The following is a 72,089-nucleotide window of genomic DNA, read 5'->3' on the forward strand; positions in this document are numbered from 1 at the left end:
GGAGTTGGTAATGTTCACTACAGTTCAGTGCTTACTACTAAATAGGGATGACTTTTTGGAAAGTGAATTATCTACTGCTCACTGGAGCCTTTATGTTCTCCATAACAACGATTCTCTATCAACACTTCATAACTAGGCATGGAAATGTTGACATTGGCACCCATTTGCCAGCTTTTATATATTCCCTGAGTATGGCTTGCAGAGCAGGAAGTAATTCTTGTAAAATCAATATTCTAGTCCTTAAAAAAACCTAGTATAATAAGCTTAATAAAATAAACTATAAAACTATAATTTTACTCCCCAAAATAGCCTGCTGTTTAATACCAAAGCCAACAGGGAAAGTTGTAATTTCAGGGCACTCTGCTGTATTCCTTAAGAAAACTGAAAGCACGAAAATAAGAGTTGTGCATGAAGAATGAGCAGGGCAATAGTTGCATTCCAAGGCAATAGTTTCCTAAATGATGAACTGTAAGAGGCTCTTTGTTGCCAAGCATGGAAGTCAATGATCTTCAATGGTGTAAGAGGCAAAGAACTGGATGTGGTGATGAAAAGATTAAATTCACATCCTGAATTGGCAATAGGTTCTCTATTGGCCATTGGCAAGCCTTGTTTCTCTACCTGTAAAATGGGAATTACATTGACAGGCCACACAGTCATTGTGGAGAAAAATGATGGGAAAACGTGCTCTTCTGCTGGAACAAGGTGGACAGTAAATAACAACGACAACTTTAAGAGAGTCAATTCCAAGTCAATGATTTAGCAGCAGTTGTGTTTTTCTTCCTAAAAAACAACACTGTGCAGGCAAGGAAAAATCTTTTTAAACCCCTCAACAGCTCAAAACTGTAAATGTTTTGTGTAGAAATGCAGACTCCAGGACATTGGTTTCTCTTGTGCTCATTTTGCCAAACTGCTCTCCAACTTTGTCTCATGATCCAAAGCCTCCTTGCCTTTAAGTGCCTATTTAAAATTCCCTGTTTTAGGACTGAAAGTCAACAGAGTAGTCCAAGTGTCACAAGCATTTATTCTGTTTTTCTTTTCTTTTCTTTTCTTTTCTTTTCTTTTCTTTTCTTTTCTTTTCTTGAGATCAACCTAAGGAAGGCTTCTGTGGAGCTTGCATTTTAATCACTAGTTTCTATTGCATATGCTTCAAACATGTTTGCCATTCTTGCTTAAAAACAATCCTGATTTATAAATACTGTTTGATGGGGACATGAATAACTGGGAGATATGCTCCCAGTTGAAAGTTGTGTAGTAGAGGGAAAACTGAATTAATATACCTAAAATTGTGGAAGGGAAATTTTAAACTGTGCAGGATCTTAATTTATGCTGATGGTTATGCCTGCATGCAGAAATCACGTGCACCACATTCCTAAACACATCTTGATGCATTTGCATGTACTAAGTGTAAAAAAGGAATGGAACAGTGTTAAACAAGAGCTTGATGTTTAGGGTAATGAGAAAATACAAAATTCTGTATTACTATTTTATGCCCCTCTCCATTATTAATGAGATGATTCCTGAAAAGAGTCAACATCAATGCTGGTTTTGCAGCTGCTTATTACTTCTAAGGATGTGGCCCATGTTTAATTAATTATTGCTGCTCTATCACATCAGCATTGGGTTCACTGCTCAATATAGCTGCAAACCGTGAAATTGTGGCCACATTAAATGGATGGGACTTTCCCCACTGGGTCATTTCCTGCTTATATAAACAGGCAACTGGGGCAATTTTGGCAAGTGTGCCAAAAACCACCAAGAGTTGGGTCACTTACTCTTCCTCTGCATCAAACAAACCCTTAAAGCTACAGCAGCATCTTTAAGCTTCCAGACATGTGAGGAATTAATTCTTTGCACATTCCTATATGCACTTAAGTCTGCAGTTCCCAGACTTTTTTCAGATTACAATTTAGCTGTTCACCAGATTTAGCACTTCTCAACAGTTTAAGCATATCAAAATGGACATTTAAATACTATATTGAGACAAAATACACATTTAAATATGTGTTGAGATGCTTACTTAAATACATACATACATGGCTCTCAGCCAACAGAGGATACTAAGATTATCTCCATATGGAATAGACCCACATGTATATACTTTGTAACTAAATCTGCCTTCAGGGATCCAACTGTGAACTGATGATGTGAGTAAACTTCTTTTCTATGCTTTACACAAGAAGGTGGCGTGTTCATTCTTTTAAGAGGGATATAAGGGAATTTACCAGGAATCTAATATTAAGAGGCTTAAACAAGCCTGCTGTGTGTTTAAAAGGGGTATGTAACTCTGATAAGTTATAGAACTCGCTAGCGCAAGTTAGGAAGGATATTAATAAACAATATATCCTCTCCCTCCCTGAACATTCCAACATTGTCTACACTGACCAGAAGGGGCTCTCCAAGGTTTCAGGCAGGGGTCTCTCCCAGCCTGACCTGGAGATAATGGGGATTGAGCTTGGGACCTTCTGCAGGCAAGGCAGATGTTCTGCCATGAGAAACTACCCTTCCCCATATGAACAAAACCATAGGATCCGCTTTACAAAAAAGAGATGTGAGTTCTATGTACATAATTGAATGGATTGGTGCAATCATGAGCCATATTCCCAGACTCTGCAGCAGGGATAAAATATGCACTGGGATTTACGTTGGCTTCATTCCAAACTATAGATCTGTTTTATACACAGATGTGGTTTTACTGTATAACTCCTATGTCTTCCCACCCTGCAAAAAATCCAGTGTGTTGTAGCTTGGTGAGGGTGCTAAGAATTTTTGGATACTTTTGCATAATACAATTTTCTCATTTCATGGGGAAAGTATGATTAAATGGTGAGGGACTTATTTCTCATTGAATATTTCCCATTGTGAGTAGGGGAGGGTGACATACAGGAGAAAAATGCTTTTCCTAAACCTCCTTTTTATCATCTATCCAACAGTCATGCTTGTCTCCTGATCAGGTGCTGCCAGCTGCCATATTTGCTGGTTGTCTTCTTCCTGGAAATGTGATCCGAGGCAAAGAAAGAATACACGAGATCTATTTTGCTATTTGTAAAGGTAAAGGTACCGCTGACCATTAGATCCAGTCATGGACAACTCTGGGGTTGCGGCGCTCATCTCGCTTTATTGGCCGAGGGAGCCAGCGTACAGCTTCCGGGTCATGTGGCCAGCATGACTAAGCTGCTTCTGGTGAACCAGAGCAGTGCACAGAAATGCCGTTTACCTTCCTGCCGGAGCGGTACCTATTTATCTACTTGCACTTAGATGCGCTTTCAAACTGTTAGGTGGGCAGGAGCTGGGACCGAGCAACGGGAGCTCACCCCGTCGTGGGGATTCAAACCGCCGACCTTCCAATTGGCAAGCCCTAGGCTCTGTGGTTTAACCCACAGCGCCACCTGCTGAAGGTTGTACAAACCTTCAATTAAAATGCCAAGGTTGGTGATGGAATAGTAAAAGGAATGCCGTGCTGGGGACAGAGCTAGAATCCTGGCTCCACTCCCTGCTGTTGCTATGCATGAGGGCACTACATGCATGAAGTGGGCCCAAGTGATGGCACTTCAGCTGTAGACATTTCTGGTTGAAGCCACTTATCCTTTATTCACACAGACATGGAGATGGCCATCCTTGACATCACTGCACCTGTTCATTGTTATTGTTTTAAGGCAATACTGGTTTCATATAAACTTTGTTTCTTGTGTACTATATTATTGTATGCTACAATACTCTGAGAATACAGTACTCTGAGATATTTCTAATAAAAATGACTTAGAAATAAATACATAAAGCTGCAGAACTGATCATATTCGGTCATAGGATAGCATCACAAAGCCCATTGAGATCATAGGGCATTGTTCTTAGGTCAGTATTGCCCTTACTCTGAAAGTTCCTGTTCAACTCTCCTCAAAAACCAAGAAAAACAGAGGGACAGTTTGGTGATTTCTGAAAGTTTTCCTGACAAGTGCTGAAACTTAATCATTGACTTAGCTCTATAACTCAGTAAATTTAAATCTGCTGTAGATACTGTATGCTGTCAAATGACCAGAAACCTTTTAGTCGCCTCTTAGAAGCATCAGCTGCTATCCCAACCCTGTTTGCTCAGAAGTCAGCTCTGATTACTACAATGAAGACCTACAATGGAATTGGGGAGGCAGTGGGGAAGTGGGTGAGAAAAGAGAGGACAATAATACTTTTTTCCCCCTTGACTGTTATAAGCAGCTGCTGCCAGCAACTAAATGCTCAAGATGGCATATAATTATCACTGGGCTTGAAAAACCTTCCATTCCTACAGACATACCTGGGACCAAGACTCACTGAGCAGAGTAGGACTGGCTTTTGAATAAACACTCATATAGGATTGCTCTGTAAACTGGAGAACAAAACCTAACTTTTACAAGATTTCATGAACTCCTGCGAAGAGATTGTGCATGCATTTTCAGAAGTCTGTTTCTCCCTACTTGCATTTTATTTAAGTTGTTCATAAATACCAGAGAGACTTGGGTGTATTAAAAAGAGTTGTAGCTGCAGTTCCAGTGTTGCACACATTGGAGCCTGGCTACACATTGCACTCGACAGCTCTGGCCATGTAGAACACTAAAGATTCCCTCCTGACAGAAAACTGGAAAGGTTTCATTTTTCATTTCATTTTTGTTATTTGTATGCCGCCTTTCCACAGTTAAAAACACTGCTCAAGGCAGCTTACATGACAAGATTTACATAATTACAAAAGTCATAAACAATAAATAAACCACATAAAAAAACACCAAAACTAAATGGAAAACAATTTCCACATAAATCAAAATCTAAAACTAAGAATACAGCATTAATACCACAGCTTAAAACGAGATAGGTAAAAAGTAACAGCAATTTAAACAAAAAACAAAATGGAGACCTCTCTGCCCAGCAGCAGCAGTCCTTTATAGAGCCCATCAGGCCCTGCCCTAGGCCAGATGGTGAGTGGCAGGACTGGGGCCCTTAGGCACTGAGCAGGGGAGTCCTCAATTCAGGCTTGTCTTCAATTCATTTTTTAAAAAATATTTTATTAGTTGAATATAAGAACAACATATAATCAAATATAAGCTATCAAATACATTTTTCCCCAACCCGCCCGCCCCCCCCCCAAACAGCCCCAACTACACCCAGGTAATTACATTAGTAATATAATCAAATAAAAATTATTTCTACAGTTGCTAGTTTAAAAAATCATTCCACATGCTCCCATGTGCCTTAGGTGGTTTAAATGCATGTTCTGTCTTTGATGCATATGTAATAAAGGAGGACCACATTATGTAGAAGTTATGTAGTTTCTCACGTTTTCTTTCACGTACTCTTTCTGTTAACTTTTCCATCAAAATTAATTCCCAGACATAAGCATACCAGACGTCATATAGGTTCAAGTTTAATGTCCACCAGTGTCTAGCAACAGCAAGACGTGCTGCAGTTATAAGATGCACAATTAAGTCTTTGTCTCTAAGATTTTGTGCTCCATCTGCAAATATAGAAAGCAATGCTATTTTGGGATCTAAATTGATCGATTGAGATGTAATTTGTTCCATTTCCTGAAAAAAAAATTAATCATTTTTATTGATTTTCCAATAAAAACAGCCAATCAACATATCCACATCACAATCCAATTAAAAACAAGAAACTAAAATTTAAAAAAGACCAAATTGTAATACAAATTGTAATTATTAATTTTTCAGGGCTCCCCATAGTCTGGACCTCTGAAGCATATCTCCAAATCTTCAGTCCTGCCTCTTCTCATTGTTTTCATATTTTCCACCTTCTGGTCTTAATGCTTTAAAGTTCTCCATCCCTGGCTATGAGATTCTCAATCATGTCAAAAATCATATGTCCTTTCATCCACCGAATACAGCCTTATTTGTAAATATATATTTTTTCAATTGTCTATTTACCAGCGCAGCTTTTCCTGACTTCATTCCAATCTTCCAATCCGGGCTGTTGTCCAAGTTTATCCTTTGAAGTTTAAAGACGCAGCAAACCCCAAGCTGTTAAATCACTCCAATCCGGGCTGTTGTCCAAAGCTTTCTTTTGAGATTTAGTGACACAGTGCCTTCCATGTTGTTGAGTTGTTGCTATAGATTGTTGGGTGAAACTGTTTGCAATATTGCAATGTAAATGAAGTGTATTCCACAGATATAAGTCATTTGGCGATCAATCAGCTTCTCGGAGACCACACAATCTCCCCCCTCCGGGCCCTAGAGGGGGGGCTGTTAGACTTCCATTCAGCCTTTTCTCTTGCTCATAATAAAAAACTTCTGCAAACAGCTGCACTATATGTTATCCCAAATTGTTATCTCAAAACATTACAATGTCAGCCAGCAAATATTTCCTACTTCCCTCGAAAAAGGGGAGGAATTCTCATCTTTCCGTGCTGCATCATATTAACAAATGCCATCTTGTTTCTTCTTTTATATTTATCACGTCCTTCAAATTTGAGTAAAGCTGCGCAGTTGAATACTTAATTATAACTAGAAGTCCATCTGTACTCTTTAAAAAAAATATTAGGTTTCTTAATGAGGCTTGGCATAGAAAACCAACTGTAGATGTTAAGAAGAGAAAAAAGACTTACCAAACACCTCTGTAATCCAAACGCCATGATGAGAATCTCTTTGAAGTCCGAGCTTAAACACCAGGGACTGTGCAATTCTGCAGATTTTTTCTCAATCTTCTTCAGTCCAGACTATGTCTGTTTATTGTCCAAATCTAATTATTTTATCAAACAGATATGTCCGGCATGTGAGAGTGACTTCAGAGAGTGCCAGACGTACCCAGAGTCCTTGCCACTTGCACCTTGATGCCAGCTGACAAATCTTGGATATCTGCAGGTCTACGAGACAGTCCTCCCCCACCCTGGGGAGTCTGCCAGGGCTGATTACCCCCATATCAGCCCTGAATTACCGGCACGGCTGGGATCTGATTGTATGGGAGTCAGCCATTTCCCACCGCCAGAAACAGGAATTTCCTGAAATATTTTTAACCAGAAGTTTTTAATCAATGGGCATTTCCACCACATGTGTATAAATGTTCCTTCATTCCCACCATTTCTCCAACATTGCAGAGAAATATTTTTGTCTATTTTGCTTAGCAATGTGGGGTGCAAGTTAGCTTTGGGTTAGCTTTAAGGTGTTTTCTCTTATTCAGGCAGAAATAGCTCGAAAGGGGGCTTGTTGCCACATTCCTTCCCACAAACCATCATCAATCCCTTCTCCCAAGTCTCTTTCCCATCTAGTTTTCAACAAGGAGGGTTTGAGGCTGAGAAATTTACAATTGCTTTATAGATTAAAGCAATTAGACCTTTACCTCTAGGGTCTGTGGTATATAAAATATTTTCAAATGCAGTTAGTGACTCTCCCTTGTTTGTGAATATCTGTGCTACTTATAAAATGGATGACTTTATGGATTACTATCCAATTATGGGGAAAGTTTTGAACCATTTCTTGTAGTATTAATCCAGACAATGGGGTGTTTTCTTTGTAAAAGTCTTTAAGCCAAAACAGGCCCACATTTCCCCATTTTTCAAAGGGGAATGTTCTGTTTCTATTATAGAAAGTAGGGTGAAATGCCAATGGTATTACAGGAGAAGGCTGAGAGGTCATCCATGGGAACCATTTCTTCCAAAATTTTAGATTAGATAAAAAAGGGGGTTTTCTATTTCAATTAAAAAAAATTATTAATTTGCCAAAATGGGACCCCTCTTATTGAATTCTGTTCTTTTGGGTTTTCCATATTTAGCCAAGCTATTTGTTGAGATCCTTGAATTACCAGGAAAATGCTATGTAGATGGGCTGCTGCATACAGGATATTAGGTACTGCCGCGCCACCTCCTCTGGCTGGTTGATATAACGCTTTGGCCTTTTATTCTGGTGTATAAATTTTAGAAGCATGTTTTGCCAAATTTGTAATTTTTTGTCTTCTATGGTGTCAGGGGTTCAGGAGCAGAGGCAAGGGCAAGGGAGGAAACAGAGAGCGAGGGAGAGGAGGCAGAAGAAAAGATGAGTGATGACGACGACCCGAGATCTCCGAGTCTTTCCAGTGAATCAGAAGATTCACAGAAAGGAGCACCAGTGGCCAGGGCAAGGGGGGAGCCTAGGGGGACACCCCAGGAAGATAGAGCCAGAGGGGACTCAGAGGGGAGCAGTTGGAAATCAGGACCAGCGTCACCGCCAGAGAGCAGGGAAGAGGAAGGGTGCCAGGGATCAAGCGCTGGCAGCTCACAACAGGGGGGAGGGCACGAGTCAGGAGTGGCCACACCTCCATCGGGGAGCGAAGAAACGGTCAGACGGAAGGTGGAAGGTTGGGCGCGCGTGCCAAGTTCAAATGCACAGGAAGGTGGGGCAGTAGGCAGCCCGGAAAGGGAGCCAGGTCCTAAAGCCCGCCGAAAGGAGGGAGAAGAGTCAGGGGGGTCAGCGTCAGCGTCAGAGGAATCCCGGAAGGAAGAGACCCCGGGGGGCAGAGGGACCCAGAGAAGAACAGTCAGGCGGAAAAGGTGGAGCAAGGCTAGGATATTAAGTTGGTGTACAAGGGGCGGAGACTCAGATGGAGCTTCGCCGATCTAACCATGAGACGTAGAGTTGCACGCAGCAGCTTGAGAATGGAAACTGTAACTCAATAAAGACTTTTATTTAATGATCGCTGGCTAGCGTGATCCTCTGTGAGCTAGGATCTGGAAGCAGCTCTGACAGTAAGCTCCATCTCCCTAGATTGTGGGCATCTACGTCCTCGCGGAGAGGAGAGAAAGCGGGTGCCTACTAGCGAGCTCACGAACGGCAGACAACATGACGGCCGAACAGCAGATAGTGGAACTCAGAGAAGCAGTGACACGACTGAATGCCGAGGCTCTTGCATCCAGGAAGAGAGAGGAGGACGCAGCTGCCGCCTACAGGGATCTCCAGGTCAGGTTGGAAGTGCTTACGAAGCAAGGGCAACTGACACCCAAACCGGAGGGGATTGGGTTGGGGAGACGAACAGGCGGTCTGGTCTCTCACTTCGATGGGAATTTGCAACAGTACCCCAACTTTAGAGCAGATGTAATGTGTGCACTGCAACTGCTGAACAAAGACTTTAGAGATGAGCAAGAGAAGGTGGGATTCATCATGTCCCATTTGCATGGAGATGCTAAAGCATGGCTGCGCAATTTGTGGAGAGATAAGGATCCGGCGCTCCAAAATGCGGATGCCTTTATTAAAGCGATGGATGGGTGCTTTTTATCAAGCATTGACGTGGATCTTGCTCGGCAGGAGATACATGGACTGAAGCAAGGGAGGGCCAGCGTAAGGCAGTACCATGCCCGCTTTTTCGCTTTGGTCAGTGCCCTGGAATGGGACAGAGATTCGGCTCCTGTAAGAGACCTGTTTTGGGAGGGATTGCACGGCTCGGTTAAAGATGAAATTGCGAGGGGGGAGAGACCCCGGACCACGCAGGAGATCGTTCAGAGGGCGCTGGCGGTGGGGGTGCGGCTGGAAGGACGTCCGTGGAGCAGGGACGAAGGGCGTGGAGGGCGCGAACCAGCCAGGGGCTCCTCCTTCCTTCCCAGAGAAGCAGCGCGTGCGCAATCCACGCCTCCGCCAGGAGGAGGAGCGGAACCTATGGAGGTTGGAGGTGCAAGGGCTCAGTCAGCAGCCAGAGCCCTAGCACCGGCAGCAGTGAAAGCGAAGCCTCCTAGAGGGAACAGGAAGTGTTACATCTGCGATGCTCCACAGCATATGGCGAAAGAGTGTCCCCAGAGGCTCCACAAGCACACTGCAGCCTCAGCAATGGTAACTGCAGCAACGCAGCAAGGACAACCACAGCAGGGAAACGAAGGAGTCTGGTTGGAGGAAGAGGCACTGGGGCCCAGCCAGACGTGTCAGTGAAGCAGTCCCCAGAGATTTTACAGCCCATGGACCCCCTCCCGCCCAAACCGGTAGTGAAGCTCACCGCGTCGCTCCAGCTGCCCAATGGAATCACCATGGACGTGCCAATCACCATTGACTCCGGAAGCAATGCGGACTTTATAGGGCAGGACTTTGTCGACCGGCACGCTATACAGTTGCTGCCTGCCACGCTGCCCCTGCAGGTTGTCACGGTGGATGGCAGGGAGCTGCTAGGGGGGCAAGTGGTGAAGCAGACGCCACCAATGGTGATGCGACTTGGGAATCACAGGGAAATCATCAGCTTCAATGTCACTCAACTATCGGACACGCCCATTGTATTGGGCATGAGTTGGCTGGACAAGCACAGCCCGACGCTGGCTTGGTACCAGAGGCAGCTGACCTTCGGCTCTTCCTTTTGCGCTGAACACTGCATCGTGCCCAGGCAGGAAGGAGGGGAAGAGGAGTCACAGCTGCAGCTAGGCACGCTGCAAGCGGTTCCCCACAAGTACGCAGAATTTTTGGAGGTTTTCTGCGAGAAAGAGGCAGACAGGCTACCCCCCCACAGACCATATGACTGCAAAATTGACCTGCTGCCGGGGGCGGCGCTACCCAAAGGGAAGCTGTATTCCATGTCTGAGGACGAACTGCAGGAACTCAAAGAGTTCATAGATCATAATTTGGAGCGCGGTTTCATCCGAGAGTCCAAGGCAGCGGGGGGCAGTCCGGTATTCTTTGTTAAGAAGCGGGACACGCCCCAAAAAAGACTTGTAGTGGACTTTCGCATCTTGAACAGTGTGACCAAGCCATCGGACTTCCCCATGCCCCGAATCGACGACCTCCTCGCAAAGGTACGGAAGGGCAGAGTGTTCACCAAGTTGGACCTGCGAGGGGCATACAACCTCATTCGCATGCGGGAGGGAGATGAGTGGAAGACAGCCATGTTCACGCCCCTGGGCACCTACGAATATAGAGTTATGCCTTTTGGATTGCAAAATGGCTCCCACGTTTTTCAAGCTTTCATGCATCACGTGTTGGCGGGGCTCCTCTACAAGACGTGCGTCTGTTTCTTGGATGACATCCTGATCTTTTCGGAATCGCAGCAGGAGCATGACAGACACGTCAAGGAAGTGCTGAGCAGGCTACAGCAACATAGGCTTTACGCCAAGCTGGAGAAGTGCCAATTCGACGTGACCGAGGTGGATTTCCTGGGCTACAAGTTGTCTGATAAAGGGCTCGCCATGGACAGCGCCAAGGTCCGAGCAGTGTTGGATTGGAAAAGCCCACGCAACCGGAAGGAGGTCCAACGGTTTGTCGGCTTCGCGAACTTCTATCGCAAGTTTATCAAAGGCTTTGCGATGCAGACAGCGGCCATCACGGACACGCTCAGCTCCAAGAAAAAGAAGTTCATCTGGACAGAGCAGGCGGAGCAGTCCTTTCAGGCACTCAAGCGTCTCTTCGCGTCGGAAGAGCAGCTGCTTCATGTCAACCCCAGCAGGCCGATGAGGGTGGAGACAGACGCTTCGGACAGAGCCGTGGGAGCAGTCCTGCTGCAGAAAGACCCGCAGGGGGTTTGGAGGCCGGGAGCGTTTTACTCAAGGAAGCTCAGCAAGTCTGAACAGAACTACACCATCTGGGACAGGGAGTTGCTGGCCATTCATGCAGCGTTCAAAGCGTGGAGGCACTTCCTGATCGGCGCCAAGCACACGGTGCAGGTCTGCACGGACCACAAGAATCTAGAGCACTGGCGCACGGCACAGTTCCTGAACCAGAGGCAGATACGTTGGGCTGAGTTCTTTGCGAATTTCGACTTCCGAATAGAGTATGTCCCGGGGGACACCAACATCATGGCGGATGCTCTCTCCCGTAAGCCACAGTATCTGGAGGAGGCAACGCCAGCGGCCGCCATGCACATCTTCGCACCGACAGTGTGGGCGTGCACGGCGGCAACAGTTGACCTGGATGCGGTGCGACGAGCGTTGCAGGATGACTCCTTCGCGCAAGCAAAGATGGCAGAGGTGCACAGGGGCACGGCAGCGACCGACGAGTTCCAGCTGCGAGATGGTTTGCTCATCCGTAAAGGGGCCATCTACGTGCCGGGAGACGAACTTCGCGCCAAGGTACTGCAGCAGCTGCACGACGCGCCCACTGCCGGGCACTTTGGCAAGGAGAAGACGGTGGAATTAGTAGCCAGAGACTTCTGGTGGCCCGGAATGAGAGGGGAAGTCGCGGACTACGTGGCGAGGTGTGACACCTGCCAGAGGTCCAAACCAGTGCACAGACCGCCGGCCGGACTGCTGGAACCGCTGCAAACTCCGTTCGAGCCATGGGAGAGAGTGGCCCTGGACTTTGTCACGGATCTGCCCAGCTCGAGGGGCAAGACGGCTGTGCTGGTGGTGGTGGATTTGTTCTCCAAGATGGCACATTTCATTCCGTGTGCGAAGGTGGCCACGGCGGAACAAACCGCCAAACTGTTCATAGACCACGTGTTCAAGGTTCACGGTCTGCCGCGGTCTATTCTGTCCGACCGAGGGCGACAGTTCATCTCGAACTTCTGGCAGAGGCTGATGGGCTTCCTGAACGTCAAGATCAACCTGGCGTCGGCTAGACACCCGCAGACCAACGGGCAAGCGGAGCGGGTCAATGCCATCATGCAGCAGTACCTGAGATGTTATGCGAATCAACAGCCTGCGACGTGGGTGGATTACCTGCCTCTCGCCGAGTTCGCCTACAACAACACGAAGCACGTGTCCACGGGGGTCACGCCGTTCTTCGCCAACAACGGGAGGCACCCTAGAACCTTCCCGGGACTGGAAAGAATGGGGGAGGGGGAGCCGCAGACAGCAGATGCGTTCGCGTCGGAGTTGCAGGAGGTCCACGATCAGCTGCGGCGGCACCTGGAGCTGGCTAAACACGCATACAAGGTACAAGCGGACAAACACAGAAGGGTTGGCGAAGAGATCCATGTGGGAGACTGGGTCTGGTTAGCAGCCCACGCAGTGCCGGCCAGGTCGTTGGCGAAGAAGAAACTAGGGCATAAACAACTGGGGCCCTACCAAGTCGACGAACAGGTCAACCCGGTGGCTTTCAGGCTGGCTCTTCCGGAGGGTTCCAGAATGCATCCGGTGTTCCACAGATCGGTGCTCACTCCCTACAAGGCACCTCACAGGTTTCAGGAACCAGGAACGGCACCGGGTCCGCTCCGAGAGAGAACCGGGCAAGGGGGAGTGGCACAGGAGGAGCGCATCAACGAAGTCACGGAGATTTTGGACTCCAGATGGGGGGAAGAGGGGGTAGAATACCTTCTCGCCAAGGAGGGCACCCCGGCCAGTGCCAACAGCTGGGTGCCGGGCTACGCTTTAGACGAACCTCTGCTCAAATAAGAGTTTCATGCCCTCTTCCCACATAGGCCAATGCCAGCAGACTTTTTCGACGACTGGCTTTTCACGCCCACGCTTTCAGCCAGCACGTTCCGGGGGTTCGACTCGGACGAGGAACCGACACGAGACGCCCGTTCCCCAGAGGGGTCACCCTCGGGATCTGCTTCAGAACCCTCGTATTGGTGGGATGATCGACCAGAGGAGCAGTTCCGCAGAAGGTGGCTGGAGGGTCCAGGACGAGCAACGTCTCCAGAAGGCAACGAGGGAGAGACGGACATGGACGTTTTCGGGGACGACCCGGGTTTCGAGCACGGCGGCACAGAGATGGAAGCGGAGGTGACCGTCGTCAACGAGAGCAGGGAGGAAGAACCGGAAGACTTCGGATGGCGGCCCGCCACGGGAAGCAAACTGTATCCGACATTCGTCCCCCTGACACGGCAGCACCCAGATCCCGCACCGGAAGGAGGGGAGGGGGGAAGAGGGGGCTTCGAGGGGGGGATGGATGTCAGGGGTTCAGGAGCAGAGGCAAGGGCAAGGGAGGAAACAGAGAGCGAGGGAGAGGAGGCAGAAGAAAAGATGAGTGATGACGACGACCCGAGATCTCCGAGTCTTTCCAGTGAATCAGAAGATTCACAGAAAGGAGCACCAGTGGCCAGGGCAAGGGGGGAGCCTAGGGGGACACCCCAGGAAGATAGAGCCAGAGGGGACTCAGAGGGGAGCAGTTGGAAATCAGGACCAGCGTCACCGCCAGAGAGCAGGGAAGAGGAAGGGTGCCAGGGATCAAGCGCTGGCAGCTCACAACAGGGGGGAGGGCACGAGTCAGGAGTGGCCACACCTCCATCGGGGAGCGAAGAAACGGTCAGACGGAAGGTGGAAGGTTGGGCGCGCGTGCCAAGTTCAAATGCACAGGAAGGTGGGGCAGTAGGCAGCCCGGAAAGGGAGCCAGGTCCTAAAGCCCGCCGAAAGGAGGGAGAAGAGTCAGGGGGGTCAGCGTCAGCGTCAGAGGAATCCCGGAAGGAAGAGACCCCGGGGGGCAGAGGGACCCAGAGAAGAACAGTCAGGCGGAAAAGGTGGAGCAAGGCTAGGATATTAAGTTGGTGTACAAGGGGCGGAGACTCAGATGGAGCTTCGCCGATCTAACCATGAGACGTAGAGTTGCACGCAGCAGCTTGAGAATGGAAACTGTAACTCAATAAAGACTTTTATTTAATGATCGCTGGCTAGCGTGATCCTCTGTGAGCTAGGATCTGGAAGCAGCTCTGACATATGGCTATTGGTAAGACTCTAAAGAGATAGAGGAGGTGCGGCAGCACCATCATTTTTATAGTGGCGATTCGGCCCAACCATGACAGCGAACCCTTGCTCCAAGTTTTCAATTTTTGTCTAATCCCTCGGATCATTGGACGAAAATTAATTTTCCAAATTGTGAAGGTTCCTGGGGATAATAACTCCTAAATATTTAAAATATTTCTGGTAAAGTTTTATTCCAGTGGAGTGCTGAAATTGTAGTTGTACTTCAGGTGGCATATGAATGCATAGCAGGTCTGATTTGCTATAGTTAACATGAAAACCAGAAACCTTTCCGTAAGCATCTAGAATTTTCATTACTGCCGGGAGACTTGTTCCAGGGCGAGACAGCATCAAGGCTACATCATCTGCAAACATGTTCACCAGATGACTCTGCCCATTAATTTGTATTCCAGACACCTCAGGGTCTCCCCTAAGTGCTAGAGCCAAGGGTTCCATGGCCAGGGCAGAAAGCAGGGGCGACAATGGGCAGCCCTGCTTCGCACCCTGGCCCATCAATATAGGCTCAGAGTGTATACCATTTATCAAAATATTTGTGGTACAATCCTGCTATAAGGTAGTCAGCAGTGCAATGAATGGGGCTCCCATGCCAAAACCTCGCAAGGTTTCAAAAAGAAAATTCCATTCAAGACGGTCAAATGCCTTTATTGCATACAATGTAAGGATGGCTGTTGGTGCCGGTTGGTTTGATCCCCAGTATATTGCACTGAGGATCCTCCTAATTGGGGTAGTTATTGACCTTTGCCTAATAAAACCTGTTTGATCCGAATGTATATAATTTGGTACAATCATCGCTAACCTGTGTGTAATAATGTTTGTAAGGAATTTTAAATCAACATTTATTAATGAGATAGGCCTCATTTACTAATGAGATAGGATTCAACCAACTCCAAGTCTTTATTTGGTTTTGGTAGCACTACAATGTGTGTGTTTTTCCAAGTTCCAGGCATCAGGCCATGATCCTTTGTATCTGTAAATAATTTCAGCAAGAATGGGACCTCAAGTTCAGAAAAGGTTTTATAAAAATAGCCAGTAAACTCATCTTGTCCAGGGAGGGGAGACGTACTCATTGTAGCCCCCCACCTCCTCTGGTGAGTCTCCTGGACCAGAATCAAGTCCAATCTCCCTTTTCTTAATTCCTTCCAAACCCGTCTCCTTTTTATGGGTGACCCCAGTCCTTTAACATTCCATGTGATTATTTTTAAATTATCCATACTTGCTCCAGGATGATTAGTACGTCATAGGAGCGCATGGAAAACATTATATCTAAAAGGCAATTGTTGGCAACTTGCAATAGTTTAACAGCTGGATGGAGAACAAACCCCAAACTTCCCCTCCCCCCCCTTTCCCCTCCCACCTACAACAAGAAAATATCCTCCTACTGTTGGAACCATTGTGGTATCCACAGAGTAGTGAATTCTACTCTTTCAGTGGTGTTAACAATAGGGTATGACCAAAATCACCGCTCCCCCCCCCCCCGGAACATTCTATATAGTAAAGTTACAAAGCATGTCATAAAAACTAAGACAAAACTATCTCACAAAGAGCAGAAGCCATCTTGTGGGATTCTCTGTCCATTTTTCTTCTGCATTGGGTTTTTTCCCCTTTAATTTTCTTCACTGTCTTCCCCCCTTGTTGTTGCCATCCAAAGGGGTCTTTTTCTGTCTCTTCATCGGCGCTTTCCTCCACTCCTTCTTTGTCATGTCTTCAATCTGTACATTGAGCTGTTTCAATAATTTTTTAGCTTCTACATGTGAGGCTGCTACCTTGGTTATTCCATTATGAGTGATGATCAGCTTAAAGGGGAATCCCCATTTGTATTTTATCCCTGCATTGCAAAGTAATGTGGTGTATGCTTTGAATTCACAACTTCGCTGCAAGGTCCCAGGAGAAAGGTCTTGGAAGATAGCTATAACAGAGTCCTCATGTTCTATTTTTTCCAGTTTTCTGAAATGTTGCATTAAATCATTTTTCACCAAGAACGTGTTAAAGCGGACAATCACATCTCTGGGGGGTTCCCGTTTTTTAGGTTTTGGTCTCAGGGCTCTGTGTATGCGTTCTATATTTTCTGCACTGATTCTGCAGTCAGGAAATAATTCTTGAATCCACATGAGGAAGGCCACTTTTAGATCTGAGTCTCCAAGTTAAGTCTCCTTTCCCAATCTTGAGAGTCTTCCAGTTGGATTCTAAGGTCTGCTTGCACGCGTTTCAGAGTCCAAATATATGTTTTATTTTTCAAGCTTATTCCATTGCTGTGTTAGCTGTAGTTTTAACATCATTCACAGTCTCAGTTAATTTAGCAATGTCTTCTCTCAGTGGGAGGAGTGCTTTTGCCCAGTCTTGGGCTAATTCCTTCCTGATTAGGGCTACTAGGCCTTGTGCATTTTCAAGGCCTATCAGTTTCCCTGCTTCTGCTTTGACATTTTTGGAAGCCTTGGCAACCATTTTTGGCCTGCTAGTGCTTGTGCTAGTGCTTGGCCTGTGCCTGAGGGAGATTCTTTCGAAGGTAGTGAAATTCACGAATCTAAGGTCCCTTTTAGCAATCCAGGCTTCCTAAAGCTCATCACCTAACAGGGGGAATTATTTTTTAAATGCTTACTCATCATTGTCTCAGTTTGTGCTGGTTATTGTTCTCAGGAAGAAGCTCAGCGGCAATTTAAGTAACCATCTTGGTTGATGATGTCACCACCACCCCACCACCCCGTCTTCAGTTCATATTGAGAGGGGAAGAACTGGTGGTTATATAGGTCATTTTGGGAACACCACCAACAAAGCAAAGCAACACAAAACTTCAATCAGTCATCTATTTCAATAAGTTTACTCCAGTACACAGGTTTATTGGTTATGTGTTCCTGGTGTGGAATAGAGGGGGAAAGTTATATTGCCTTTTTGTTTAACGTGAAATTCATGATGTCATTAAGTTTTTTGTCTCCTCTACTGTGGAGTGCAGCATTTCAAAAAAAAACAAAAACCCTGAACAATGTTTTCATTTTAAGGACAGGTAATAAATAGAATTATTACAATTCCTGAAAACCTCAAGAAAGAATAATTGGCTAGATGCATCCAGCTGACTGTCTTGAGGCTCTTTAAAAATCGAAGAAAAGAATCTGTAGGATTTGCATTCCTGGCACTGCCTATGTCTTAGTGATTGGTTATGTAGCTAATAAATTCAGAGACTGGAAATAGGAAGAGGGAATATAATGGAAGTTACTGAAGACAGTGTTGAGGTAAAAGAAAATAGATGCACAGTCCTTTGGATACCAGAATAAATAGACTATTTTAAAATGCTTCACAAAGCAACTTATTCCTGAAATGCATTCTATAGAGAGAGATATAAACCAGCATTTAGGAAATACCCGTGTGAAGGGATTTTCCAGGCTTCCTGCAGGATTTTTTCCAGGAGTCGGGTGACAAAGTAAATAGGCTAAATAAATATACTAGTAGCACAGAAAAGGTCATAATTTATTGTAGATCTGATTACTAAGCAGCAGCAAGGTCTGGGGAGATCTGGACACTGAGAAACTGGTATTTCCCAGTAGATCTGCAGTCCAGCATCTATAGACAGACCTGGCATCTAAACAATGCTTTCCACTGCCATTGAAATCCCCAATTCTTTCCTGGGCTCTCTTCACCCTCTGCAGCTCTTAATTGTACAACTGCTACAGTCAATTTTACAGCCCCCACTGTATGTTTACATCTCACCCCCTGCCAAAAATACCCCAAACACATCAGAACAACAGCACTTCAAGGTTGTCTCCAGCAACTCCCTCCACTCAGCAAACTAGGTACAACAACAGTGGGTTACTTTGCATAACTCACACTTTCTCAGCTACGGTCCAATGGACTTTATATGCCTTCGCCCAGTAGTTTTTAAAATATTTTTTTAAAAACTCAAATGGAAGAGAACTTTTTTTTTTTTTTTTTTTTTGGTATGAAGTTAGATCTAAGAAAGGTCTCTGCTGCTACATTTTGCTTCTGGGTAGATGGACAACTGCCCAATCATAGCTGCACTAAAATCCTGCATACGTATGTGTCAGGGGTTCAGGGACAGAGGCACAGGGTAGGCAGGAGATGGAGAGCGATGGGGATGAATCCCAGGACAGCGAGGAAGAGGAGGACAATGACTCAAGAGATTCCATGAGTCTTTCCAGCGAATCAGAGGATTCCCAGAAGGGGGCGCCGGTGGTCAAGGCCAGGGGAGCCCCAGGGGGGACGTGTCAGGAGCAGGGGGCCAGCGGGGGATCCCAAAGTGGCAGCTGGGCGTCAGGACCAACCTCCCCACCAGAGTGCAGCGAAGGGGGTGGAGGTTCCAGTGTATCAGGGGAAGCAGCTCCGGCAGCAGAGAAGGGAGGGAGGTCGGAGCAAGCCACCCTCCCGGAAGGGGAGGGGAGTAGTGAAGGGAGTAGAGTAACTGTCAAAAGGAAGGTTAGAGGTTGGGCGCGCAATTTGTGGCGCGAAGATGGTCCTGCCCACAGGAACTCTGACGAATTTATCAAAGCCATGGACGCGTGCTTCCAATCTACCGTTGACGTGGATGTGGCGCGACGGGAGATGCATGGATTGCGGCAGGGCAAGGCTACAGTGCGTCAGTACCATTCTCGCTTTTTTGCATTGCTGAATGTGCTGGGCTGGGAAAAAGACTCCCTGGCAGTGAGAGACTTGTTCTGGGAGGGGCTCCATGGCTCCGTAAAAGATGAGTTGGCCAGGGGGGACAGACCTCAAACCCTAGCAGACGTCGTGCAGAGGGCACTCACGATAGGAGTGCGCCACGAAGAACGCCCTTGGCACAGTGAGGAGGGGCGCCAAGTCCGCGCACCAGCTAGAGCGCCTCCTTTTCTTCCCAGGGACCTGGGACGTACGCATCCCTCGCCTCTGCTGAGGGAGGGGGAGGAACCAATGGAACTTGGTGGTGCAAAGGCTCAGACAGCTGCCGGAGCCTCAGCGTCCGGAGCAGTCAAGGCGAAGCCTCCTAGAGGGACCAGGAAGTGTTACATCTGTGACAGTGCGCAGCACATGGCCAAAGAGTGTCCCCAGAGGCTCCAGAAGTACACTGCAGCCTTAGCAACAGTAACAGGAGCAGAGCTCCAAGGAGAGCAGTTTCAGGGAAACGACAATGCCTGGCTGGAAGCAGAGATGCTGGGGCTCAGCCAGGCGAGTCAGTAAAGCAGTCCCCAGCGCTTTTGCAGCCTACAAATCCCTTACCACCCAAGCCAGTGGTGCAGCTCACTGCTACTCTCCAGCTACCTAATGGACTCACCCTGGAAGTCCCCATTACAATTGACTCAGGGAGCAACGCAGACTTCGTGGGGGTGCAGTTCATCAAGCAGCATCGCATAGCGCTACTACCAGCCACGCTGCCTCTGAACGTCGTCACGGTAGATGGCAGGAAGTTGCTGGGCGGGCAAGTGGTACAGCAGACGCCACCCATGGTGATGCAGATTGGGAATCATCGCGAGGTCATCAGTTTCAACGTCACCCGACTGTCAGACACGCCTATAGTGTTAGGCATGAGTTGGCTGGATAGACACAGCCCATCAATAGCGTGGTACCAGCGGCAGCTCACCTTTGGCTCGTCCTACTGCGCACAACATTGCATCCAGACCGGCCAGGAGGAGGAGGGCCAGGAGGAAGGGCAACAGTTGCATCTAGGCATGGTGCAGGCGGTGCCCCACAACTACAAGGGGTTTTTGGAGGTCTTCTGCGAAAAGGAAGCTGACCAATTACCACCCCACCGGCCCTACGACTGTGCAATTGACCTCTTACCAGGGGCGACGCTGCCGACTGCGAAGCTGTATTCCATGTCTGAAGATGAGATGCAGGAACTCAGGGAGTTCATAGATCACAATTTGAAGCGGGGATTCATCCGAGAATCCAAGGCAGTGGGGGGCAGTCCTGTGTTTTTCGTGAAGAAGAAGGACACGCCCCAAAAAAGGCTCATTGTGGACTATAGGGCCATAAACTCGATGACAAAGCCCAAGGCCTTCCCCATGCCCAAAATTGACGACCTGCTCGCGACGGTGAGGAAGGGGAGGGTCTTCACCAAGTTGGATCTACGCGGAGCATACAATCTAATACGCATGAGGGAAGGTGACGAGTGGAAGACGGCCATGTTCACGCCGCTGGGCACCTATGAATACAGAGTTATGCCGTTTGGTCTCCAAAATGGCTCCCACTGTTTCCAAGCATTCATGCACCACGTGCTAGCGGGACTCCTCTACAAGAAGTGCGTATGCTTCCTCGACGACATTCTGATCTTCTCAGAATCGAAGGAGACTCACGAGAGAGACGTAAAGGAGGTCCTGCAGAGGCTACGGGAGCACAGACTCTACGCCAAACTGGAGAAGTGCCAGTTCGACGTGACGGAGGTGGATTTCCTGGGCTACCGGCTGTCCGACAAGGGACTAGCCATGGACAGCGCCAAGGTCCGCGCGGTGTTGGACTGGAACAGCCTGCGCAATCGGAAGGAGGTCCAGAGGTTCCTCGGCTTCGCCAACTTTTACCGCAAGTTCATCGGGGTTTCGCGAAAGAGACGGCAGCTATCACGGACACCCTCAGTTCCAAGAAGAAAAAATTCACCTGGACGGACCAGGCGGAGCAGTCCTTCAGGAGACTTAAGAGCCTCCGCGTCCGAAGAACAGCTGCTACACGTGAATCCCGGCAGGCCCATGCGGGTTGAGACTGACGCATCTGACAGAGCAGTGGGGGCCGTCCTCTTGCAGGAAGATCCGCAAGGGAACTGGAGGCCCTGCGCTTTCTATTCCCGGAAGCTCAGCAAGTCGGAACAGAACTACACCATCTGGGACAGGGAGTTGTTGGCCATCCACGCGGCTTTCAAGGCGTGGAGGCACTTCCTCATCGGAGCCAAGCACACCGTGCAAGTCCGCACGGACCACAAGAACCTAGAGTATTGGCGCACGGCGAAGCTCCAGAGCCAGAGGCACATACGATGGGCGGAGTTCTTTGCGGATTTCGACTTCAGGATAGAGTATATCCCGGGAGACAACAACGTCATAGCGGATGCGCTCTCCAGGAAACCGCAGTATCTCGAGGAAGCGGCACCAGTGGCAGCCAAGCACATTTTCGCACCGCAGGCGTGGGCGTGCGCTTCCGCCGCCGTGGACCTGGACGCGGTGCGACGCGCGCTACAGACGGATCCGTTCGCACAATCCAAGATGGAGGAGGTGCGAAGAGGGACAGCAAAGGACGACGAATTCCAGATACGCGACGGCCTGCTAACCCGCAAAGGTGCTCTCTACGTGCCGGGAGACGATCTCCGCGCGAAGGTTCTACAGCAGTTACACGACGCACCCAGCGCGGGTCACTTCGGCAAGGAAAAGACGGCGGACTTAGTAGCCAGGGACTTTTGGTAGCCCCAGATGCGAGGAGAGGTCGCGGATTACGTCGCCAGGTGTGACACTTGTCAGAGGTCCAAGCCAGTGCACAAGAAGCCAGCGGGACTGCTGGAACCGCTGGAGACGCCACTACAGCCGTGGGAAAGGGTGGCGCTGGACTTTGTTACTGATCTGCCTAGTTCGCGAGGCAAGACGGCAGTGCTTGTGGTTGTAGACCTCTTCACCAAGATGGCGCACTTCATTCCTTGCGCGAAGGTGGCAACGGCGGAACAGACTGCCAAGCTGTTCATAGACCACGTGTTCCGGGTGCACGGCTTACCACGGTCCATCCTGTCCAACCGGGGTCGCCAATTCATTTCCAGTTTCTGGCAGAAGCTCCTGGGCATCCTGAATGTCAAGATCAACTTAGCGTCGGCGAGACACCCGCAAACCAACGGCCAAGCGGAGAGGGTCAACGCCATCATGCAGCAGTACCTGCGATGTTACGCCAATCAACAGCCTGCAACTTGGGTGGACTACTTACCGATGGCCGAGTTTGCCTACAACAACACGAAGCACGCGTCAACGGGGGTGACACCGTTCTTCGCCAACAATGGGCGACATCCCAGAACCTTCCCGGGGTTGGAGACAACGACGCAGGGGGAGCCGCAGGGAGCTGAGCATTTAGCAGCAGAATTGCAGGAGGTCCACGAGGAGCTACGACGGCACTTGGAGCTAGCTAAACACGCCTACAAAGTGCAGGCAGACAGGCACAGGAGGGCAGGAGAAGACATCCAGGTGGGGGACTGGGTATGGTTAGCAGCCCAGGCGGTGCCGGCCAAGTCGTTAGCTAAGAAGAAGCTAGGACACAAACAGCTAGGGCCATACCAAGTTGAGGGCAGGATCAATCCCGTAGCTTTTCGGTTGACCCTCCCAGAAGGTTCCAGAATGCACCCGGTCTTTCATAGGTCGGTGCTTACACCCTACAAGGCCCCACACAGATTTCAGCAGCCAGGGACAGCACCAGACCCACGTAGAAAGTCACCGGGGGGGAAGTCACCGAGGGCCCCGACACTCAACGAGGTCATGGAAATTCTGGACTCGAGATGGGGGGAGGAGGGAGTAGAATACCTCCTCGCCAGGGAAGGTACCCCGGGTGCCAGATTATGCTCTGGAGGAACCTCTTCTTAAAGACGAGTTCCATGCACTCTTCCCACACAGGCCCATGCCAGCGGAGTATTTTGGCGACTGGCTTTTTACGCCCACACTTTCAGACAGCACCTTCCGGGGGTTCTCCTCCGCAGAGGAGACCACGCCAGAATCGAGCCCTCCAAGGGGATCGTGCTCGGGGGTGGACACGGACCGCTCTTACTGGTGGGACGATCAACCAGAAGAGGAGTGGCGCAGGAGGTGGCTAAGGGGGCCTTGGCAAGCAGCAACGCCTGAAGTAACAGGGGGAGGGGAGGACTTGGATGTGTTGGGGGAGGACCCCGGTTTCGAGCTCGCATACACTGAACTGGAAGCAGAGGAGATTGACGTCGATGGACTGTATCCAGCATCTACCCCCGCTACAACGGAGCTCCCGGAACCTGCGCCCGAGCAGCGGGAGGGGGGAAAGGGGGGGCTTCGAGGGGGGGATGGGTGTCAGGGGTTCAGGGACAGAGGCACAGGGTAGGCAGGAGATGGAGAGCGATGGGGATGAATCCCAGGACAGCGAGGAAGAGGAGGACAATGACTCAAGAGATTCCATGAGTCTTTCCAGCGAATCAGAGGATTCCCAGAAGGGGGCGCCGGTGGTCAAGGCCAGGGGAGGCCCAGGGGGGACGTGTCAGGAGCAGGGGGCCAGCGGGGGATCCCAAAGTGGCAGCTGGGCGTCAGGACCAGCCTCCCCGCCAGAGTGCAGCGAAGGGGGTGGAGGTTCCAGTGTATCAGGGGAAGCAGCTCCGGCAGCAGAGAAGGGAGGGAGGTTGGAGCAAGCCACCCTCCCGGAAGGGGAGGGGAGTAGTGAAGGGAGTAGTGTAACTGTCAAAAGGAAGGTTAGATGTTGGGCGCGCACGCCAAGTTCAAATGTGGAGGCGCGCGGAAGTACAGGGAGCCCGGAGGAGGAGCCGGGTCCCAAAGCCCGCAGGAGGGGGGAAGAGCAATCTGGGGATTCCGCGTCAGGGGAATCCAGGAGGGGCGAAACCCCAGCGGGCAGGAAGACCCTGCGGAAAAGGAAAGAGAGGAAGAGGTGGAGCAGCGCAAGCCTCTTAAACTGGTGCAGGGGAGGGACTGACTCAGAGGGGACTTCAACGGTCTAGCGTAGCACACGTGGGGCTGCGTGCCTCGGATGTGAAGCAAACAATGAACTCCAATAAACACTTTTGTATATAAGAAGAACTTGGCGTTGGTCTTTTGTGAGCTGAGACCTGAGGCAGCCCTGACAGTATGTGACAGTGATTATTTTCCTAGCGGGCAGGAATTGCCTTCTCCCTAAGGAAAGACCAAACTAATATTGCAGATATTAATATTGCACATCTTGAAGTGACTAGATACATGAAAACTTACTCCTTTTGGAAATGAAGCATTGGCCAGACCCATAAGACATTCAAAAACTTTACTTACAGAACTTTCTTCATAACAGAACAGGAACACCAAATGATACATCCAAACAGTTCCATAACATATGACATAGGCTCAGCATCTTGCAAAATATGAAACAATTCCAATAGTCCTAGAAGCAGAGGTCTGTCTCTCCCAACTGCCTGCATTCCAACCTTCACTGGCCTTAGGGAATGCAGATCCTGGAGAGTCGTTTACATCCTTCCTCTCACAGTCTGAGAACAAAGATGTCCAGCAACCACCCTTCCGAAACCTTAACATCTACACCGGAGCGACTTGAGAACAATAAGTTTTCAACTCAGATCAGCTCAGAGAGCACTTCTTTAGCTTTAAGCTTTAAGCCTTTTCTACATTTAGGCATTTCCCATTTCAGTGTGAATTGAATAATTATACTTAACAACTAAAAGGCTAAGCAATGGGTTGTCACTTGAACCTTTTATTTCTTTAAATTGGCTAGATCTCTTTTCCTAGATGTCAGTCTTTGCTATGCCTTCGTACAATAGTGAAATCACTGAAAGGTAGGAGTGGTCTAGGATAACAGGGCCCGTAATTCTGTTTTTTATATAGCGTTCTGCAATAGCTAGAGAATTTTTAAAAAATGAAAGCTGAGGTTCCATTTGCCTCTTGGCTCAGCAGTAGTTTCCAGTAACTCTTTCAAAGGCCACCCTATTTTACAGTAATCTGATCTGGATGTCAATGCCTGAATCACTGCAGCTAGGTAAGTCAAGGTGGTAAAAGGACACCTGGCATGTACCCGGTAGGTCCCGACTTGTGGTTGAAAGTGTAGAGAGACTCACAAATCTGTTTTTCATGGTGCAAAATTTGAGCTACTTTTTTTTGGGGGGGGGGTATTTTTTTAGTAAAACTACCAGTACAGTTATTATCTAGAATGCATAACACTTGTACAGAGTATACATAATTCTGATCTCAGTCCAACTATCTGAATCCTGCAAAGTAGTTACTGGTTTTATTTTTACACTTTCTGGCTATTTCCTTTACAAGATCAGTCATGCCCCCCTCACTTAAAAAAAAAAAATCCACCAGCACCCTTCCTTGACATGGCAAGTATACTACAGAGACATAATGTTTAAGATTCAATGCACATGTTTCGCTCTCTCCCCTCTCGTCAGAATGTGCTGTTCATTATTTCACACTGGGAGAAACAAAAAAGCATAGCAACATAACCTGCTATGAACTTCAATCTTTCACTTGCTGTGTTTGTTACCTTTTTGGTGGCAGGTTACCTGACTCCATTGCCCAGCCTTGCTCTGTATTTTGTGTGCAGCCATTCAGTTTTATGATATGGCAACAGTGCTAAATCCTGTGTTTTTAAATGAGTCCTTGCGGGAAAATTGTATAATCTTATCAAAATGGCCTAAGAGCTGCTTAATGCTATTCTGGTCAGTGTGCTGTCATTCTACTGGCACTTTCTGTTGCTTGCTCTACTTTGTGGAGCCCTGTGTCACACACATTGTCTCCAGGCTGTCAGACTTTTAGTATAAATCCCTGTCTGGGTTGTATAATAAACCTACAAAATGCTGTTGTTGAAGCTTCCTGCTCTTCATTTGGATAGTTTCATTGATTTTGCTTGAGTTACTCACTTTTGCTTAGAAGTGTTGTCCTTCTTGTCTGAATATAGATGTGGAAAAGGTTATTCTGAGATCATCAGTATTCTGAGAATTCAGCAGAAATTATCTTGTCTAAAACATCTACAGCCTTGGGTCCTCAAAGCAGAGGAATCCCACTGACATAAGAACATGCATTTTCAGATGGCTACTGATAGTCTCTAGGACAGTTTTATCTGGCTGGCCCCAAGGACTTGCAATATTTTAATCAAGATGTGATAGACAGGATGTGATAGACAGACAGAGAAGAGGTAGGCAAGGAGGATGAATAGAATAGTGCAATAAACCCAACAAACCCAACCCTGAAGCCATATGTCTGTTGTGGGCAGAGGTGCCAAGAGGATTTGGTCAAGCAGGCGAGACACTTGCACAAGCCTCTCCTTGCTTGGATCTTCATCAAGGAAGAATTGAGTCCTGTCAGGGGAAAAGGCAGAGTTGATATAGTTGATATAGCCATCTATCTATTGATATTTCTCTATATCTACTTAGTACTAAAGAAATTCAAGGTATCTAAAAATTCAAGGTATCTAAAGAAATTCAAGATATCTAATGGTAAAGAACATGAGAAAAGAACAAGAATGGTGACCTTGCAGACTGCCAGGTGCCCAAGAGGCATGATCATTTTGCCAAGAATAAATAAATATCTGAGTGGAAGACAAGAAAGAGGAAACAGCAAAATGCCACCTGGTTCCTACACTCTAAAATATTTAAATTTTAATTAAGGAAAAAACCCTTCTCCAATAAGCCAAATAATTGCGGCAGGCATAAATAAGTTGGCATCAGAGGAAATGTATTTCTAAGGCCCTGCATTTTCTGGTAGTAATAAAAAAGAAAGAAAGAGAAAAATGAAGCTGGCTGAAAGCAAAGAATCATTATGAGACTATTGCCTCCCCGGGGTTGTCAAAATCCCAACCTGTAAAAAGAAACATTTTTAGCATTTCCTAAAACGTCCAATGCCAAATTAAATTTGGGGGAGGATGTGGGGGGAGGGTGTGGTTAATGGTGTCAACACATAAACTCATAAACTGCTGCTAAGAAGAACCACTGATAGCATTCCTTTTTTAAGAGTATTAAGTAAGTGTTTGCAATAAATGAGATCTATTATTTATTTCTGTTTTCAGTGTGTAGCCTGTTTAGCCCAATAACTTCAGGGGAACGTCAACATGCCGAACTGGGAAGGAGGCAGAGTGGCAGAGAGCAGACTTTGTAAATCAACAGGCTCAGGTTAAGGAAGCAATCCTTTAGGGCTGGGACTGGGGAGGGGAGGTGGGCTAGATCCTAAACCCATTCCTAAGCCCAGCCAGCAGCAGCCCTGCTGCTGAATGGAGTTTGGATTTGGTGCAACTTTATTCTGATTTACTTTACACTAACTTCAAATATTTGAGAAGTTAGCAGCAAACCCTCCAACATTCCTCAGATGAAAATGGGGACATTTCTCACTCCCTGCCTCCAACTAACCCTCCTTTACCCCCCATTTTTTGTTGTCCGTCCCCCACCACAAAACATTTCCTCCACCACTACATCATTGGGACACCCCTTAATCCAGATTTTACTTAATTTTATTCTAGATTTACAAAAAGAAAAGCACACACCACTAAATAAATTTTAGAAAGGGGCAAGATTAGACACAGTCTGGCAAAGCACTTTTTAAATAATAAAAAAACCAATTTTCCTTGCCCTCTGCTCCACTTCCCATTTCTTTTCACCCAGAGCAGCCGTGCCCTCTGCCTGCCCCTCAAGGCCAGCCTGGCACATGGGGCTGAGCCTCGGCCACAGCAGCCCCTTGTCCAACTCCAGCAGCCACAGAGAGGCCACGGGATGCTCCCCTCGCAGCTGCTGTCACTCAGGACAAGTCACAGCTCATCCCGCTCCCTGAGCTCAGCAGCAGCACTGGCGGGGGAAAGAGGAACTTTCTGGCTTTCATAATTCTGGGACTGTCCCTGGAAAATTGGGGTACTTGGAGGAAATTTGTTGAAATACTACTAAACTTGTGCTTCCGGTTTTCATACTTCTACAACATTTCCCCACTTCTGATCTCAGACACCTTTCCATTCTGTTACCATTTCAGGTGTGAACAGAAGATCAAGCATGGAACCATGAGCTAACTTTCATCTTGTGTTTGCCCAGCTTATCGAACCACCAAAGCTCATCGGACAGAGTTACCATGTTTTAGCAAGAGGCATTATTTTGAACCTCACTGAACTTCTTTTCAGAAATTCAATAATTCTCCAGGAGTGATAATAACTCCTGGAAATCAAACTAATTTGTAAATGCAATTTGTAAATAAAAGCCAAACTAATATTGTAAATGCAAAATATGGACTTTTGCACATGTAGGAGATTGATTATTAGTTCATGAAGGCTCTAAGGGACCGTACACATTTTTGTTTGTCCTGTTATTTCAAGTATTGGGCCTAAGAGGGTTTTGGGGTTTTTTTGTCCCACTGCTTTCTCTCAGGGAAATCCATTGTTTACTGCTTAATAAGAATAAACATAAATCCGCAGAAAACCTGATTGACATTTGTTCTGATTCAGCGGTTAACAAGTTTTTACGGGGAAAGTGTTGGAACAAAAAAAGCCCTTCTCAGGCATGTGACTTGAAATAGTGGGGCAACCAGACATATGTGTGGGCCCCAAGTCTCCTTGCATGCCTGTCTCACAGTTATTGAATTCAGCCAATTTTAGACAGAAATTTTAAACAGCTAATGCAGAAAAATAATAATTGCTGGAACATTGCTGAGATAAGACTTGAGAATGTGGCCAGGGTCTCCACCAGTGTGACATGTGACGCTGCACTGCCCCCACACTGTGGTGGGAGTCTAGGCGGCCTGTCCGCAACCCGGCCCCACCCGGAAGTGAAGCCGATTTTCTGGGTGTAAGTTTTGGGAGCACTTGCAGTTGACTGTTAACATGACTTTAACCTTGTATTATAATTCCAGAAGATCTGTGTTTCCTTCCCATGATATCCTGTATCATGGGTAACGAACTGAATGTAGTCAGATCCTTACTCTTCAAGTGCCGAAACTTAGAGCTACAGTATATTCAGAAGTACAAATGAACATTTCTTGCCTTCTAGTCTCCAATGTAATTAGCACCACTGATTATTTTCATGAGGGACTCTCTGTTCTTGTCAAAATCTTTACCATAACAACTTCTGAATTATAATACAGCTGTAACTGCCTGTACTACCGTGTTCAGTGGAGGAAGAAATGCAGAAGGAACATCTCAAAAATGAAATTAATTAAACTGGCTAATGTTCTCAAAGTTCTCTGAAGATGAAAAGCTCTACAGTAGTTTCAAATTATGATAATTAAATCACCAAAACGCTGTACTTGAGATTTTACTCAGTGAACCTCACAATAACTGTATAAGATGGGTCAGTAACTGATGAGGAAGCTAAACATGAGAAAAAGGCTTATTTAGGACTCCTTAGAATAATAGCCATTATGCATGCAGGCACTGTAAGCGGAAGCCAGGCTGCATGCATGACTTTGCAGGTCCCGGCCTTCATGCCTCCTGAAGCTCAGGAACTTCATCTGCATAACAAAAGGCAGAGAGGATTCTAAAACCCTTCAATGGATTTGCTGGTAGCTGGCAGACAGCCAATCCCTGCTGCAATAGGGCCAGTGTTGTGATTCGCCAGTCACAGCATAAGGTGACCTATCACAGGCAGGGAGGTGTGTTGCCTGGGCTCCCTTAAAATGTTTATATCCTGGGCTGTTTGCCATTATTGTTCTTTGTGTTCCTGATGTTACAATAAATCCACTGATGTTACAATAAATCCATTTTGAGCTGAAATCTGGTCTTGGGTCATGCCTGAACCCACCTACACTTCAAAAACCTTCGACCTTTTTCAAAAATAAGACCCACCTTTAGTCCCAATCAACAACATGGCATCCACTTTTCACTGTTTGCTGTGTGTTCTCCCTTTCTTTGTTCTGCCTTTCTAGACTGAGCAAAGGAAGCAACATGGCTGCTGTGCCTTTAGAAGGAGATCTTAGTCTGTCAGGTGCAGCTCAAATGGCAGAGGTAGGAAAAATGTGAAATTCCCTACTGAAATTCCCGGTTCAATATAGTCTCTCTCCATCTCTTAAAACAGGGAGGGAAGGAGGAACTTGCAGGACCACAGGATCATGTTTATTGTCAGAATAATTTGGTTCTGGTGCAGCTATTGAAATGCACCTTAGTTCATGGTGAAAGATCAATGCTGACTGAGATACCCGTTAAGAACTGATTGCTCAGGTGAGATCAAGGCTCATGGCTCACATTCTTAGCCACAACTAAACCATCCCTGAAATACTGGCAGCCTTAGGGAAAGCTCAGCTTGCCATGTGATGCCCCTTACTGCTCTCTTTCTTCAGATGTATTACACTGTTTCTTTCATGTAGTTCTTTATGGGTTAGTGCTGTTATTCTACATCCTGTGTTTGGTTTCCTATCAGATTTGTTCATGGATGCTAGTAGGCCTAAAATGAATACACTGACCCAGACTGCATTGTTCCATTCCAAAGCCATTTCCGAGCTTGGGAGGAGAGGGGGTTGCGGGTTACCCCCTCCCACACACGCGGGGGCTGGCCTTTTGCCCCCGCGAGATCCAGGGAATCCCCGGGTGTGCCTGCGACCCGGCCCGCCAATCGGCGGGCTGGGGAGGCGTGGCCTAGCCTACTTAAGGCCAGGCACGCCCGGGGACCGCCCTCTTTCCCCTTGCCAGCTGAGCGGTTTTTTGTCTTGCTCCCCGCACCGCCGTATACCTACCTTGCCTTGTGGCCAACTTTTCTTCCTGGGGCGAAATCACGGAGAGACTTCAGTCCCTTTGCCTGGATTATCACAGTTTTGCTGGACTAGTGGAGTTCTCGCTGATTTGATTTGGAAGGGGGCTGCAGCTTCTTCGCACCATCGGCAGAATCGGGAAGGGTAACGTAGGCGCTGCGGGACGCTCCTGACCTGTGCTAGTTTCCTCCTTTCCGCCGTCGGCGGCCAGGGCTTCTTGCCGCTTGGGGGGTTCTGCTTCTACCGCTTTTCCACTGCGCCCCATCCTCCTTCCTTGCGAGCGGCAACGCGCCACATTGTAACTGAGTGAAAGCCCCGTGGCTGTTCTTAAGAGCCGGGAGGCGTGCTCGGGGCTCACTGATTGCTCCACTTTTGGATATCTGGGGGTTTTCTATTCTCTTCATAGTCTTTGTTTCCGTTCGGAGGCTTCCCCCTCCCTGCTGCTTCTTCCGTGTTTCCGTCTCCTTTTTCACTCCCAAGGCAGGCGTGCTGTGAGCGTTCTGTTTTGATCTACCTTGCTGCCCCTGAGTGCCCCGCTGTCCTCCTTCCCTTCCCAGTAGCCCTCATCTCCTCGCTCTTCTGAATTGTTGTGTCGGGTTGCCAAGGATTCCGCAACACCCCGCCTCTTTGGGCGTGCATTCTTGAAGTTTTAGCGGCCATTTCTTGTAAGGGCTGCTGTAAGGGCAGGTCGTCGGCGCCATCTTAGTGGCACACGTGGGTGAAGCGGGGGTGGCCATTTTGGTAAAGGCGCGGGGTGTGGGCAGTTTGACGGCACCATTTTGTTTGTGGTCACGTGCTGAAGCCGGGGAGGCCATTTTGTTTTGTTTTTTTATAAATTTTTTATTGGTTTTTCACATTTTATAAAGACATAACACACACGTAAAAGACAAAGACAAAGAACATGTATAATTTCAAAAATCTTACTTTCTTAACTTTGGTCCTTGACTTCCCCCCACCCCCCCTTCATACATCCCAATTCCCATAATTATGTCAGCAGGTTATTATTTTCCCTCCTTACCATGTTAATATTACATCTTTTGTAGAAGATTAAATTCTATCCTAAGTTGGACTCAGATTCCCTTCCATCGATTTCCCATTTTTTATTAAACATCAATCATATTGACTAGACCCAAAAATCGTAAGTGTTTTTAAAATTCTATTTTCCCCCCCTCCCATCCCCGGTCCGTCCCTTCCCAAGTACATGTCCACAATAACAGTTCTTAGCCTGGATTCCTCACATCCGAGGCCTTCAAGTCTCTTTCAGTCCCTCTCCGCCGGTTTTGTTGGTAGTCCTTTATGTTGGTCTTCGGATCTCGAAGGAGTTCTGTCCCAATCAAGCCAGGTTTTCTTCCCACAAGAAAACTTAGAGACAACTGCTGCAAAAGTTCCACCAGTCCTTCATATTCAGAATGGAGGCCCCCATCATATTTCTTCTTTCTTTTAAGTTCTTGAATTCCAAGTACTCCAGGGGCCTCCTCCTTCATCTTTCGCATCTTTTGCAGATTTGTAATCCATGTAATCCAAGGGTCTTCTTGTTTATAATCCACATGTGTAGGCTTCTGGTTGGTACTTTCCATCTGTGCTTTCTCCTTTCCTTGTTTAGTCTCCTTCAGTTCTTGAGATATCTGTTCCGGTTCAGCTGCAGATTTTTTCTCATTCAAATCCTCAATACATTCAGCAGAGCTGCTTATTCCAGAAGTCAAGGTCGTGAGTTGTTTATTCATAGCCAGACTCTGCTCTTGTAAAATTCCCACAAAGTAAAACATTCTTTCTATTTCAGCTAGTAAATTTCCATCCGCAGCCATTGTAATGTCTCAGAATTCCCCCTAGAGGGAATCTGGTTACTTAGTAATCTTTTCCCAACAGTCCTTTGCCTCGTTCTTTGTTTCTTTGTTTCCATGCATAATTTTTTATTGATTTACATAATAAAAAATACAAAAATTCAACATCTTATTTTCACAGAATTTTTGGTTTGACTTCCTTCAGCCGTTCCACAAATCTTTCGTACCGATCTTTTGTATAGTTTCGCATTTCCTTTTTTGTATTGCCATTAATCACCACAGTTCTTTCAGTTTTCCTAGACAATACCCTTTCCCTTTTACAGAGCCCCTTTAAATCCCACTAGTGTTGTCTGTCCTTCACTTAAATTTTCCAGATATTTCGTAAAGCTTTCCCAGTCCTTAATGAACCTCTGGTCTTTTAAATATCTAATTCTCCCTGTCATCTTATCCAACTCCGCGTAGTCTAACAATTTGAGTCTCCATTCCTCAATTGTCGGCAGGCCTTCTTGTTTCCAATTTTGGGCTAGTAGAACTCTTGCTGCCGTTGTTGCATACTGGAACAGTTTGTGGTCTTTCTTCTTTACCTCCCTTCCTACTAGTCCTAACAGGAAAGCCTCAGGTTTTTTAACAAAGGTATAACTTAAGATTTTTTTAATTTCATTATATACATTCTCCCAGAAACTTTTTACTTTTTGGCATTCCCACCACATGTGGTAGAAAGACCCCTCCCTTTCCTTGCATTTCCAGCATTTATTACAAGTTCCATACATTTTAGCCAACTTTGCAGGAGTCATATACCATCGGTAGAACATCTTCATTAGGTTCTCCTTTAGCGTTATACAGGCTGTGAATTTAAGATGCTCTTTCCAAAGTTTTTCCCACTCTTCTAGATATATATTGTGGCCGATGTCTCTGGCCCAGTGTATCATCACTGACTTTACTTCCTCATCTATTAGGTTCCACTCTAATAACTGATTATATATTTTAGATAGGGTTTTCTTATCATTATTCAATATCTCTGTCTGAAATCTTGAGTCTTTATCAGCATATCCTATATCTTTTATGTCTTTCCTAAACATTTCGTTTATTTGGAAATAGTGGAACCAGTCATAAACTTTCTCTTTAACCTGATCGTACGGTCTCATTTTCCATTTCCCCTCTTCTTTAATTAAGAGTTGTTCATAAGTAGCCCAATTATCTCTCATATTTGTCCTCTTAACACTCATCGCTTCTAGTGGGGATAACCAGTGGGGGACTTTGGGTTCTAGCATATATTTATTTCTTTCCCATACCTCAATCAGCGGGCCTCTGAAGATGTGACTTTCAAAACCCTTGTGTACTTTCCTCTTCTCACGCCACAGATAAGCGTGCCACCCAAATCTGTTGTCAAATCCCTCCAGGTCTAACACTTCCTTATTTTCCAATTTTATCCATGTTTTAACCCAGCATAGGCACGATGCCTCATAATATAATTTCAGATCTGGCAGGGCAAAGCCCCCCCTTTCCTTCGCGTCTGTCAAGAGTTTAAACTTTATTCTTGGTTTTCTGCCCTGGCAGATATATTTTGAGATCACTTTCTGCCAATCTTTAAATGTCTTCGTACCTTTAATTACTGGAATATTCTGGAATAAAAACAACATTTTTGGGAGCAAAAATGTTTCTTTGTTTCCAACCACTTTAATTCAATTGTATCACATTTAGTCCAGGGAGATCTTAAGTAACACGCTTTTTTACTTTAAATTGCCCGTTTGACAGCTTTGACAGCTGTCAAACTCCTTTCCTCTTCAACAGGCTCAAAGGCAGGACGCTCCCGGGCCCGGAAGGGGGGGTTACACGCAACAAGAGAAAAACTTCTAAAATTCCACTCTTACACTCCAGCTCAAAACTTCTTTTATCAAATCGTGAAAGTTAATGTCTTTTTAACTCACCCCAAAGGGGTAGGCTCTCCAACTTAGTTCTCCTGCTATTGCTTTAAATCGTCTGCAGAAGGGGGGGTGCGGACTTCCCTTTAACACATCCCCTGGTCGTATCAAATTCACAGATAGATATTTTAAAGTCCGAATTCCAATCTACTCACGGGTTGCTTCTTTTCGGGTTCCGAATTTAAGGAAAAAAGTCAGCGCTCTTCAGCCATGGCACACGGCTTCGCTCCGCTGGGGTAGCGGTCTACTCCCAGCACCACGCCGCTCTCCGTACCCTCTCTGTAGCCTTTAAAAAGGCTCTTCATGGGTCGGGGGGCGCTTAAGGTGCCCACCGAGTCACCAGGTCCGCAGGCATCCGCGCCTGCGGTTTTTGAGGGTCTCCGCGTCGCCGTCGCGGCAAGACCCGTCCCCAGCGGAGCCGATTCCCTCCGGAGCTCGGAGGGAATCCGCCATTAGCTGTTCGCACCAACCCGGAAGTCCGGGGAGGCCATTTTGAGTGAGGCGCGGGTCACTGGCAGGATACTTTTACACATATTTAGCCTCACAAGCACAAGCTGCACGGCAGCATTTTACACAGCTATAGCGGTTTTCATGTAGCGGTTTATCGTAGCTTATTAACACTGGGAATTAATTACTGAGTGCTACAGTGCGGGACGCCATATTGGTAAAGGGCAGAGTGTGGGCAGTTTGCCAGCGCCATCTTGGCCACGTGCTGAAGCCAGGGCGGCCATTTTTGAGTGAGGCGCGGGTCTCTGGCAGGATACTTCAAAACATATTTAGCCCCACAAGCATAATCTACGCTGCCGCTTTTTACCCAATAAAACTGAATAGTACAGCTGGGTAGCTCCCGCCCTTGGTGATTAGGCAAGCAGTGTTTCGCGTTGTACCTGGCAGAATTTAGAGGGTCGCTGAGTTAATTGCATTTAGCCCAGGTAGCTTATTGACGCTGGGAATAAATTGCTAACTGCTAGAGCATTCATCCCTATTCGTTGTATAGTTTAGCTAGCTTGGTGGGCGTTATTTAGCAGTATAACAGACGGCTGTTTGATTTAATTCCTTTTATTTTACATGGTTATTATTCTGTTGGGGCCAAAGGGCTGAGGGCTTAAAAATCTTTCCGCGTTGCTTTTCTAAAGTGCTGAGTGCTTACAATCTTCTGCTGGGCTCAGTGCTTAGGGCAGAGGAAACTCTTTGTTAATGTCTTTGACTGTTATAAAATAAAATAAAAAGAATAAATAAATATAAATAAATATATATAATAATAAATAAATAATAAATAAATATAATAATAATAGTAATAATAAAATAAAATAAACTATATCTATATATAGATATAGATATAGATATAGATATAGATATAGATATATATAGTTATATAGAAAATTAAGTAAATTAAGTGCCTAATTTCTGCTGTGTAGCCAGAGCCTTTAACGGCTGGCAGCTAGTAGGAAATACCAACCCAGGATTGTGGCGCTGCGCTGAAAGTATTAGATTATACTGAACTAGCTGTTCTAGATTTAAGTTAGAGCTAAGCCAGCGTTGATAATACTGAACTGGTGCAACTTTTAAGCTGCATGGCTGATCCTGAGCAGGTGCTAGCGCTTGCGCATTTTCACCATCGTGGGCAATACTGAGCTAGTACTTTGCAAATAATTTGGAGATTTCCTTGGTGCATTTCCAGTGCGGGCAGTACCGAGCTAGTACTTTGCAAATAATTTGGAGATTTCCTTGGTGTAGTTCTTGGTACGGAATGGCTTCTGGTGGTGACCAGCAGGCATCCTCCTCGGGTAATCAGATGGCATCTTCCACAGGTAATGGGGGCGCCCAATTACCATCCATGCCCTGTGACCCCCAGGCCTTTGCTCAATTTTTTATGGCCTTTGAAACATTTTATAGACAGTGTAGGCCAGGGGCTCTGGCACTCCCAGCCCCGGAACCATCACAGGTGGTAATTCCCGATACTCCTCCTAGTAATCAGGGGCAGCAGGGTACCGCAGCAGCAGCAGCGGTCAGTGCCCAGTCCGAAACCACAACAGTGGGCCGCCCTAATACCCGTGCCCAGTCAGCTATTTCTAAGCAAGCAATCCAAGGCGCTGGTAAAGGTAAGGCACCGGCAAGGGTCCCGGCAAAGGGAAGGCGCCCGCTAAAGGGGCCAGCAACAATTCCTTTTTTTTTTTTTTTATAATATTTATTGGAGTTTACAATAAGAATAAATGTAACAGGCAATATAACAAATATCTTAACATACTTTCACATTTTTTTTGGACTTCCTCACATCTCCCGCTCCCACTTTCATCGTTATAACTTTTTACCAGCAATTTGTTATCTTATTTGCATTCTTATATCCCTTCTATATATTCATAATCTTATAGTTCTCAAAAAGAGTTATATTTTCTCAATCTCACTTATTTTCTTAAATCGTCTAAGTTAGTGGTGCTCAATTATTTATGATCTAGCATCCTGCTTAGCATTCACTCAAATTGCAATATTTTTGTAAATAGTTCTTAAATTTCTTCCAATCCTCCTCCATCTTCTCTTCTCCCAGGTCACGAATTCTGCCGGTCATCTCAGCTAGTTCCATGTAGTCTATCAGTTGCATCTGCCATTCTTCCAGTGTGGGTAGATCTTGAGCTTTCCAGTGCTTTGCAAGTAGTATCCTTGCTGCTGTTGTTGCATACATAAAAAATGTCCGGTCCTTCTTTACCACCCCTTGGCCGACAATACCCAGAAGAAAGGCCTCTGGTTTCTTTGTAAAGGTATACTTAAATACCTTTTTCAGTTCATTATAAATCATTTCCCAGAACGCCTTCACTTTAGGGCAGGTCCACCAGAGGTGGAAGAATGTTCCTTCACTCTCTTTACATTTCCAACACTTATTATCAGACAGGTGGTAAATTTTTGCAAGTTTGACTGGGGTCATATACCATCTATATATCATTTTCATTACATTTTCTTTCAAAGCATTGCATGCAGTAAAGTTCAATCCAGTACTCCACAACCTTTCCCAGTCCTCAAACATAATATTATACCCAATGTCCTGTGCCCACCTTATCATAGCCGATTTAACCATTTCATCTTGTGTATTCCATTTTAACAGCAAGTTATACATCCTTGAAAGTACCTTAGTCTTTGGTTCTAACAATTCTGTTTCTAGTTTCGATTTCTCCACCTGGAACCCTAGTTTCTTGTCATTTTTAAAAACTTCTTTAATCTGAGCGTAATGTAACCAGTCTCGCACTTTATCCTTCATTTTCTCCAAACTCTGCAATTTCCAATTGTCTCCATCTTTTTCTAATATTTCCCAATATTTAGGCCATTTAGCCTCCATATTGGGTCTTTTTCGGGCCTTAGCTTCCAAAGGTGAAAGCCACCTTGGAGTTTTATTTTCCAGCAAGTCTTTATATTTTGTCCAGACATTAAACAGTGATTTTCTGACAATATGGTTCTTAAAGGCCTTATTTGCTTTAACCTTGTCATACCATAAGTATGCATGCCATCCAAAAGCATTGTTAAACCCTTCCAAATCCAACACGTCAGTGTCTTCAAGAAGTAGCCAATCTTTTAGCCAGCAGAACACTGCGGCCTCATAATACAACTTTAGATCTGGCAGGGCAAAGCCCCCTCTTTCTTTCGCATCGGTTAATATCTTAAACTTAGTTCTGGGCTTTTTGCCCTGCCAGACAAACTTAGAAATATCTCTTTGCCACTTCTGAAAGCACTCCGTCTTGTCCAAAACCTGAAGTGTTTGAAACAAAAACAACATCTTTGGCAATACATTCATCTTAATAGCAGCAATTCGGCCTAACAAAGAAAGTTTCAATTTTGACCAACTATCTAAGTCTCTCTTAATTTCTGCCCAGCATTTTTCATAGTTATCCTTAAATAGACTTAGGTTTTTTGATGTTATGTTTACCCCTAGGTATTTTACTTTTTTAACCACATTAAGTTCTGTCTCTTTCTGAAACCGTTCTGACTCTGTATCTGTTAAGTTTTTCCCCAAAACTTTAGTTTTCTGTTTATTCAATTTAAATCCAGCCACCCGACCAAAATCATTAATCAGTTGTAATACTCTTTTCGTACTAGACTCTGGCTCCTGCAAGGTCAAAACCAGGTCATCTGCAAAAGCTTTTAATTTGTATTGTTTCTGTCCGACCTGGATTCCCTCCACCAACCGGTCCCCTCTGATCATATTCAATAGCACTTCCAGAACCGAAATAAATAACAAAGGGGAAATAGGGCAACCTTGTCGTGTTCCTTTTTCAATTTTAAACTCCTCTGTAACCACATTGTTAACTATCAGTTTAGCTTTCTGCTCTGAATATATCACCTCAATCCCATTCTCAAAACCCCGTCCCACTCCCATTTCTTTTAAGTTTCCCATCATAAATTTCCAGGAGATGTTGTCAAAGGCCTTCTCCGCATCTATAAAAATTAAAACTGCTTTTGTGTTTATATCTGTTTGCAAAAGTTCCAAAATGTCAATAATGTTCCTTGTATTAGCAAACAAATGTCTACCTGGGAGAAAGCCTGCCTGGTCCTTATGGATTACTTCATTTAAAACTTTTTTAAGTCTACTTGCCAAAATGTCTGCAAATATTTTGTAATCCACGTTTAAAAGAGAGATGGGACGATAGTTCTTAAGTTGTGTCTTTTCAGCTTCCGTCTTTGGTATTAATGTGATAAACGCTTCCTTCCACGACTCCGGTGCCCTCTTCCCCTCCAAAATTTCATTGCTGACCTCCATCAAAGGTTGTATCAAGTAGTCTTTTAATGTCTTATAGTACTTGGAGGTCAGCCCATCTGGCCCTGGGGATTTGCCCAGTTGCATGTTCTGAATGGCTTGTTCAATCTCTTGTCGTGTTATTTTGGAATTCAGGATTGTCCTATTTTCTTGTGACAGTTTGGATAGTCCATTTTTTGCCAAAAATTGTTTAATCTCAGCCTCGTCTTGCGGCCCTTGGGTGTATAGTTTTTTGAAGTATCTCTGGAAACACTTTCTAATGTCCACAGGATTCTGAATGTTTTTTCCTTCAATCTCTAAATTTGTAACCGTATTTAATCTTTGTCTTCTCTTCAACTGCCAAGCTAGCAGTTTTCCACATTTATTCGCCAACTCAAACGTTTTTTGTTTCATTAATTTGACCTTCCATTCTATTTCCTGATTTATCAATTTAGAATACTGTGTTTGATAAAGTTTAATTTCTCTCAGAGTTGGCTGTGACTTCGGATTTAATCTTAACTTCTTCTCTAATTCTTTTATTTTATCCAGGATCTTGTCTTTTTTCTCATTTTGTGTCCTTTTCTTTACAGCATTCTGTTGTATCAAGAATCCCCTCATTACAGCTTTACTTGCGTCCCAGACGATTCTTTTTTCCACCGTAGTATTCATATTTATCTCAAAATAGTCCTTCAAAACTTTTTGGGCCTTCTTGGTAATTTCCTGATCTCTAAACAAATTGTCATTCATCTTCCATCTAAAAGAGCCGGTTGGTAGTAGTGTCATATCCATCTTTACTGCATTATGGTCGGAACAGGTCTTTGGGCAGATTTCCACTTTTCTGGCCTTAGGTGCGAGGCCTCTAGATATCCATATTTGGTCGATTCTTGTCCAGGTCAGTTGGGCTTCAGAAAAGAATGTTCCCTCTCTTCCTAGTGGGTTCTTTGTCCTCCAGATGTCAATCAAGTCCATATTGTCTGTCATTTCAAAAAAAGTTTTAGGTAGTCTGCCGTCTTTTGTGACATTTTGACTTTGTGACTTGTCCATGTTAGTTGATACGACCCCATTCATATCTCCCATCATTATGATGTTGTTGTAGTCCAGATAATCCAGCATAGTCTCATGCAGCTTCTTGTAAAATTCCGATTTCCCTTCGTTAGGTGCATAGATTCCTAATATCAACAGTTTCTCTCCTTGGTGTTGTATCTCAATTGCCAAAATTCTTCCATGTTCATCTTTAAATAAGAATTTGGGTGACAGGCTCTCTTTCGCATATATCACCACACCTCTCTTCTTCACTTTGTCCGAAGATATAAATTCCTGGCCCAATCTTTTATTTATTAACACTTTTCTGTGGAGCCTTGTCACATGTGTTTCCTGTAGGCAAATAATGTCCAATTGTTCTTTTTTTAATATATGAAATATTTTCTTCCTTTTTTCCGGAATGTTACAGCCATTTATATTCCAGCTCAACAGTTGCAGAGACATCCTGAATTAATCTGATTATTTTTCAAGGGGTGGTATCTTGTTCACAGGATCTTCAGGTTCCACAGGTGCTGGTACTGCCGTTGCCCCAGGCCCAGAAGGTAGTTCAATTCCTTTTTGAAGGTCCTCTCCGTATGTAGACAGAAATTTGTCTCTCTCTTCCGATGTTCTAATTTTGACCTTTTTCCCTCTAAAGGTAAAGGATATTCCTTGGGGTAATTCCCACCTAAAAGCAATTGCGTTGCTCCTTAATAATTTGGCAAGTTCAGAATAGGCGGCTCTAAGGTCCAACAGTTGTCTAGGAATATCTTTGTAAATTTCAATTCTTCTGTCCAAAATGTCCAGTGACTTTCCGTAGTGTAGGCCCAAAATCTTGTCCCTTTCCTCCTTTGATCTCAATGTTATCAGGCAGTCTCTGGGCCTCTCCTTTTTTATAAATCTTCCAAGCCTGAAGGCTGACACAATTTTAAAATCCTTTTCCTCTAAATTCCAGAACTTGGAGAGTTCTTTGGTTAAAAACTCAGCTAGGTTTCCTTCTTCTGCTTCTTGTAGCGACCTAATCCTCAAATTATTCTCACGATTTCGCAGTTCTATCATAGAGAGATAAATCTGATGTTCCCCTACTTGTTTGGTGAGTGGTCTTACCTCTTGTTCTAAATTTTCTAATTTTTGTCTGGTATCCTCAGCCAATTTCCGATTTTCTGCTGTGGCCTCCGTCAACTGTCCAATTGCCTGTGTGTTCTGTGCCACTTGTCCAGTTAATTTATTTAGGCATTCTGTATTTTGGTCAATCTTTGCTGTTTGCTCATCTGCTTTCTTGTCCAAAGCTTCCAATTTTTCAAAAATTTTCTCTAAAATAGAAGCAGATGCTCCTGAGATCTTCCAATTGTAACTGCTCTATTTCTCCCTCTTTTGCCTGTGACAAGGCAACTTCTTCTACTTCTGAAGGCAGAGTAGGTACAGATGATCTACGTGTCTGTGAGGCTGAGGTTAGAGTTGTCAAAGTTGTTTGTCTAACTCTTCCTCTTCTTCTTGTGCCACTCATTCCAACGTTATCTATCAGTCAAGGTCACACTGAGTTATTCCCATGGGAATAGAGAGGCCCAGAGAAAGCAAGCAGCCGGGGAATCGAAAGTAAATATAAAGTCACTGTTTTAAATCTCCAATCCTCTAGAGGGAGCTTAAAATGTCTTTCAGAGTCTAATTTAATGTCCAAGAACCTTCAAGTACAAGTATTTAGCAGAGTTGATATTAATAGTCACTTTGTTTCAAACAGTGCTTACTGGTCTCCAAAAAATGTTTCAAATTAGGAGGTCTAAGTACCCTCAGATTGTTGCAAGTTCCAATATACAGTATCCAAATCTGCAATACTGACAGCTCAGTCTCTCAGAGCTCAGGCAGTTCCGGACCCTGGGTTTCACCTTTTAATTGTAATCCAATAAAAGAAGGAAAGTCAAATGCAAATAATAATTCCAAATCATAAACTTAAAGTCTTTACTTTAGATTGCAGGTTCAGTGGGTGCTTAGATCAGTAAAGTTAAAAGTTCTTTTTTCAGCCTCCACTCCTCCAGCTCTTTGCTTTTTAAAGTTCAATGGCAGCGGAAGACGGACTTCCTGTTTCCACGTCTCTCCGCTCTCAGCCAAGTTCAAATCTTTTAATTCAACTTTTAGTCTCTAATTTAAAGTGATTCAGTCTTTACTCACGAATAGGTTGGTTTTGATTCCGGATCCAGATTTTACAGGAAAAGGGATCAGCGCTCACCGGCAGCAGCAGCGCGGCTTCGCTCCGCAGATTGCGAAACGGCTCACAGCGCCGCCACCCCCCTCCACGCTCCGGAGCCCCTTACGGGGTTCCTTTGACGTTTGGGAGGTCGCTTCTGGTGCCCACCGAGCCTCGAGACCACAGGCTGTTGCCGCCTGTGGTTTTCCAGAGTGGGTCTCCGCTTCGCCGTAGCGGACGACCCAGTTTCTGCGGAGCCTCCTCTTCCCGATTAGAAGAGGACCGCCATTGCCGTTCGCGCCGCCCCCGGAAGTCCGGGGGCCAGCAACAATTCCATCTCACAGGTTGTAGGTATTCCTAGTGCTTTTCAGGAACAGCGGCCTCAGCACAGCTCTACTGAAGACAGTGTGGGTTCCGGGTCGGAGGAAGAGCAGACGGAACCCCAAATGGCCCAGCCACCGGCCAGCGTGATCCCGTCCAGCAGTGAGGTGCAAGGGGGTAAGAGGAAATCCAAGAAGAAGCACACGTCGGCAAAGAAGAAAAGGAGCAAGCAGTCAGAGACCGAGGATGAATCAGGTACGTCCTCATCCGAATCGGATAGTGAGGGCTCCATGGATGGTTACTGGGGTTTTGGTGAAGGGAATCACGGGATCCCACTTTGGGCGCATGAAAGGAGAGCCAATTCCCATCGTAAGACTTTCAATGGAGTACTGGACTGGAAGGATGGGGCGTTGGTCGAGGATGTAAAGGTTGCCACCAATCAGTCCACTGATTTTATATTGGGGAACCATTTGTCCCAGAAGAAGAGGAATAAGATCCTCAACGGGGACTATGTGGACATGTTTACCCTTCTCCCTCCTACTAAACTAATGGGAAAAGGTGAAAAGAGGCGCTCCTTTGGTAAGCGGAGGTACAGGACGCCTAGGGCGGAGCGCACCTTTGAGAATTGGTTGGATGGGTACCAGGTTTTCATGGGTGTTGTTTGCGCTGCTTATCCTCGGCGCTCCATGGATTTGGTTGCTTATTTGGCTCATGTGAGGCGGGCTCACTCGCTCGCAGGGGAAAATGCCGCTTTAACATATGATGAGAATTTCCGTAGAAATGCTTCTCTCCTGCCTTCCACCCGATGGGACCTAACAGATCCTAACTACTGGGGCGAGGACGTTCATTGAAAAGAAAAACCAGGAATCAGCCAAGGCGGGTAAGACAGAGGCGAAACGGCACCGCCTCTGCTGGGAGTTCAACAGGGGTGTATGCTCGAGACCCTCCTGTAAGTATCTGCATGAATGTGAGCGGTGCTGGGGAAATCACCCCGCCTCTGCGTTCTTTAAGAATAAACAGCAGCCCTTTCGAGGGGGCAGGGGGTACTTCCACAACAACACCAGAGGTGCCCCCGGATCCTCCCACCAGGGACCCGGTAACCGCCAGTAACTTGCATCTTGGTCTGGCCTTCTCCCCTATCCGTCTGCAGCCCCTCAAAACCCTGCTAGATCAATATCCCGATCGAAAAGCCGCACAATACCTGTGGGAGGGGTTTTCTAAGGGCTTCAGAATCGCCGTGGCTTTCCCCCCTAACACCGGGGATCCACAAAATCAAAAATCAGTTAGGGAAAGACCCGAGATAGTCAGAAAAAAGATAGAGAAAGAAATCAGGGCAGGTAGGGTGGCAGGCCCCTTCGCCAAACCTCCCTTGGAAGGACTTCACCTATCCCCTCTGGGCATTGTACCGAAAAAGACCCGAGGGGAATTTCGCATGATCCACAACCTCTTTTACCCAAGGGGAGGCTCGGTCAATGACGCGATCCCCCAGGAACTTTGTACAGTGAAATACGCCTCCTTTGACCAAGCAGTTAAAATGATTCTCAGATTTGGGCAAGGGGCGCTTCTAGCCAAATGTGACATTGAGCCGGCGTTCCGCCTTCTTCCCGTCCATCCAGCTGACTTCCGTTGGTTGGGCTTTAGATTTGAGGGGGCATATTTCATTGACAAGGCAATGCCTATGGGCTGCTCCGTGGCTTGCTCAGCCTTCGAGTCGTTCAGTACGTTTCTTGATTGGGCACTACGCTTCAGGACAGGGTCGTTGGGCGTGTCGCATTACCTGGACGATTTTATTTTGGTGGCAGATAACAGGCAACGATGCTCCGCCCTCTTGGAGGCTTTCACAGCCCTGGCCGGGGAGCTGGGGGTGCCGCTAGCCGCCGAAAAAACGGAGGGTCCAGCCACCTCTATGGTCTATCTGGGCATTGAGTTAGACACCGTGGCCCAGACGTCTAGGTTGCCCGAGAATAAACTGATCGCCCTTAAAGCACTGATACAACAGCTACTGCCCCTAAGGAAGCTTACCCTAAGGCAAATTCAATCCCTGCTAGGCCACCTAAATTTCGCCTGTAGGGTAGTGGCGCTGGGGCGCCCCTTTTGCGGCCGCCTGGCCAGATTGGCTGCAGGTCTCAGGGCACCACAGCATAGGGTGCGCCTCTCCAAAGAAGTCAAGGCGGATCTGGGAGTTTGGTTACAATTCCTCGACAAGTACAACGGTATATCCTTGTGGCAAGATTCCATGGCACTCGATGCTGATTTCCAAGTTCAGTCAGATGCGGCAGGTTCCTTGGGTTTTGGAGTTTATTTCAGGGGCCAGTGGTGTGCCCAAAAGTGGCCTGCAGACTGGCAGGGCCAGCCCATTACTCAGGACCTTACATTCTTGGAATTTTTTCCCTATCGTGGTGGCAGTGCATCTTTGGGCAGAGCAGTTCCGCAATCATAGGGTTTGTTTCAACACAGATAACCAGGCAGTAGTAGCGGTTCTTTCTAGACAGTCCGCGCGCTCCACCAGGGTAGGAAACTTTTTACGGTCCTTCGTCCTCCTGTGTTTGGAACAGAATATATATTTTTCAGCCAAATTTGTACCTGGCATTAATAATGACATCGCGGATGCTCTGTCTCGTTTTCAGATGGAGCGCTTCCGCTCATTAGCGCCGGATGCGGAACAATCATCGATGCCTTTCCCGGAGCATCTCTGGAGCCTTGGGAGCAGGAAGTGATGAAGGGAGTATTCAGTGCAGTTGCCCCTTCCACAATGAGATCATACAAGAAGGCTTGGGCTGACTTTTTAAAGTTCCGCAGCAGAATGCCCAGCACAAGGCAGAATTCCATTCCCTCAACGAGGGAGGTCCTCCACTACTTAACCCATCTGAAGGAGCTGGGCAGGGCACCAAAGACTCTCAATATTCAGTCCGCTGGGATTTCCTATTTTTGTAAAGCCTTTTTCGCCACCGACCCGTGCGTGGAATTTATCGTGCGTAAGACTTTAGAGGGTTGGCGCCGGCTGCAGCCCCCCAGCTCTGACAAGAGGAGGCCCATAACTTATGATATTCTGACCCAGATACACAAAAAATTATGAGAAATATGCTGGTCAAAATATGAAGCTTGCCTATTCTCTGCCGCTTATTCCATAGCCTTCTTTGGTGCCCTGCGCATAGGCAAGGTAGTCTGCGAGGGAGGGGTTGCCCACTGCCAGAGGGGCATCCTCTTAAGTGATCTGACCCTATCAGGGACTGACCTAATAGTTCAAGTATGGAGCTCTAAGACGGACCAACAGGGTAGGGGGGCCCTCCTTCGGTTACCAGCCGCACAAGCTAGTGGTCCCTGTCCGGTTAGGGATACGAGGCGTTTCCTCTACTTAAGACCCAATAGCCCCGGCCCCTTTTTTATTCACGTGAATGGATCGCTCTTGGCCAGACATCAGTTTACGCGTGTGATGCGCATGGCGTTGGCAGCATGCAGACTGCCCGCGGCTGAATTTGCGGCTCACTCCTTTCGGATCGGGGCAGCTACCACTGCAGTGCACCTTGGGCTCTCCGCAGAGAGGATAAAGGACTTAGGGTGGTGGAAATCTAATGCATACAAAGCTTATGTGAGAAAGAATCTATGACTAGCGATTGTTCTCCTGACCTTGGTTTTTCTGTCTATTTGCTTTTCAGAATACAAGAGGGTGCGCATTTGGTTGGTGGGCCACAGCATCATGCATTGGGCCAAGAATCGTGCCATGAGTACCGGGTTGGGTCTAAACTTGAACTTGCCTGCAAATGTGGAGCTGGCGTGGATAGCACGAAGAGGGATGCGCTGGAGCGAATTCAAGCCAGCTGTAATGGCGAGAGCTGCCTCTGAGGGCCCACCTGATGCCCTGGTTATCCAGTTGGGGGAAAACGACCTAGCGTACCGCAAAGCTATTGACTTGAGATGGAACATTTTTGACGATTTTGCTGATCTGATGGCGGTTTACCCAAACATTACTATCTTGTGGTCCTCGTTGCTTGAGAGGAGGACATGGAGGGATTGTGTGAGCCCGGTTGGAATCAATAAAGCAAGAAAGGTCTTGGAGCGGGCTGTGGAACGTAGAGTGGCGGCTCTGGGCAGGTGCGTCATAGGACACCCAGGCATCCAGTACAGCAACGAGGCCCTCTACAGTTGGGATGGCGTGCATCTGTCAGATGCTGGAAACGATATTTGGCTGGGGGACATCATAGCAGGGATTAGGAGTTGGTTACAGGTTTGAAGGTATTGGCGGCGAGCTTTGCTCGAGTGGCGGTTAGGCATTGGCAGGGGTTTATTGTTATGCAAATGAATGGGGGGGAAGGAAGCGCCATCACCTTCCCCCAAGGAAAGGGTAGTCCAGTAGAGGACTCCGGGGGGCATTGCCTTGTCCGAAACCTAGGGAGGTAAGGGCCTCCGGCACGCCCCCGAGCGGTGACACCCGTGGGATCCTAGTTGGCGTACTTCAACAGGACACCCACGGCTTGTGGATAACCCTCCATGCCGGGTAGTCGATAGGAGCCAATGCCTAAGGCCAATACCTTTCAATTCTGTAATCAATAAAGTTGTGGCCTTTTTTATGCCCATTAACCTTAAATAATGTGTCCAGTGTCTTCATTTCACATGGGGGAGGGGACTTGCCACGCAACAGACACCTCAGATTCCTAATCCCAAACTCTCACACACACACGTTTTCTTCCACTTCAAACAATGAGGAAGAAAGTACCGTCATTCTAAACCTTATGGATTTTGTGCTGCTCAGTCGAGACAAAAGCAATTCTTGTTATAACAGTAATACGCACCCTTCTCTTTCATATCTATATTGAGATATTCCCCAGCAGGGAAAACACATCGAATTGTAATGTCCAACCTTATTCCATCTTTTCGATAGCCTAGCAATTCATCCATTCCCCCCAGGAAATTGTACAGTTGTAAACAGGATACAACTATCCTGAATGCTGTAAGAAGAAATCATAAATTTAAAATAAAGCTGCCTTCAGTTTTCTTAGAGACATGTACTCACAGAAGAACAGTGTGAAGTTGAAATCTCTGTTTGAAGGGGGGAAATGCAGGCTTCACATAGAGAATTTAAAATATTTGCTAGCAGCATTCAAATGTTCCTGTTGGATTTGAATAATAATGCTGTAGCCCAAAGAGTTGGTGGCACTTACAGAAAAGAAAGTTTACAGTTCATATTCAGTACTCCACAGATTTGTAGTGCAATAAATTCCCTTTAAAGTAGAAAACATTGTGTTTTCTATATGCCTGAGTAAATGTGATTAGACAAATTCACTCTCATTAACAGATGACTAAACTGAAGTTCTAGATAATGACTTTGCTTCCTCTCTGAACATTCAGTCATAACCCTTCCAACAGAGCTGGAGACAAGCTTAGCAATTGTCATTCATTTCCTTGGGCATAATGCTAAACACAGAACACAGAAATGGGTCTTGGAGAAGGGTGAAAAATTAGGTTTAATAGTGTAACTGTAATAGATGCTGATTAAGGATAGAAATGGGGTGGTCAGGTATTTTTAAATGCAGTTCCCAAGGGAGAGGAAATTTGGGAGGGCTTCAGGTGAATATTTGTAGGTTCTCAAATACTGTTTAATGTAATACTTCTCCTTCCCTCCCTATCTGAAGCAAAGGGCAAAAGCAGGGACACAGGCCTCGTTCACTCTCGCATGGACACTGAACTTCTGCAGGGGGGAACCTGAGGTGTTCAGGGAGGCTCCGTGCACAATTTATAACCTTTATCTTCCTGGGTGCAGACTCAGGAGACTACTCAGGTAGAAGTCTCCTTGGTGCAGATGTGCAAGGCTGAAGCTCCACCATGTGGATGACTTTGCCCTCACTCTCCCCCTAATGCCATGGTCATCAGAGGTGGTGGCAGAATGACTGCGATTTATAGCAAAATGGGACATTTTTTCTAGAAGAGAGCTATAGTCTCTTGACACCTAAAACAGAATAGCAGCAGCATGTTTCCAAAGCAACTGGAACACTTTAAAAACAAGGTGGTGTGCTTTATTGAACAAACAAATGTATGAAAATGTATAACAAACAAATGTATGAAAAGTAAAAATGATAGTACAAAAAGATAACAATATTCACTAATTCATATCACCGTACATTCTTCTAACAGATCCTATGACTTCCTGCCACCCCACCATGTATTTATAGCTTAACTTATCTGATACACTATTAATCTCTATTTTCTTTTAAATAATATTTGTTAATATTATATTCTCTTCTATTTGTTCATCATTACACAGAAGTTATTCAAATGCTGCCACTGATGTCATATTACTACAATAATCTTCTAAATATTTTTTATACACGTCTCATTTTCGAATAAAGGTCTGTATTACCTCTCAGCTTTCCTGTCATTTTTGCCAATTCGGTGTACTCCCAACAGCTTACTTTCCCACTCTAGCTTTGTTGGGATTTTCTCTCCCTTCCAATTCATTGCAATATAATATATATACTGTATATATTTAAAAACAAGGTGGTGTGTTATCACTTGCTTTGGATTAATCTCAGTGCTTTCAATTGTGTTTCTCTAGAGTAAGCAGCCTCCTAATGGGCAAAATCAAAACAGGAATGCATACAAAGTTTCTTGAAACAATGCAAAGCTACTTATTTCCTTTGCTGAAAAGTTTATCTTTACCAGTTCCGTAAAGGCACAGAAAAAAGACACATATATTCATCTTAAATAATGCAATAGAAACAAAAGAATAAATGTAATGAACTGTCAGGCATAAAAAATCTTTTAACATTTTCTTTTCAAATTTCAAATCTTTATTGTTTCGGAGTGCCTGTAATAAAGTCTTAGGGGCTGATGCAATTCTGTCAGTTTATGTTTCTGATGAAAGAAGCACCTTTCCCCCCTCCAAATATAAGTTTGGACTAAAAAAAAAACTCATTCCCAATCTAGTGAGAAGTAAAGTTGGCTAAACACCATAATACAAATGTCAAATGAATAATGCAATGAAAAGGTGGCTCCTTTCCAGGAATAGTGTGTTGAAACAAATAGTGTCTGATTAGAAGAGGAAAGCAGGGCAATATGTTCTTTTTCTCACCTAAAAATGTTATGTTAACGTATAATGTCGTTATCACTAACTTTAGCTTAATGTTATAGAATTAGCTTTCCCATTCAACATGAGACTCATAGAATCATATAGCTGGAAGGGACCCAAGGCTCATCTAGTGCAACCCCCTGCAATGCAGGAATCCTGCCCACAGTCGTCTCCAGGGGGGCTTGAACCCCCAGCTTTCTGGTTAATAGCCAGACATACTGATCCATTGTGCCACAATAACAACAACCCCTAAGGCAGATATGGAGTAGAGAAGGGTGAACTCATCCAACCTCACCTCACTCCATTTATTCCAATTAAACTTTTTATTGCACTAGCCATAGGCCATGGCATCATTCAGAAGGTGAACAAAAAGAAAAAACAAGAAAACAACAATAACCATAAAAATAATCAGGCACAGACATACAATAAAACCACGGTCACGGCTACTAAAATTATTTGTTGCATTAAATAGAATAGAATAGCAGAAGATTCTCAGGTAAGATGTGCCAAATTAAATATCTGAATCCCCTTTGCGGTTGACCACTATTTTGTCTAGTTCCTTCCTCCTGATCTTCTTAGCTGCCAGCACATAGAGTGCTACTTTATAAGTAATAAAGTCATCGGTGTCGTTCAGCAGCCATTTCACCCTTTCCACCCTATTCAAATGTGTTCCACTCGTAAACAGGGGTTTTATAAATCAGTCTCTTGTGTCTATGTATAACGGGCACTGCAATAAATGCACAGGTCCTCAACGCAAGGTTGTCCACACAGATAGAGTCTCTCTTCGTAATGTACTTTGCTGTACCACCCATCCAACACTGCTGAGGGCATCAATTGGAATCGTAGTTATGTAAAAGCGATTCTTAGTACGGCAAGTGGAAGCTTTGTCAGGTATCTGGCTCGGGCATGCTCCATTTTGCTAAGTGGGAACCATGGTGAGCTCTTAGTAGAAGCAATCATGGTTAGATCCCTTTCTGCATCGAACCTAAAGAGACAGTCTCTTAAGTCCAGCAACTGGAGGAACGTGTAGCTACGCTCCAAAGAATTAGAGAGCTGGAGCTCTTCTTGGAAGCAACAGAGCACACCGTCTCCACCAAGGAGGAGACAGGGGACTCCCCTGAGAAGGAGGCTAGTTCACCAACACAGGAGCCAGATATATGGAGAAACGTGACTCAAAGAAGTAGGAGGCCCAGGGTTCGCTCTGATTGTTTAGAAATGCACAATCGCTTTGAGGTCCTCTCCCCTAGCATGGAAGACGAAGAGCAGACTCCATTTGAGGATCTCTCCCTCATTACAGTTGATCAGGTATATGAAGACGAGCAACAAAGTCAGTCCTCAGGGAATGTGCAGGCGACCTTGGAATGGACAGCTCACGGAAGAACCCCGACCAAACCTAAGAGGAGGCGTATAGTGGTGAAAGGGGATTCCCTACTGAGGGGAACAGAAGCAGTGATCTGTGGGCCTGACAAGATGTCTCGGGAAGTGTGCTGTCTCCCCGGGGCTAAGATCCAAGATGTAACTGAACGACTGCAAGGAATCATAAAACCCACTGACAAATACCCCTTCCTCTTGGTTCATGTGGGAACCAATGACACTGCAAGCAATAGCCTCCAGAAGATCAAAAGAGACTACAAGGCTCTGGGCAGGAAATTGAAGCAATTGAATGCACAAATTGTCATCTCATCTGTCCTCCCAGTTGAACGACGTGGCCCAGGGAGAGAGGGAAAAATAGTGGAAGTGAACAGCTGGCTTCGCAAATGGTGTAAACAGGAAGGGTTTGGATTCTTAGATCACGGACTGCAGTTTCTTGAAGATGGACTTCTGGCAAGCGATGGGCTGCACCTCACAACGGTCGGGAGAAATGTTTTTGCCAAAAATCTCAGAAACCTCATCAGGAGGGCTTTAAACTGACTAATGTGGGGGAGGGAGACAGTGCTCCTGAAGGTAGGAGTCTATCAATTGATGAAGATGATCATCCAAATGTCATAGACCAAATGGAGCAAACAGCACGCAGACCTAGTGGTGGGAGGAAAAAATCCTTAAATAAGAGTCACGGGGGAATGATTAATGGACTTCAATGTCTGTACACTAATGTGCAAAGCATGGGAAATAAACAAGATGAGCTTGAGCTCTTGGTACAGCAAACTAAATATGACATAATAGGCATCACTGAAACCTGGTGGGATAAGTCCCACGACTGGAATGTAATAATGGAGGGATACAATCTATTTCAGAGAAACAGACCAGACAAGAAAGGAGGAGGAGTGGCGTTATATGTCAGGGATGTGTATACCTGTGAAGCGATCCAAGATTTAGAACCTCAAAGCCAAAGTGAGAGCATTTGGGTCAAAATTAAGGGAGAGAAGAATAACAGTGACCTCATTGTGGGAGTTTACTATAGATCCCCAAGCCAAACGGAGGACATAGATGATGCCTTCCTGGAACAGATGGCCAAGCATGCAAAAGGAAGGGAGATAGTAGTAATGGGGGACTTCAATTACCCGGATATTTGTTGGATGTCAAACTCAGCCAAGAGCAGGGGTTGGCAACCTGTGGCTCCGGAGCCGCATGCGGCTCTTTAACACCTTTGCCGCGGCTCCGGGGCGGAGGGGAGGGGAGGAGGCGCATTTTCTGGGCGGAAACACCCAAAAAGCCGCTTATGAGTGGATCACTCCCTTATCTACCGGGGGCGCCTTGATCGCGCCGAAAACCTCTCCGTTTGGATTGCTTGCTGCCTATCCAAGTCGATTCGCTGCTGGGAGCCCAGCGCGCTACGCAAGCTCATCGCCGCATTTTACCTTTCCTGGGGAGGACTCGGCACGCCTGGCGGATCAGGTTGTGGGCGGATCAAGTTGCGGTCGCGTGGAATTTGTGCTTTGTGACCGTTTGAAGTGGGGTTTTTTTCTTGGGAGGCTGGGCGGCGCGAAGAGAGGGAGGCTTGTGGTAGCATCGGGGCTTGCCTCTAGCAACGTAAGTCCTCGATATTTGGTCACACGCGCAGCATTCTCCTTGTGGGGGTGAGGTGGCTTCGGCGCTCCAACGCTTGCTTTGCGGGCTGCTTTCTTTAACACGGAAGGTTGAGGCTCTAAAAGCGTCGGAAGCAGCTGTGCTGTTGCTGGGTAACCGGATCGTCCCGGCAGCCATCTTATCTGCCCACGTGGTCTTCTGAGGCGGCCGCCATCTTACTATAGGCAATTCCACGTGGGAGTTAGTTGCCTGAAGCCCCTTTTTAGTTGCTTGAAGCCCCTTTGTAAACTTAAGCAGGGGAAAGTTTGGTGAATAGCTAACGCTTTCCTTGGGGAACGTTATGCAACAGCTTCTTGCTGGTCTTTGTCGTCCCGCCTTTGTAAGCAGGCTGCATTGAAAGGGGGCATATACGCTGGTCACTGTTTTGAAGGGGAGTGAAGAATACACACTCAAAAAAAGGTAACTTGTTAATTTAACGTTTATTTCTATGAGGAGGAGTAATTCTGAGGGGTCAAACAAAGAAATAATAAAAAAGTGTCAAAAAAGGTATTTTTATAATGACGAGGATGACATTGGGCCCTCATTATTAATTATTATTTACATCAGGCACTGATTATGATTTATGGTACACTGGGGCCCTGATTAATTTTCTATGGCATTTTGGGGCATTGATTATTGGGCATAGCAAATTTTGCTATGGGGCCCTCTGATTTCTAATTACGTCCCTGTTTTGGACCCCCGGTAGGCCAGCCATGGATAAAGGCAAGAAAAGAAAAAATTCTGAAGAAAACAGAATGTTTAATGATACATGGACAGAATCATTTGCATTCTCTACTAACAAGACTGGTTTACCAGTATGCTTAATATGTGGTGAGAAATTTGCAAACAACAAAAAATCAAATATTGCAAGACATTTCCAGAATAAACACACAGCCTTTGCTGAAAAATATCCAGATGGAGATGAGAGACGAAAAGCCATTGCAGAACTTATGAGGAAGGTTGATAGGAGCAAAAATAATTTCAAGAATTGGGTGAAGTCTGCAAATTCCACAACATATGCTAGTTTTGTAGCAACTCAGGAAATAGTCAAGCATGGGAAGCCGTTCACAGATGGAGAGTATATAAAAGAAGCATTCATTAAGATTTCGGAACATCTATACATGGACTTCAAAAACAAGAATGAAATTGTGCAGAAAATCAAAGACATGCCTCTGTCTGCGAAGACTGTTAAAGACAGAACCCTAAAAATGGCAGAAAACATTAGCAAACAGCAAATTCAAGACATTAATTCAGCTGTGGCGTACTCCATCGCCTGTGATGAGTCCAAAGATAAAGGTGATATTGAACAAATAGCGCTGTTCTGCCGATATGTGAACTCTTTTGGGCCACAGGAAGAACTGATTGAGCTGATACCACTAAAAGACCAAACAAGGGGTGAGGATATCTGTAAGGCTGTCCTGGACTTTTTAAGTGCTAAAAAAATAAACACCAACCACCTGGTCTCAGTGGCTACTGGTGGGGCACCGAGCATGAGAGGAGCACAGAAGGGCTTTGTGGCTCTACTGCAGAAGGCCCTGGGTAGAACGCTGCTGTCATTTCATTGTGTTGCGTTGATAAATAACGGCAGACAAAGAGATGTTTGTTTCAGAGCTTGCGTGTAATGAGCCAGATGAGATGAGAGAGAATGCGTCTCTGTGTCTCTCTGGCCCCACAGCTTCTCTCTTTTATTCAAAGTTAAAAAGCATGGCCACGGTATGCTTGCGGCTGATTGGTTAAAAGTAAACAAAGAAACTGAATTCTTATTGGATTACATATATGTAAGGCGGGCTTACATAGGTTCATCAATCTTTGGTACATGAAAGAAAATATGCAAGAGCTGCACTTAGACAGGTATATAAGCTCTTAATCCACTTATGACTAAAATTGATTATAATATGACTAACGCAATTACTGATGTTATGATCATATATAAACTCACATAATTAATTATACATTGAGGATTAACATATCATTGTGAACTTAACGTGAACTAAAATAAAAAAGTGGTATGCAAGGAATGGAATGTAGGGATTTGTGTGCCAGGGACAGGCTTGCGCCTTGTGCGTGAAGGAGAGAAGCGTGTCTGATTATAAGAAGCTAGAAATAGTTCCCAGAATGCAAGAGGAAAGAGAACCAGTGTTTTTCTATACTGGCACATAAGAATGACATGTCTACATCTCCTCCTTTCTTTTCTTCTTTGCGAGATAAGGCAACTGGGTGAATAAAGCAACAATACTTCCGGATTAGTGGTTTGCCAACAAATGCCGGAAATAATACTGCTAGGGTTGATGGGGCAAAAGTACTTCAAGATTAGTGGTTTGCCAACGAATCTCAAAATAATCCTACCCACATCTCCCCTTTTTGTTTTTAATTTTCTTACCGCTGGCGTTGCCATTTCGCATAATAGGCTGCAAGAAGTGCACTAGGTGGTTGAGGAGGAGAAAAAAGGCGTGAAAAAAGACTTGTAAGGCTAGGAATGCATTGGAAAAAACAACAAAACATTATTAATATACATACAATAACAATGGCATAATAAAAAAGACTACGAAGCCAATTGAGATTAGGGAGCCATGCAGTGGACCATAAGGAAAAGGAGTCCCAGAGACCAGAAAATCCGACATCCTTTTTTATGTGGTGAGTAAGATTTTGCAAATGAGAAATTTGTCTCTGAACGGCCTTAGAATTGTCAGTGATGTTGAAACAGCACATGTCTTCGACCTGTTCGCAACCATAATGATGGAGCATCAGTAGGTAGTCAATAGCAGCCCTGTTCTTAAAAAACCCATTGTGAAGTTCGGCTTGCTCTGTGTTGAGAAGATGAAGCGCTTGAGAGGTAAAGTTCAGGGATTTTGCTGCAGAGCAAGCTAAAGAATTAATATTTGCGCTATTACGTACAGCCAAGCCAGGAACACCTAAGAGAGAAACAGCTAAAGAGACATATTCAGACCTACTAGAAGAAAGACAAAAGCATCACAATCATTAGTCAATTCAGTAAAGCAGCGATATCTAGAGCGGGATAAATGATGCTTCTTGGGTAAAATGATGGTCAAACGGCTTAAACAACAAGGTGTGCCATGGCTGATGTTTGCTGGAATGTAATTAAACGTATAGCCAGGGCACGACCTGAAGATTTCCAGTTGAGGGGAAGTGCAAGCTTACTCATTAAATTGAATGGTAGCTTCTAACTGTTGTAGTAAGTCTCTTCCCCACAAGTTGAGATGGATTTTGAGCACACAGGGCTGAATATATGCAATGGTTTCAGAGCTATCAGGCAGAGAAACAGGCAGCCACTGTGCGCTTTTGCAAGAAGTCTGGTTGCCTCCCACGCCCCACACTTCAGGAGAAGATTCAAGGGGCCATGTGGGATCCCAAAATTTACTTGAAATGACAGAAACATCCGCGCCAGTGTCTATCAGACCCTCTAATAGTTTTCCATTAATTTTATACTTACGAAGGAGTTTTTCTCTTCCAATACGTTGGGTTACAGCTAGAAGCTGTGGGGAAAAAGATGAAGAGAGCTTGTGCAGATTAGTATCAATAGCAGAAACAGTATCAGGTGGAGAAGGCAGCATCACCAATTGTGCCCAAGATTCACCTTTTGTTAACTGCATGGGCATATGGCTCCAAAATTGGACCATGATTGTGCCCACATAGTCAGGAGGTAGGACACCTGGGATGATCTGTATGCCTTGTTTTGCCGCAGAAAATTTAGGTAAAATTAAACCTGTGAGGTTAGAAGGAAGTGGACCTGCCATTTGGCTGGCCATGATTATGATTTCACCAGGTAATGCAGTGCTTTTGGTCTCTTGATTAATCAAATCAATAGGAAATTCAAAAGGCATATTTTTAGAAACTTTTGCAGCAGCAGAAACTAAAGGCTGACAACTCTCTATTCTTTGGGGCCCGAGAGTCGGGGCCCAATGAAGTTTCCCTGAGACCTACATTGATTTGCCCAATGATAGCCTTTCCCACATTTTGGGCATTTTTTGGAAGGTCTGGCCGTGGTATTTGCAGTATTATTGTTCTGTGCAGTCCCATCTCGGGCCTTGCACTGCTTTGCAAAATGGCCAGGACGCTTGCAATTGAAGCAATTACCTGTTGGTTTTACGGAAGCCTGGATTGCAGTAGCAAGCAATGACATAGCATGTGACTGACTTCCTATTTCCGAACACGATTGTATCATATCTGCAAGACTAAATTTTGAACGGCATGTGACAGATTGTAACACTTTCTGACAGTCCGTGTTCGCATTTTGAAATGCCAATTTTTTCAACAACTCATCCTGAGCTACTTCATTGTCTATTTGTCTAGAGATAGATTCTTTCAATCTATCTACAAATTGATGATATGGTTCTGAATGCTGTTGTTTAACATTTACAAAAGAACTCAGAGGCTGTCCTGTAACAGGAATTTTGCGGAATGCACGCTGCACGCAAGTTGCAGTGCGCTGAAAGTGTGAAGGTGACAACAGGGCTTGGGTAGCCAAAGTATCAAATGGTTCAGAACCAAAAAGTTGACTGGCTGTATGCATTGGATCTGCTAAAGCTATGGCAGCATGTTTGAATTCATTTTCAAATACAACAAATTGTGCTGGAGATAGCATCATGCGCATCAAATCTCTCCAGTCAAAAGCTGTCATCGTATAAGATGAAGCAATTCCCTCTAACATTCCCATAACATAAGAAGATTTCAGACCTGAATCAGAAATGGCTTTTCTAAAATCTTTCATTACAGCATAAGGCAACTTTTCGTGGTAAACCTGCAACTGATTTCCTCCAGGGACATTTTGATAAGTGAGGGGAAAAATTAATGGCATTTCACCAGCCCACGCACATTTTTCGTCCAAGGAAAGAAGCCCATTCTGCTTAGCTTGTAACAGCCCTGCACGGACAGCTCCGTACTGAGGTATCATACAAGCATGCTCAGAAGGGAGGGGGGAGGGAAGAGAAGCATGCTGATTCACAGCTTGTACAGAGACAGACTGAGAAGCAGGCACAGTGGGGGAATGAAGGGGGGTAGGTGAAATCTGAGACGGAGCAACTGCAAGAGAAGGGAGATTTTGGCTGGGTGATGAAAGAGACAAAGGAGGCAGAATCTGTGGGTATGGTGGGGGGGGTTTTCTGCAGTTACCAATAATGGAGAAACTGAGGGAGAAAACAGTTCTAATTTTGCTATTGCATTTGCACATTTTTGCCATGTGAGTAGGCAGTTAATTGGAGCCCTTGGCTCAGAGAAAAGGATTTTCCCTATCTTCTCCCATGTGCTAATTTGTAATGATCCTTCGTCTGAATAAAAGGGGCATTGATATTTAATTTCCAGTAATAGCTGTTCAATCTCTTTTAAAGAAATTTGAACTTTGTCTACAGTCTGTTTTACGAGCGAGTAAAGTTCTTTTGCATGAGCCATTTGCACCTTGCTTAAATCCCCTCCCATACTAACGAAATAAGCGCTTGAGACTTTTATCCTAGTCGGGTTAAGTATGAGGGATGCAGGCTCTAAAGGGATCTGGCAACTTACCCTTCTTCAGTATCACATCGTTTCTTCAGGATCACGTCAGGGGTCACCAGATGTTGCGTTGATAAATAACGGCAGACAAAGAGATGTTTGTTTCAGAGCTTGCGTGTAATGAGCCAGATGAGATGAGAGAGAATGCGTCTCTGTGTCTCTCTGGCCCCACAGCTTCTCTCTTTTATTCAAAGTTAAAAAGCATGGCCACGGTATGCTTGCGGCTGATTGGTTAAAAGTAAACAAAGAAACTGAATTCTTATTGGATTACATATATGTAAGGCGGGCTTACATAGGTTCATCAATCTTTGGTACATGAAAGAAAATATGCAAGAGCTGCACTTAGACAGGTATATAAGCTCTTAATCCACTTATGACTAAAATTGATTATAATATGACTAACGCAATTACTGATGTTATGATCATATATAAACTCACATAATTAATTATACATTGAGGATTAACATATCATTGTGAACTTAACGTGAACTAAAATAAAAAAGTGGTATGCAAGGAATGGAATGTAGGGATTTGTGTGCCAGGGACAGGCTTGCGCCTTGTGCGTGAAGGAGAGAAGCGTGTCTGATTATAAGAAGCTAGAAATAGTTCCCAGAATGCAAGAGGAAAGAGAACCAGTGTTTTTCTATACTGGCACATAAGAATGACATGTCTACACATTGCATCCTGCACCAAGAGGCATTGTGTGCTCAAACATTCCCCCCCGAATGCACCAAAGTGATGGATGTGGTCATTCAGATTGTTAATAAGATAATGGCAAAGGGTTTAAACCACCACCAGTTTCATTTGCTATTGGATGAGGTGGAAAGCACATATTCTGACCTCCTGCTCCACAACAAGGTCCGGTGGTTGTCCAGAGGCGAGGTGCTAAAACGCTTTGTCACATGTTTGGAAGAAGTAAAAACCTTCCTGGCCAGCAAAGAGCTTACCTTTGCTGAGCTGGAACAGCCAGAGTGGCTGGAAAAATTACATTTTATGGTAGACATGACAGCCCATCTAAACACGCTAAATACAACCCTTCAGGGGAAAGGAGGCACAGCCCTGCACATGCTGGAGGAGGTTTTGGCATTCGAGCGCAAGTTGACAGTGTTTGTCAAAGATTTCCAGAGAGGTACACTGTCTCACTTTCCCTCTTTGAGAGAGTTCAAACAAAATCATGATACGATAAATTTGGAATATTTCAAGTCTGCAATCACCGCAATGCAAAGCTCGTTTGGGAAACGATTCTGTGGGTTCAGAGAGGAAAAAAACACATTATCCTTCCCTGTCACTCCCCTGGCGATCGATCCATCCCTATTGAATATGACTGCATTTCCAGGTGTAAGTCAACCTGATCTTGAGCTGGAACTGGCCGATATAGCTGACAAAGATATATGGGTGTCCAAGTTCAAATGCTTGACCGCTACTCTTGAGGATGTTGCCCGTCAGAAGGCCATTCTGGCTCAGAATCATAAATGGAGTGATATTGAAAACCTTCCCAAACAGGACAAACTTGTATTCGAAACATGGAATGCCATCCCCAACACTTATATAAACACGAAAAAGTATGCATTTGGAGTCCTATCGATCTTCGGTTCCACATATGTATGTGAGCAGGTCTTCTCCAACATGAACTATATTAAAAACAAACATCGATCATGCCTCACAGATGACAGCTTGCAAGCCTGTGTGAAAATGAAGGTGACATCTTACAGCCCTGATGTGCAGACACTGAGCACTGAGGTTCAGGAGCAAAAGTCCCATTAACCTGGTTACCTGGTTGTAAATTAAATATTTTAATCAGCTATTAATTCGTCCTTTTTTTCTTGAGATTGACAGCTGACTGCACGATCCTGTATATATAGCATTAAGGCAAGAAACAATATATGCAGTGTTATATTTGTTTTAAATGTTGCAATGGTTTTGCGGCTCCCAGTTGTTGTTTTTCTTCGGAAACGGGTCCAAGTGGCTCTTTTTGTCTTAAAGGTTGCAGACCCCTGGCCAAGAGCATAAGGTCAAACAGATTCCTCACTGGCCTTGCAGACAACTTCATTGTCCAGAAAGTGGGAGAAGCAACAAGAGGAACAGCCATTTTAGATCTGGTCCTAACCAATGTTGATGACCTGGTTAGTGGGGTAGAAGTGGAAGGATCATTATGCGCAAGTGATCATGCTCTTCTGAAGTTTACTATACAGCGGAAAGGAGCAGCCAAGCATACTATGACTCAATTTCTTGACTTTAAGAAAGCCGACTTCATAAAACTTAGGGAAGTGCTGGGTGAGATCCCATGGACAGTAATACTAAAAGGAAAGGGAGTTCATGATGGCTGGGAGTTTGTTAAGAGGGAGATAGTAAAAGCACTACTTCAGGCAATACCAATGAGATGCAAACATGGAAGGTGCCTAAAGAAGCCAGGGTGGCTATCTAAAGAACTTTTAACTGAGTTAAGATTAAAAAAGGATGTGTACAAAAAATGGAAAAGGGGGGAAACCACCAAAGAGGAATTCAAACAAATAGCCAGCACGTGTAGACACAAAGTCAGAAAAGCTAAAGCACAGAATGAACTCAGGCTTGCTAGAGAGGTTAAAAGCAACAAAAAAGGCTTTTATGGGTATGTCCGTAGCAAAAGGAAGAACAAAGAAACAGTGGGGTCACTCAGAGGAGAAGATGGTGAAATGCAAACAGGGGACACAGAAAGGGCTGAACTCCTCAATGCCTTCTTTTTCTCAGTCTTCTCCGATAAAGAAAACAATGCCCGACCTGAAGAATTTGGAGCAAATGATTCAGCAAAGGAAACACAGCCCAGAATAACTAAGGAGATAGTACAAGAATACTTGGCTAGTTTAGATGTATTCAAGTCTCCAGGGCCAGATGAACTGCATCCAAGAGTATTAAAAGAACTGGCAGATGTGATCTCAGAACCACTGGCAGTCATCTTTGAGAATTCCTGGAGAACAGGCGAAGTCCCGGCAGACTGGAGGAGGGCAAATGTTATCCCTATTTTCAAAAAGGGGAAAAGAGAGGACCCAAATAATTACCGCCCAGTCAGTCTGACATCAATACCAGGGAAGATTCTGGAGCAGATCATTAAGCAAACAGTCTGTGAGCACCTAGAAAGGAATGCTGTGATCACCAATAGTCAGCATGGATTTCTGAAAAATAAGTCATGTCAGACTAACCTGATCTCGTTTTTTGACAGAATTACAAGCCTGGTAGATGAAGGGAACGCAGTGGATGCAGCCTACCTTGATTTCAGCAAGGCATTTGACAAGGTGCCCCATGATATTCTTGTAAAGAAGCTGGTAAAATGCGGTCTTGACTATGCTACCACTCAGTGGATTTGTAACTGGCTAACTGACCGAACCCAAAGGGTGCTCATCAATGGTTCCTCTTCATCCTGGAGAAGAGTGACTAGTGGGGTGCCACAGGGCTCTGTCTTGGGCCCGGTCTTATTCAACATCTTTATCAACGACTTGGATGATGGACTCAAGGGCATCCTGATCAAATTTGCAGATGACACCAAACTGGGAGGGGTGGCTAACACCCCAGAGGACAGGATCACACTTCAAAACGACCTTGACAGATTAGAGAACTGGGCCAAAACAAACAAGATGAATTTTAACAGGGAGAAATGTAAAGTATTGCACTTGGGCAAAAAAAATGAGAGGCACAAATACAAGATGGGGGACACCTGGCTTGAGAGCAGTACATGTGAAAAGGATCTAGGAGTCTTGGTTGACCACAAACTTGACATGAGCCAACAGTGTGACGCGGCAGCTAAAAAAGCCAATGCAATTCTGGGCTGCATCAATAGGAGTATAGCATCTAGATCAAGGGAAGTAATAGTGCCACTGTATTCTGCTCTGGTCAGACCTCACCTGGAGTACTGTGTCCAGTTCTGGGCACCACAGTTCAAGAAGGACACTGACAAACTGGAACGTGTCCAGAGGAGGGCAACCAAAATGGTCAAAGGCCTGGAAACGATGCCTTATGAGGAACGGCTAAGGGAGCTGGGCATGTTTAGCCTGGAGAAGAGGAGGTTAAGGGGTGATATGATAGCCATGTTCAAATATATATATATATATATATATATATATTTATAAGATATTTATTAAGATTTTCAGAATATTACAAGACATAAAAAGAAAAAAGAATAGAAAATAAAAATAGTTAAAAAAAATTCATTCCTTCCATTACTTAACCTTCATTTGCTTATTTCCAGGACCTCCTCGCACCTCCCTTTTTTGTATTCCAGTTCGGTTATTAGTTCAACAAATCCCTCCCCTCTTTATGTATCCTAATCATTAATCATAAAGTATTATAATTTTAGATTTTTAGATTTTTACATATTAATAAACCATTTTTTCATACTCCCTTCTAACATTTCAGCTAAAGACCACTTAGTTTCTATCCAACATCATTCTAACATTCATTAATTTTACAATATTTCTGGGCACCACAGTTCAAGAAGGACACTGAAAAACTGGAACGTGTCCAGAGGAGGGCAACCAAATTGGTCAAAGGCCTGGAAACGATGCCTTATGAGGAACGGCTAAGGGAGCTGGCATGTTTAGCCTGGAGAAGAGGAGGTTAAGGGGTGATATGATAGCCATGTTCAAATATATAAAAGGATGTCACATAGAGGAGGGAGAAAGGTTGTTTTCTGCTGCTCCAGAGAAGCGGACACGGAGCAATGGATCTAAACTACAAGAAAGAAGATTCCACCTAAACATTAGGAAGACCTTCCTGACAGTAAGAGCTGTTCGACAGTGGAATTGGCTGCCAAGGAGTGTGGTGGAGTCTCCTTCTTTGGAGGTCTTTAAGCAGAGGCTTGACAACCATATGTCAGGAGTGCTCTGATGGTGTTTCCTGCTTGGCAGGGGGTTGGACTCGATGGCCCTTGTGGTCTCTTCCAACTCTATGATTCTAAGTGCCTCTTATTTATCTTCATGGTCAGCTGAAGATCTTGTAATTGATATTGGGACAAGAGGTGTTGGATGCCAGTCTCCAGTACCTTCCTGTACCTTCCTGTACCTATTTATCTACAGCCCTGACAGATGTCAAAGTAGATAAATAGGTACAGGAAGGTACAGGAAGGTACTCTGGCGGGAAGGTAAACAGCGTTTCCGTGCGCTGCTCTGGTTCACCAGAAGAGGCTTAGTCATGCTGGCCACATGACCCGGAAGCTGTCTGCAGACAAACGCTGGCTCCCTTGGCCTATAGAGCGAGATGAGCGCCGCAACCCCAAAGTCGGTCACGACTGGACATAATGATCAGGGGTCCCTTTACCTTTTAAGATGTGGGTGGCGCTGTGGGTTAAACCACAGAGCCTAGAACCTGCCAATCAGAAGGTCGGCAGTTCGAATCCCCACGACGGGGTGAGCTCCCGTTGCTCGGTCCCTGCTTCTGCCAACCTAGCAGTTTGAAAGCACATCAAAGTTCAAGTAGATAAATAGGTACAGCTCCAACGGGAAGGTAAACGGTGTTTCCGTGCGCTTCTCTGGGTCAGCAGAAGCAGCTTAGTCATGCTAGCCATATGACCCAGATGCCGGCTCCCTCGGCCTATAAAGCCAGATGAGCGCCACAACCCCAGAGTCGGCCACGACTGGACCTACTAGTCAGGGGTCCCTTTACCTTTTACCTTTTTAATCAATTCTAGCCTTTGTTGTCATGTCAGCTTCAGCATGAAGAAGAGCAGCTGTGGTCCCAACCTCACTCATTACTCAAGGTCTTCTCCAAAAAATCCACCTCAAGGACATCTGCTCCACAATCACAGTCTCCAAAAGCACCCCCCTCTTTCTCTTACATCATCAATGGCAGGAAATGCAAAACGGAAAAGAGAACCGGGGCATCTTGTCCCCATCTTGTCACTCTGGCTGCTCCTGCAGGAGCCCTGGGAGAACTACATCTTTCATAGCCTCTAACGATCCAGTGCCCTATTGGTTAAGAATCTGCTTTCAGCCACAGTCACTTAGAGCATCCCATAGAATTTTCCAACATACATATTATCTTTCCACTCATCATTGTGGGTATTTTGATTTTCTTTATTACAAATTCAGCTAGTATCTTGAGAGTTAATATCAAAGAGTTGATATCAAACAGTTGTTGCAAACCAGCTAGCTAAGTGCAGAGCCATTAAGAAACAATGGAGTGCTGTTAGAGGCCACTGGCAATGCAAAAGAAGTGTCCTTCCCCCAGATCTGAGGAGTGGTCAGATGCATGAGAATTGCCAGGTTGCCAAGGTGGGTCATGATGTCAAAGGAAAATTTGTCCTTTTTGAAAAGATAAGAGTGTGTGCTGGGAAGGAGAACAAAGGCCAGACCAGGAACCATGACTGACTGCTACCTTGAACCCAAGCTTGCTGAAAATGTTTTAGCTGAGATTCCTGCATTGCAGGGGTTGGGCTAGATGACCCTTAGGGTCTCTTCCAACTCTACAGTTCTATGATTCTATGATCTTCTGACTAAACTTTTGTTTGCTCAAGAGCCTCAAAAGAATGTTAGATTACATGTTTAAAAGAAATAACATCTTGTCTGGCTTGTACTCATCATCTCAGTGTAATTTTAAATTTTGATGCCTCTTTCAGAACAATGCCCTTTATTTCTGGAGCTCTTCTGGAGCTCTTCATCCTATTTTATTAATTTCACAGAGGAGAGGAGGAACCTACAGTCTTCCTAGGCATCCAAGGAATTGGGGTTGACTATGATGAGATGGGATGTCAGTGTCTGCAACACTTGAAGAAAAACTCTTAATGGAAGAAAATCTTTATCCTATTTCCACATTTAGGCTTTCTGTGTGGTGGCTTTTAAGGGCACTTACCTTGGTTGAGACATTATGAATCAAGGATCATAGTCAAACACAGAACATATAAATTTGCTGGAAAACAAGTTTTGTTGTTTGAATGAATAAGCAAGGAACAAAAGCAAATAGCTGACAGCAGATGATTCTCCTTCTAGGATCCACCACAGCAGTCACGATTGCTTGCTCACTTACCAAGCAGTTCTTAAATATTTATTTATTACCTATGGTATCATGTCTACCTGGGATTTATCTAATGTTATCCACACAAAAATCCTTTGAGATACAGGTATTGTCATCTGTCAGAGACATAATGCCTTATTTCCTCATATGGTCTTATTCTAAGTTTACCTTGATCTTCCATTATCAAATCTCTATAGGTTGCCCATTCCTTATTCATGTTTAGTTTTTTCATGGCATGGGCTTCTAGAGGTGAGAGCCACCATGATGTCCTTGGCTCCAGTCTCGTTTTGTACTTACTCCAGACTTTAAATAGCACGTTTCTAATTAGGTGGCTATTGAAGTCTTTATGGACTTTGATCTTATCATATGCAAGGTAGGCATGCCATCCATACCTGTTGCTAAAGCCCTCCAGGCCTAATAAATCTGCTTTTTCCAAAGCATTCTTTCATCCATACAAGGCATTCTGCTTCATAGTATAATTTTAAATTTGGCAATGCCAGACCTCCTCTCTCTTTATTGTCTGTCAGGAGTTTAAATTTTATGTGGGCTTTCTTATTTTGCCATATGAATTTTGTCATATTTTTGTCCACTCCTTGAAACATGTTTCCCTAGATATTATGGAAATTGGTCGAAAGAGATGGAGCATTTTGGGAAGGACATTCATTTTAATTATGGAAACTCTTCCTCCTATTGATAAATTTAATCTGCTCCAAATTTCAAAATCCTTTTTTATTTCTTTCCAAACCTTATTATAATTATTTTCAAATAAATTGATATTTCTCATGGTTAATTCTATACCTAAATATTTTGCCTTTTTCACAATTTGCAATTTTGTCTTTTCCTGTAGATCTTTTTGTTACTGCTCTTGCATGTTTTTCACCATTAACTTTGTCTTAGTCATATTCATCTTAAATCCTGATACACAGCCGAATTCTAGAATTTTCTCTATTGCTTTTGGGACACTTGTTTCTGGTTCTTCAGTTGTTAAAATTATGTCATCTGCAAACGCCTTGATTTTAAATATCTTTTCCCCTAGTGTAATCCCTTTTATTTCATCTTCATTTCTTAATTCTGAATTTAAAATTTCAAGAGTTAAAATGAATAATAAGGGCAAAAGCGGACAACCCTGCCTGGTGCCCTTCTCAATTTTTATAATATTGGTCTTGGTGTTGTTTACTATTAAACTGGCTTGTTGTTCTTTATATATTGCTTTGACACTCTACAGAATTTTTCTCCAAGAGCTGATAGTTCTATAGTTTTTTGCAGAAAGGCCCAAGGTAGGTTATCAAAGGCCTTTTCGGCCTCTATTAGCATAAATGCTACTTTTTTGCTAGGTCTTAATTCCAAATATTCAATTAAATCAATAACCACTCTAGTGTTTGTTTTCATATGTCTGTTTGGTAGAAAGCCCGATTGATCATAATTAATGGTATCTTTTAGTATTAATTTGAGCCTGCTTGCCAGGATGCCCGCAAATAATTTATAATCGTTGTTTAATAGCGAGATGGGTCTGTAGGTACTTACTAGCTCTCTAGGTGTTCCTTGCTTATGAATTACTGCAATATCAGCTTCTTGGCATGACATTGGGATTTTACCTTCTTCCAATATTTTATTCATTAGATTTTTTAAAGGCAGGACTATGTTATCTTCCAATTTTTCATAGTGGATCGACGTTAGTCCATCTGGGCCAGGAGCTTTACCAGTTTTCAAACTTGAAATTGCTTGGTGTAATTCCATTGCCGTAACTGGGGCGTTTAACTGTTCCACTTTCTCTTTGCTTATTTTAGCTATTTTCCTCTTTGAGAGGTAATCTGCAATTTCTTGTTCTGTTTCTGACCCTCTTTTATATAGTTTTGTGAAATATTTAATGTTTTATTATGTTTTTTATATTTTGACTCAATTTTTTATCTTTAGGGGATTTTTTTAGTACTTTTTCTTGATTTTCTAATCCTGCTTTATTTTATTTTATTTAGATTCCCTAATCTTTGTCTGTATTATATTTTGTTGAATATAGAATCCTCTTATATAGGCCATACTTGCATCCCATATTACTCTGGGATATGTGTCTCGTGCCATGTTTATTTCAAAGAAGTCTTTTAATGTTTGTTGAGCATTTTGTAAAATCTTCTCATCATTGATTAGTCTATCATTCATTTTCCACCATGTGTTTCTTTTTGTGTTTTACCTCATTTCCATAATAATTGGATTGTGGTCCGATATCATTTTAGGTGAGATTTCTATTTTTTTAATTGAAGGTATGAGATTATGTGAAACCAATATCGCATCAGTTCGACTTGCCGATTTGTTAGTATCAGAATAATATGTATACTGTTTGTCATTTGTGTGCTTATCTCTCCATATATCTTTTAGATTTAAATCATCTACATCTGGCAGAATGTTGTCGGAAGTTTCCCAGTTTTAACTGGGGAATCTTTCTCAGTCCTATCCAAGTTTGACGAAATAACCCCATTTAGGTCTCCCATGATTATCATATTCTCATTATTGTATAATAATAATAATAATCATAATCATAATAATCATAATAATTTATTTATACCCCGCCCTCCCCAGCCAAGGCCAGGCTCAGGGTGGCTTACAAGCAATAATAAAAACAAGTTGAATGATTACAACTTAAAAAAATTAAAATACAACATTAAAATATTGAAAACATTAAAATATTAAAATGTAGCCTCATCGCAGGAGGAGAAGGAAAAGAAAAAAAGAAAGAGAGGGAGGGAATCAAATTGGCTCCAAGCCAAAGGCCAGGCGGAACAACTCTGTCTTACAGGCCCTGCGGAAAGAAATCAGATCATGCAGGGCCCTGGTCTCATGAGGCAGAGCGTTCCACCAGGCCGGAGCCAGAGTTGAAAAGGCCCTGGCTCTGGTTGAAGCTAATCTAACTTCCTTAGGGCCCAGGACCACTAGGGTGTTGCTATTTATGGATCTTGAGGCTCTCCGTGGGGCATACCGGGAGAGGCGGTCCCATAGGTATGAGGGTCCTAGGCCGTGAAGGGCTTTAAAAGTCAAAAGCAGCACCTTAAATCTGACCCTGTACTCCACCGGGAGCCAGTGCAGCTTGAAAAGCACTGGGTGAATATGCTCCCATGGCAGAGACCCCGTGAGGAGCCTCGCTGCAGCATTCTGCACCCGCTGGAGTTTCTGGGACAGCTTCAAGGGCAGCCCCGCATAGAGCGAATTACAGTGGTGCCTCGCAAGACGAAATTAATCCGTTCCGCGAGTATCTTCGTCTAGTGGTTTTTTCGTCTTGCGAAGCAAGCCCATAGGGAAATTCGTCCTGCGAAGCGCATTGAAAACGGAAAACCCTTTCGTCTAGCGGGTTTTCCGTCTGGCGAGGCATTCGTCTTGCGGGGCACCACTGTACAGTAGTCAAGCCTGGAGGTGACCGTTGCATGGATCACTGTGGCCAGGTCGGGGCGGGAAAGGTAAGGGACCAACTGCTTGATGCGGCATCAGTTTCTCCTGTAGTTTCTTAAAATACTTTGATTGTCTCCTATTCGGTACATAAAGGTAAAGGTACCCCTGCCCGTACGGGCCAGTCTTGACAGACTCTAGGGTTGTGCGCCCATCTCACTCAAGAGGCCGGGGGCCAGCGCTGTCCGGAGACACTTCCGGGTCACGTGGCCAGCGTGACAAAGCCGCATCTGGCGAGCCAGCGCAGCACACGGAAACGCTGTTTACCTTCCCGCCGGTAAGCGGTCCCTATTTATCTACTTGCACCCGGGGGTGCTTTCGAACTGCTAGGTTGGCAGGCGCTGGGACCGAGCAACGGGAGCGCACCCCGCCACGGGGATTCGAACCGCCGACCTTTCAATCGGCAAGCCCTAGGCGCTGAGGCTTTTACCCACAGCACCACCCGCGTCCTACTATACACTCCTACTATTAATAACTACTATTAATAACTTCCCTTTAACTTTAATTAATCAAATTCCTAGTGTTCTGCCCTCTTTATCTTTGAAGACTAATTCTGCTTCGTGATTTGGATTCGTATAAATAACTATGCCTCTTTTTTTGAGGGGTCTGATGCTATGAATTCATTTCCCAATCTTTTGTTGATTAGCACTCTTTTGTGTTTCTGGGCAATATGTGTTTCCTGGAGACATATAATGTCCCATGCTTTAAAAAAAAAAAAAGTTCAGTTTTATTCCTTTTAATTTTGTTATTTAGACCATTGATGTTCCAGGAGATTATTTTCAAGTTCATCCTATTTTATTAATTTCACAAATAGATTTTTTATTGTCAATAGTAAAAATGGATCGTGAAAAATAATTGAAATAATATCAGGTTTATGTTGAGCTTAATAGTTAGTAGTGTTACTATGTTCTTAGCAGGTTGGCAATTTTACCTCCTGCCGCTGTCTCTGGTTCCGACTCTCTGTCTTGGGTTCCCTCACCTCCCAGGTCCCTTCTGTATTTCAACCTAAATTTCTCTAGTTCATCTGTGGATCTTATGGTTTGCCGTCTACCTTTAAAGGTGAAAGATAAGCCTTCTAGAAATTCCCATTTGAACATGATACCCATTAAAACACATCTATCAGAATCTTATAACTGTTTCTTTTTTTCAAAAGTCTTTTAGGAATTTCTTTATATATTATTATGTCTTTTCCATCAATTGTTAGTTTCCTTTTTTTGTAAGATCTTATCTTTAATTAATCTTGAGCTGAGGAACACCATACAATCTCCTGGTCCTTTGAAATTTCTTTGGATATCTGGCTTCATCCTATAAATCTTGTCAATGTCCGAAAACAGCTCTTCCTTCTTCATTCCGAGCCATTCCGCCAGTTCTTTGGTTACAATATCCTCCCCTTGATCTCTGGGATCCCTCTAAAATGGAGTATAAGCTCTCTCTGATGCATTTCCAAGATTGCAATCTGATCAAGCATTTCTTCTTGAATCTTTTTTAAATCTGTTAATTTAGCATGCATTAGATCATGTCCTTTTTTCAATTCTTTATTTTCATTCTGTAGTTTTTTTGTAGTTTATTTCATGAGATCCTCTTGTTTGTTTGTTTTGATTTTTAGGTCATTCACTGATTTTTCAATCTCCAGATTTTTAATTGTTAGGTCCTTTAATTGGCCTGACAAGTCTAAAATTAACTTAGAGTTCTGTTCAATTTTCATTCCCATGATATCCAACTTATCACTGATAGACTTATTCATATTTTTAATTAGTGTTGTTATATCATCACCTTTGTCTAGTTCTGGTACAGATTGGTGTCTTTGGGTATCTACTAATACTATAGACTGGCATCTTGCTGACGCTATTGAGGTTGTAATCAGCTGTTGGCCCTTTTTGTTAGCCATTATGTCTATTTCCCTATATACACACAATGCAAAACTTTGGCCCAGTTTATTTACTTCCAATAGGGTCTTCTATATAAGTCAACAAATATCAGAATCTTGGGAGGAGGGATTTGCTGGGGGTTCATTTTCATTCAGTAGTTCATTTCATTCACCTTCAATAATTCTGAGAGTTTGAACAAGTACTATGTACAAATACTATATAATATTCTATTTCAGAGCGTAAAGCATACTCTTTTAGCTTAATTCTTCATAACAGACAACTTTATACACTTCTTAATATCAATCAACTCTTTACAATTCATTTAAATACTTTATTGTTTTTAAAATAATTTTTATTAAGGTTTCAATAAAAAATTGAACAGAAAAGACATAAAAAAGAAATACACAAATACACAATACAAATCCCAGAAAAAGAAAACAAAAACAAAAAACAAAAAACAACAACAAAAAAGAAACAGAGCGATTAAAAACAAATATCACCTTTTCATTTCCTTTTTTGAATTTACTTATTTTCTGGACTTCCTCATACCTCCCTCTTTTGTATTCCAGTCCAAATTGCTTATCCAGCAATTTCTTTTCCACTTTTTTAATCCCATTCTTTAATCTTAGTGCAATATAGCATTAAAATTTTACCTCTTAAGTACCAAATTTCCCTTTCCTTTAAATTCTTTACTCCTAATCTTTAATCTTGATGTAATATAGCATTAAAGTTTTACCTCTTAAGTATCAAATTTCCATTTCCTTAAACTTCTTTAATCCTAATCTTTAATCTTAGTCTGTCTATAATTTTGTCCTGTACAGCTGGAAACCACTTATTTTCAATCCAACATCACTCTAACATTCTTTAATTTTGCAATGTTTCTGTAGGTAGTCTTTGAATTTCTTCCAATCTTCCTCCATCGCCTCTTCTCCCTGGTCGCGGATTCTGCCAGTCATTTCCGCCAGTTCCATATAGTCCATCAGTTTCATCTGCCATTCCTCCAGCGTGGGAAGTTCTTGTGTCTTCCAATACTTTGCGATGAGTATTCTTGCTGCTGTTGTTGCATACATAAAGAAAGTTCTATCTTTTTTTAACACCATTTGACCGACTATGCCCAGGAGAAAGGCCTCTGGTTTCTTAGGGAAGGTATATTTAAATACCTTTTTTAATTCATTATATATCATTTCCCAGAAAGCCTTAATCTTTGGACACGTCCACCAAAGGTGAAAAAGTGTACCTTCAGTTTCTTTACATTTCCAACATTTATTATCGGGCAAATGATAGATTTTTGCAAGCTTGACTGGGGTTATGTACCCCCTGTATATCATTTTCATAATATTCTCTCTTAAGGCATTACATGCCATAAATTTCATACCTGTGGTCCACAACTGTTCCCAGTCAGCAAACATAATGTTATG

At 44.6% G+C, this 72,089-nt stretch overlaps 1 protein-coding gene and 1 long non-coding RNA gene across 3 annotated transcripts; both read left to right on the forward strand.

Annotated features, from left to right (window-relative positions):
- The first annotated feature begins 15,929 nt into the window (after positions 1-15,929).
- Positions 15,930-35,780, forward strand: LOC308475906. Its single transcript, XR_013985516.1, has 4 exons — positions 15,930-17,381; positions 27,227-27,329; positions 28,174-31,683; positions 35,063-35,780. It is a non-coding gene; the product is annotated as an uncharacterized lncRNA (long non-coding RNA).
- A 7,919-nt stretch (positions 35,781-43,699) lies between these two features.
- On the forward strand, positions 43,700-46,875 carry LOC308476392 (uncharacterized protein). 2 transcript variants are annotated; one of them, XM_081003930.1, is made up of 2 exons: positions 43,700-46,094; positions 46,476-46,875. In XM_081003930.1, the coding sequence occupies exon 1, from the start codon at positions 43,781-43,783 to the stop codon at positions 45,257-45,259; it is 1,479 nt and encodes a 492-aa protein (XP_080860056.1). In that variant the 5' UTR covers positions 43,700-43,780; the 3' UTR covers positions 45,260-46,094; positions 46,476-46,875. The 2 variants fall into 2 exon arrangements, with proteins under 2 accessions (XP_080860056.1, XP_080860057.1); XM_081003931.1 differs by having other exon boundaries at positions 43,700-45,774.
- The last annotated feature ends 25,214 nt before the right edge of the window (positions 46,876-72,089 follow it).

Source organism: Podarcis pityusensis (assembly GCF_964106645.2).
Source record: "Podarcis pityusensis genome assembly, chromosome: 4".
In the NCBI taxonomy this organism is placed as follows: Eukaryota; Metazoa; Chordata; class Lepidosauria; order Squamata; family Lacertidae; genus Podarcis; species Podarcis pityusensis.

Excerpts from the sequence above, each read along its gene's own strand:
- LOC308476392 (XM_081003930.1), top strand. The coding sequence starts at position 43,781 with ATGAATGTGAGCGGTGCTGGGGAAATCACCCCGCCTCTGCGTTCTTTA.